Consider the following 72,089-nt stretch of genomic DNA (forward strand, 5'->3'; position numbering starts at 1 on the left):
CATGCTGATATGATAAGGGACAGTAGAGAAATTACAGCTGATGCATTTTGCTGGCCACTCTGTAGCAGTTGGGGACCCACACAGAGAAAGTGCCATGGAGGAGGAGGATGAAGAACTATCACTGGGTGAGGCAGAGGAGTCAATGGTGGAGAAAGAACATGACTCAACTGATGATGATGATAACAATCACAACACCTAATCATCTCAGTGGGAGTCAGAAATAACTAGGTCTTTGGGCACACTTGCCAAAATGGCAAGCTATTTTATTGCCGGCTTATGTAATAAACACCATATTTGTTCTGCCCAGCAGGGTTAGGGAAAATGATTTCACATCTGCTTTAGTTTGGTATTTCTGTAGTGATTAACCTGTTCCAGACACATGACGTACCGGTACGGCATGATGTCCCGGTAATAAAGGACACATGACGTACCGGTACGTCATATGTATTTCCGATCACCGCCGCCCAGCGGGCGGTGATCGGAACAAGGTGCCTAATGTGCGGGGGGTTTGCGGCTTTTACATGCGGCGGCGGTTGCGGGCGTCGGTGCCATCGGGTCCCCGTGGGGCTGCAGAGGGGACCCTATGGCATGGAAGGCAGCGCGATGCCTTCCTGAGGCATCTGCGCTGCCATCCAGTGGAGAGCCTGTGAGATCCAGCCCCCTGGATCTCACAGGCAGGAAGCTGTATGAGTAAATCTCACTGTATTACTCATACAGCCAATGCATTCCAATACAGAAGTATTGGAATGCATTGTAAAGGATTAGACCCCCAAAAGTTGAAGTCCTAAAGTGGAACAAAAAATAAAGTGAAAAAAAAGTTGAAAAAATAAAGTCCCCCCCCAAAAATGAAAAGTTTCAAGTAAAAATAAACAAAAACGTAATTTTAAAAAATTGGTAAAAAATAGGGGGGGAAAAAGTATACATATTAGGTATTGCCGCGTCCGTATCGACCGGCTCTATAAACATATCACATGACCTAACCCCTCAGATGAACACCGTAAAAAATAAAAAATAAAAACTGTGCTAAATTAACCATTTTTTTGTCCCCTTACATCACAAAAAGTACAACAGCAAGTGATCAAAAAGGCATTTGCCCACCAAAATAGTACCAATCTAACCGTCACCTCATCCCGCAAAAAATGAGCCCCTACCTGAGACAATAGACCAAAAAATAAAAAAAACTATGGCTCAGAATATGTAGACACTAAAACATAATTTTTTTTGTTTTAAAAAAGCTGTTATTGTGTAAAACTTACATAAATAAATAAAAAGTATACATATTAGGTATCACCGTGTCCATATTGACCGTCTCTATAAAAATATCACATATCCTAACCCCTCAGATGAAGACCCTAAAAAAATTAAAAATAAAAACTGTTCTAAATAAACCATTTTTTGTCACCTTACATCACAAAAAGTGTAATAGCAAGCGATCAAAAAGTTATATGCACCTCAAAATAGTTCCAATCAAACCATCATCTCATCCCGCAAAAAAATGAGACCCTACTTAAGATAATCGCCCAAAAACAGAAAAAACTATGGCTCTCAGAATATGGAGACACTAAAACTATTTTTTTTTGTTTAAAAAATGATATTATTGTGTAAAACTTACATAAATAAAAAAGTATACATATTAGGCATTGCAGCATCCGTAATAACTTGCTCTATAAAAATATCACATGACCTAACCCCTCAGGTGAATACCGTAAAAATATATATATTAAAAACGGTGTAAAAAAGGCCATTTTTTTGTCACCTTACATCACAAAAAGTGTAATAGCAAGTGATCAAAAAGTCATACGCACCCCAAAATAGTGCCAATCAAACCGTCATCTCATCCCGCAAAAATCATACCCTACCTAAGATAATCGCCCTAAAACTGAAAAAAATATGTCTCTCAGACTATGGAAACACTAAAACATGATTTTTTTTGTTTAAAAAAAGAAATCATTGTGTAAAACTTACATAAATAAAAAAAATTATACATATTAGGTATCGCCGCAGCCGTGACAACCTGGTCTATAAAAATAGCACATGATCTAACCTATCAGATGAATGTTGTAAATAACCAAAAAAAAAAAGGTGCAAAAAAAGCTATTTCTTGTTACCTTGTAATATAGAGCAACCAAAAATCATATGTATCCTAAAATAGTACCAACAAAACTGCCACCCTATCCAGTAGTTTCTAAAATGGGATCACTTTTTTGGAGTTTCTACCCTAGGTGTGCATCAGGGGGACTTCAAATGGACATGGTGTCAAAAAAAAAACAGTCCAGCAACATGTGCCTTCCAAAAACCGTATGGCATTCCTTTCCTTGTACGGGCCCACGGCAGGGCGCAGAGCAGTTTACAACCACATATGGGGTGTTTCTGTAAACTACAGAATCAGAGCCATAAATATTGAGTTTTGTTTGGCTGTTAACCCTTGCTTTGTTACTGGGAAAAAATTATTAAAATGGAAAATCTGCCAAAAAGTGAAATTTTGAAATTGTATCTCTATTTTCCATTAATTCTTGTGGAACATCTAAAGGGTTAAAAAAGTTAGTAAATTCAGTTTTGAATACCTTGAGGGGTGTAGTTTTTTAGAAGGAGGTCACTTTTTGGAGTTTCTACTCTAGGGGTGCATCAGGGGGGCTTCAAATGGGACATGGTGTCAAAAAACCAGTCCAGCAAAATCAGCCTTCCAAAAACCGTATGGCATTCCTTTCCTTCTGCGCCCTGCCGTGTGCCCGTACAGCGGTTTACGACCACATATGGGGTGTTTCTATAAACTACAGAATCAGAGCCATAAATATTGAGTTTTGTTTGGCTGTTGACCCTTGCTTTGTAACTGGAAAAAAATTATTAAAATGGAAAATCTGCCAAAAAAGTGAAATTTTGAAATTGTATCTCTATTTTCCATTAATTCTTGTGGAACAAAGACACTGCTGTTCTGCCTGTCATAATGGTTTATCCCATATGGCTACTGCTTCCGCCCTTATGCCACTGCTGCTGTCTATCTGCCTACTGTCATGTTCTGTATCATATAGCTGGTGATTCTGCCACCACCACCACCACAGCTGTTAGTCCCTGCTGCTAATCTTTCTTCTGCAACTTCCATTATCCCTACTGCTACTACATTACCACTACACAGCTGCCACTACTAGTACTACTACCACCACCACTCCTAAACAGCCACACACACATACACTGCCTTGTCTGTTCAATGTGCTGCTACTGTTGCAGAAACTATTGTTACCATTTCCACATCCACAATGCATTCTGCCCCTTTTAACACCTAATTTTTGGATGCTTGTTCAGAACAAGCCCCTCTTTCGTCTGACATTAACTATAAACAGGGGCAGGAATCTGCCCAATATGAAGCATAATTGTTGAACACTTAGTTCCAACAAGCCACAGTTTTTTTCCCCATAACATTATGCGTGGTTAAACACTATCTGCATCTGATAAGGGACAAATTTTGAAAGATTTCAATATAAAAAAAGCATTACACATGCAACTCCTCAATGTGTTTTTAAACACACTGTTTGGTAACACCGTCAATCATGCATTTACCCATAGCATATATATGTCAGTGCCACTTTGACTTTATTTGCTAAGGTTGTCATTGCATTCAAGAGCTTAAAAGGGGGTGGAGAAAAAAAGAACTAAAATGTGTAAAAAATTACCAAAAGTAAATAACATATTTGCATTTAAAATATAAGTCCTAAGAGACTTCAGAGTGGCGGAGCTAGCGCCAGAGAGAGATGGTGGTGTGCGTCTGAGCTCCGTCTGACTTACAGAGCTTTACCGCAGCTAACACTAGCTATACCGATCAGACAATGGTCAAAATCGGCAACCCGAGACAGGGGGACACCCTGCAACACCAGAAGCCTTCCATTACCTCAGGGGACATGAACAAATTCATTAAAAAAGCGGCGGCAATACATGTCGCTAAAGAAACTAAAATGGCGCCCGCGGCTGCCCCAGAAGAAGATAACATGCTCTCAGAGGAAAAAGACAGCGATATGGAAGAAACGGGTGGACGTCAAAGCCTACCCATCTCCAGGAAATACCTGAAGTCGGTCCTCACCAAAGCCCTGGAACCACTGGTTAGTGAGGTCTCTTCCCTGAGACAAGATATCAGACACATCGGGGGCAGGGTGGAGGATCTGGAGTCGGCGCATCATGCGGTGCTAGATTTTCAGACGGCGGCTTCCAATAGCCTGCAAAAGGTTCAAATACATCTTAACCATGTTTATGCGGCTTTAGAGGACCAAGAGAACCGGGGCAGGAGGAACAATTTAAGATTCTGCGGGCTGCCTGAGTCAATCCTCCCCTCAGAAATACCGGAGGCAATGAAGGCCCTATGCGAGCAACTACTAGGCCCTGATTATCCCAGCCCGACCATTGAAAGGGCTCACAGGGCCCTCAGGCCTAAGCCGAAACCGGCCGAACCATCAAGAGACGTAATATGCCGTTTCCTAAACTTCCAGGATAAGGAAGCTATTCTAGAGTGCGCAAGAAAGAAGACCGAAGTCCTATTCAGGGACTACCGCATCCATGTATATCAAGACCTAGCGCCTCTCACGCTGAAAAAGCGCAAGGCGCTTAAACCCCTCACAGAATGGCTTATCCAGAGGAAAATTACATACAGATGGACTTTCCCCTTTGGCATTTCGTTCCTGTACAATGGAAGCAGGATCACAATCATATCCCACGCTGACCTGGATCAGGTGTTCCAGCATCTAGAGATCCCCGAAATGGAAATTGAGAACTGGGACTTAATCCAGGATGTCGCTTCCTTACCAGAAGTTCCTAGGCCGCAGCTCTTTGAACCCAGGAGGACCCCTAAAGCCCAGCGCCAGAGAAAGAAGGCCAACTCAATCACTCCTAGACGTCTATCCACAGACTCATTTTGATCCAACTGGAGAGGATTGTGTCGTTTGATGGCCGTATAGGAGCTATTCCCCATGGAAGGGATTAAAGTAGTACTTGTTTGTTATCTTTTATAAGTATATTGCTTTTATTATCCATATATATTGTCTCCAGTTATCGGCATCACTGCCCCTATGGTACAATGGGTACAATGTATATAATCTGTATAACCTGTCTCTCTTCCCCCCCTCCCCCCCTCTATACCACTCATCTCCCCCCCCTCCTACCCCCCCCCCTCCCTTTCTTCCCCACATTTCCCCCCCCCACCCCTCCCCTCTTCTTCCACCTAGAATGTTGATACGCTGGGTATTAACACGAAGCAATACTTAACCTAGTATTAAGTAACGGGAAATCCTTCCTCCCCAGTTTCAGGCCTTTACCTTTTCTGCCGCCTTCCATTGTTCTGACCGGTAGTGCTGGAGCAGGGGGTGTTCCGCTGGTTCACTTCCCTCCTCTGACACTCGCAGGAGGCATATTTGGTGGAGCTCTGTATATTAAGGGTTCACCCTTATTCCCCCCCACACATAGAGCAATGTCTCTAATATGTTGTTTATGCCTTTTGTTCTTTTCTTGTTATTTTAGTTACCATTCTTATAATGTCAACATGTCGCCTGATGACCTCAGACGGATGGCTTTGGTATGGGATGCAGGTAAAAGGTTTGATATCTCTAAACCCACACTCTACCATCTTCACATAATTATCATGGCTTCCACCTCTCCTCATATTCCAGATGGATGACCTTAAGATAGCATCTTACAATGTGAGAGGCTTTAACTCGCCAGCTAAGAGGGGTCAGATATTTGGAGTGCTGAGGAGAGAGGGGGTGAAGGTGATTTTTCTCCAAGAAACTCACCTGAAGTTGGGCCATTTTCCAAATCTGTCACACTCATATTTCTCCCAATGGTACCATAGCGGCTCTAATTCTTCCAACTCAAGAGGTGTCAGCATAGGATTGCAAAGAGGAATTCAATTCCAACACATAGACCAGATCTTGGATCCTGAGGGAAGGTTCATAATGCTGAAAGGAAAAATAGCTCAGCACATCTATACTTTTATCAACGTATATGCTCCTAATAGGAAACAAATCCCCTGGTTAAAAAGCGTTTTAGACAAAGTAAACAAATTTGGGGAGGGGACCTTGGTGATGGGAGGAGACTTCAACCTTGTAATAAATCCACTATTGGATTCTTCCTCGGGCAAATCCGTACATTCCCAGTCAGCAGTTAGATCCCTGACTTCGAAGTTGTGGAAAGCTCAACTCATAGATGTTTGGCGAACTTTCCATCCAGACACCAAGGATTACTCCTTTCATTCAACAGTTCACGATTCATATCAGCGTCTGGACTATATTTATGTCTCCAAAAACAATCTGCAATATTGTAAAGACACTAGCATAGGAAATATCCTACTATCTGATCACTCCCCTATTTATGTGTCCCTGACTTCTCCAAAGAAAAACAGTACCTCGAGATCTTGGAGATTAAATGAGCAATTGCTAGGCAACCCTGAATGTAGATCAAAAATCAAAACAGTACTGAGAGACTACTTTGATCTAAACGTCTCATCAGAAATATCCCCCCAGACCCTGTGGGATGCCCACAAGACAGTAGTAAGAGGCTAATGTATCAGCATTGGAACTTATCTTAAAAAATTAAGGAACAGATAGATGAGCTACATGCGAACATAACTAGATTAGAACAAACCCATAAAATTTCCCTGCTCAAGAGTCATCTAGAGGAATTGAATGGTTATAGACGCTCTCTTAAGGATCTTCTTAACTCCCTCTCAGCAAAGTACTACCTCAACTCTCAGCACAAGATATTTGCCCACGGGAATAAGGCCACTAAATTCGTGATGAGCAGAGTCAAAAAGAGGAAATCAAATAACTTTGTCCATAAACTTTCAACCACATCAGGCTCACATATTTTCGACTCAGAATTGATCGCATCGAAATTTAGAGATTTTTACGAATCTTTATACAACATAGACACTCATACTCCCCCCTTGTCCTCCCCTGATTCCTCATCTCATATTTTAGCGTTCTTAGAAAAGCTACATCTTCCTACCTTGACCGAGGAGAATAGATCAATGCTAGCCACTCCCTTTACACCAAAATAACTTTTAGAAGTTATATGTAATTCACCCAAAGGGAAAAGCCCAGGCCCTGACGGTCTCCCTATCTCATATTACTCATCATTTTATGACACCCTCATTCCCCACTTAATCCCACTGTTTAACCAGACTTTATCCGGTACCCCATTATCTAACGACATAGCTAGGGCAAAGGATCCAACACTTTGCCCTAGCTATAGGCCTATCTCTCTCCTTAACATCGACCTTAAACTCCTAGCTAAAATGCTGGCAAACCGTCTAGCGTCAATCTTGCCCTCTCTGATACACAGAGATCAGACTGGCTTTGTTAGGGGGAGAGAAGGCAAAGACAATACTGCTAGAGTTCTTAACGTTCTCTTCCACGCGAAAAAGAAATCCTCGCCCTTAGTCCTTCTCAGCACAGATGCTGAGAAGGCTTTTGACAGGGTCAAATGGTCATTTATGAATACGGTCCTCTCCTCGCAGAAATTCCCGCCCCCTTTCCTTTCAGCTATAAACACCATGTACTTAAAAGCTTCCGCCTCCATCTCGGTCAACAATATCATCTCCTCCCCTTTCACTATCAGAAACGGCACCAGGCAGGGTTGTCCCCTTTCCCCTCTTCTCTTCGTCTTAACTATGGAACCACTGCTGCAGGTCATTAGATCTGATAGAGACATCAGAGGTGTAGTCCTGGGAGATCAGGAACATAAGACGGCGGCCTTTGCCGACGACTTATTGATGCTGATCAGCAATCCTGCAACTGCACTTCCCAAAGTCTATCATCATCTAGAGACGTTCGGTAGCATGTCCAATTTTAAGGTTAACCATGGGAAATCCCTAATCATACATACTGGCCTCTCCGCTAGTTTAGCAAAATCCTTGGAACAAAATTCACCCTTCAATTTGGCAAGTCCTCACCTTACATACCTTGGGATAAAGATCAGCAATGACCCCTCCCAATTGTTTGCATTAAATTATTTACCTCTCTTGAGCCATATCTCCACTTCCCTCAAAGATCTAGACCTGTCAATCCTATCCTGGTTTGGTAGGAAGAACCTACTCACATCCCTGGTGCTACCTAAGTTGACCTACTTAATTCAGGTTCTCCCTATCCCTTTCCCCTCCTCATACTATTCCTCTCTCCGATCGTTATTCAGCGCTTTCATCTGGTCGGGGAAGAAAGCTCGTCTTGCCTATAAAACCCTAAACAAACCAAAAACCCTAGGAGGTATAGCCCTTCCAGATCCAGAGCTATACGGGAATGCAGTCTTGTTAGCCAGAGTTGTAGATTGGCTGAGAGTCCCCTCTCATAAATCCTGGGTCCAAATAGAACAGTCATTAATTAACTCATCTTTTAGTATGCTTTTGCTAGGATACAAATCTATACCTCCTTTTCCCTCAGATGTAACACCTATAATTAGAGCTACTTATAAAGCATGGAAATGGTTCCAATCTACCTATCTTCATGTTCCCTTCCCTTCGCCCCTCCTCCGGCTTGGCGACATTCTGCGAACTGCCCCTAAAGCATTACAAGACAGTCTACCCACACACCTCAGAGACTCTGATATTAAGCTGAGAGATCTTCTCATAGACAATACTTCTCTATCATTAGATAAACTGAGAGAGAGTCTTGCAATCCCTCCCTCTCGCATACTCAATAACCCTATATACTTTATCAAGACATACATGTCCTTACACATCTCAATGGGAGAATTAACAAGACCTCTAACATGGTTTGAAAGCTTGATAGAGAGCTCATTGTGTCCCAAAAAAATTATTTCGCAGCTATATAGTAGATTTAGATCTCATACCCCCAATGTTTTACCTTCATTCATTGGCCTATGGGAGAAAGACCTGGATCGAACCTTTACTAGTAAAGAAATTATCACTATACTACAATCTCCACATAAATCGTCTAGATGTGTTCGTATCCAAGAAAACGGGTACAAGATCATGACTAGATGGTACAAGACCCCAGATATAGTATCCAGATACTCATTGTCTGGCTGTGATAAATGTTGGAGATGTCTGTCAGAGAGAGGCTCCTTCATCCACATATGGTGGAGATGCCCTAGACTCCTTAAATGGTGGGAGAAAATATTCCAGGTAACCAACCACATATGTGGAGCAGATCTAGTACCTTCTCCAGAAATAGCACTCCTGAGTGTATTCCCGTCCGGACAGAGGATCACTAACATGACTCTATTTAAACATCTGATAGCAGCTGCCAGACTTCTCATTCCGAGATTATGGCTCTCTATAGAAACCCCATCCATTAAACAATGGTTACTAAAAGTCGACCAAATCCACAGATTTGAAGAAATTTCCTCTTGGGAACTAAGAAACTTCCAAAGTTTCACAAAGGTATGGAAGGACTGGAAGGCATTCAGGGGTCTCAACGACATATCACAATTCTATCCTTAGTATCAGGATTCTATTTCATTCTATATGTTCCGGAGTCTTGGGCCATTCATCCTGGTCCTTCTGACCTAATTGTGCTTTATAGCTCAAACCATGTAAACCAAACTTCATGTGCACCCATACCAATCCATCACGATACATAATATTATCCTGTATTGTTCATGAAGCCTCCTTGACAAGAATTGCTTACTTGTAATGAACCAACACATTGGCCTGTCATTGTATACTGAGACAACAATGGTACTGTTTTACTTTATGTTCTTTATTTGTGAGGATGCTTCCTCCACTTGTTATATCTTTTTGACTTCAATAAAGAAATTTGAAAACCAAAAAAAAAAAAAAAAAAAAAACAGACTTCAGAGTGTGATATACCAATTTTCTGGGCAATTAGAGCAACTTTGATTCGTCGGACTAAAGGGAATTTCAAGAAGTTCACTCATTTGTTTAGTAAACCTTTTGTATTAAAGCACAAAAGCTAAAGTAATGAAAATGTATATCATTAACATAAATAGGGTTAATTTGTCTACTCTTCAAGTATTAAAAAGTTTAAGAAAAACAAGTAAATGTCGCTATGTGCATTAGCCATGGTTCAGTTTACTGTAATATGGATTCTGGGATATGTCTTAGGGAAAGTGACCTATTCTTAATTGGCTTCCTCTCTATTGCTATGTAAGGCACTTTTCTTGATGTAGAATGGATTCTTCACAAGTGGAAAAACCAGATGGAGGGAGGAATAGAGATAGCAGGAGACATTAAGCCTGAAAGGTTTTATTAGCGGGATACCGCTTTTAAACTTTGAGGTGCTTTTTTGGGATTCATATTGTCTCTATTACTTAACTGATGTAACCACAAATAGTTGCAATGTATCTCAATGGGGGTTTTCCTCTTTAATTAAAAATGATTTTTGCATCCTGTGGTGTTTTTCTCTCCAGTTGAGCCTTTAGAAAAAGAAGATAGTGTTTGTGTAGACACTTTATGTCACATACTATAGACATAGTTGCACATCACAAGAATGAGTACATTAATATACTGCTTTTAAGATAGTTAATCATTATTAACTTTAGTGTACACATATTTGCTATATTTTCTATGTATTATAAAGGATATTTTAGATTTCATTTGTGGGACCGCTGATAATTTTCAGACTATATATTGATACAATGCTACTTGTATCTTAAAGTACACCTCTAATTTCATTCAGGACTGCTTTGAACAGGACTCCCACTTTTTAGGCAGGTCCTGTATTTTTTGTGTAATAAATCAGACTGCTCAAGGGATAGGGTAGCATTGCAAGCTATATACAGTGCTGCCCATAATTATTCATACCCCTGCAAATGTTGACTTAAAGTTACTTTTATTCAACCAGCAAGTAATTTTTTGACGGGAAATGACATAGGTGTCTCCCAAAAGATAATAAGACGATGTACAAGAGGCATTATTGTGGGAAAAAAAAAAAAAAAAAACATTTCCCAGCTTTTATTTACATTTGAGCAAAAAATACAAGATGTTCTGCACTGTGGAAAATATTCAGAGGACATGGTCGGAAGCCAAAAGTGACACCTGTGCTGGCCAGGAGGATAGTTAGGGTGAAAAAGAATCCAAGGATCACCACCAAGGCCATCCTGGTGAATCTGGGCTCTGCTGGTGGCAATGTCTCAAGGCAGACAATCCAATGGACACTGCACAATGCAAACCAAGGAGGACGCCACTTCTACAGATAAGGCACACAAAAGCTCGCTTGACCTTTGCAAAAGCTATCTGGACAAAGAAGAAGACTTCTGGTCTTCTGTGTTATGGTCAGAAGAAACAAAAATTTTATTGTTTGGTCACAATAATGTTTCCTTCATTTGGCGTAAAAAAGGAGAAGCCTTCAACCCAAAGAACACCACTCCCACTGTCAAACATGGTGGTGGGAACCTAATGCTTTGGGTGTGTTTTTAAGCCAATGGACCAGGGAACCTAATCACAGTAAACGGCACCATGAAAAAAGAGCAATACATGAGGATTCTCAACGACAACATCAGGCAGTCTACAGAGAAACTTGGCCTTGGGCACCAGTGGACATTTCAGCATGACAATGACCCAAAACACACAGCAAAAGTGGTGAAGAAATAGTTAGCAGACAACAACATTAACGTTTTGGAGTGGCCCAGCCAGAGTCCAGACTTGAATCCAATTGAGAATCTGTGGAGGGAGCTAAAGATCAGGGTGATGGCAAGAACACGCTCCGACCTGAAAGATTTGGAGCTCATTGATAAAGATGAATGGGCAAAAATACCTGTGGAGACATGCAAAAAGCTTGTTTGCAATTATAGGAAGCGTTTGATTGCTGTAATAGCCAATAAAGGCTTTTCTATTGATTATTGAGAAGGGTATGAATAATTTTGGACTGGACACTTTTTGCTCAAATGTAAATAAAAGTTGAGAATTCCCCCCCCCCACACACAATAATGCCTCTTGTACATAGGTGTCTCCCAAAAGATAATAAGACTATGTCATTTCTCCTCAAAAAATTACTTGCTGGTTGAATAAAAGTAACTTTAATTCAAAATTTGCCAGGTGTATGAATAATTATAGGCAGCACTGTATGTTATAGGGTGCCTAGTGGTATAGTAATTCTGCCAGCATAGTTACAGGACTGGACATCACCATGTACTGTAGCTTAGATAATACTGGCACTACGATGATATAATACAGTATGGGGCAGCAATGAACTTTAAAGAAAACATATATTAGTACATAATATCCATTATTTTGTTAATGTATAATAATATTTATTATTTTAACAAGGGCCATCTTAGTAAAAATATGTTGTACATACTGTGTATACATTTTAAAGTGTTGCTGTCACTTTGAAAATGCAAGCTATCATGCGAGAGGAGCATAGAAGAACAATATAGTTTTATGAGAAAAATCTGTATAACTTGTATTTTATGCATTCAAATGTCTTCTACTCTCAGCTTACTACTCTTTCTTTCTTTCAAATCTTTGTTTATTAAGACAAGGTTGTACAGGGTAAACATTCAATTTGGAGTACAATACAGCACATCAATAAAGCATCTTACTTGACATTGTTACTTCCCTGCACATCGTTTACTTGATACATCTTGAAAGGCATTAATACCATAAAAGACATACAACAAACAAAAAACAAACAGAAAATACATAACCTGGATCACAGATAGGTGTGCAAAGCAGTATCCCTGCATCTGGCAGGGTGAAGCTAGATGAGCAATGTCACTAAGACAAATAGAGTTAAGGCCGGGTTGTCATTATAAAGGGGCCTATTTGTTAGAACTGTCAGAAGACTACTCATGTATGAGGTCGTATTGATTGACAGCCATCTCTGTATGTATAAGGACACAGGGAAAGTTGCCAATCACTGAGTAGGATTGCCCACAAGAGTGCTAACTAAGCCCAGAGTGAGTACAAGATTAGATTAAGAAAATACACCATTATTTTCCAGCACTGCCTGAAAACTCTTGGGCATGAAGTTCACTAGAGCTTTACAGGATGACACTGGAATCCTCTTCCACTCCTCCATGATGACATCACAGAGCTGGTGGATATTAGAGACCTTGTGCTCCTCCATCTTTTGTTTGAGTATGCCACACAGATGCTCAATAAGGTTTAGGTCTGGAGACATGCTTGGCCAGTTCAGCACCTTTACCCTCAGTATCACGGATTAGAGTGGGGTAACTCTAATCCGTGTGATGTTAAGTTAAGTGGAAGCTGCTTGACCAGGACAACAGAATTAGGGAGCAGGTCACCTCCTAGTGCATCCCTAATCTGACCCTGACTCCTGTATGAGCCGACCTTGATGGTAGGAGGGCTCATACTCAGGAACCTCGCTTCCCTACTAGCCCTGGACAGATCCCTGAGCTAGTTGCTGGATAAGACAACCTGTTCCTCCTGGATATGGACGAACAGGAGTCTAAACTGGCCAAGCTGCATGGGATGAGAGACATAAACAGCCTATGGATATGGCAGGAGATTGAAAAGCACTTCCACACCTACCTGCCACAGGAACACTGACTGGATCCCGTGCTAACAGGCTAATGTCCACACCCAAACATAAAAGGACACAGCACACACACATAAACACACCGGAACCCAGATCCATTGCTGCAATATTAACAGACACCACATAAACATAAAATAACATCAATACATAGGTTTATGACCACAAGGGTGGCCCTCACTGGCAGATGGTATTAGAGACCAGGAGAATGCCTCCAGCTTACTACAAGGCTGGAGTACCCCCCAGCTTCAGGTCTCCAAAGAGGCTTTATAGCCCAAAGTGGCCACACCCACACAGACACACACTGGAGAGGGAATTAACCCTTCCAACACCAACCAGGGAAGTGAAACCACTAAAAGGGGAATACACACACAAATAACACACTGCAGCTGTTACCGCCAGCAACGACATGCGTGGCAACCATGTCCTGGGGAACAGCCAGAAGGCCGAGACACGGCCACCACATGTACACTAAACCACACGTTGCCACGGACAACCGCAAGTGAAGGAGAGTCTCACAGTACACACATACAACAACCTCGTGCACAACAAACAAGGAAAGTGCACACATACAAGGGAAGGTTGCCAGGTGCTACTGCATGCCCTTCACAGCAAGCTGCCTAGCAAAAGCTCAGGCTGCTATACTGTGAATACAAACATGTTGCCAGCGGCAACCACATGTGAGGTAACATACCAGCAGTCCTCACCATGTAGTTGACAACAGACCAAACCGCAGGCAACTGCATGCGGGGGAGTCACGACCATGACCATGGTCGTGACACTCAGTTTCTCTAGCAAGGCAGTGGTGGTCTTGGGGGTGTGTTTGGGGTCGGTATCATGTTGGAATACTGCCCTGTGGCCCAGTTTCTAAAGAAAGGGGATCATGCTCACTTCAGTAGGTCACAGTACATGCTGGCATTTATGTTTCCCCTTTAATGAACTCAATGAACTGAACTCCATGCACAAGAGAGTTAAGGCAGTGCTGTAAAATAATGGTGGCCACACAAAGTATTGACACTTTGGGCACAATTTGGGAATTTTCACTTAGGGTTGTACTCACTTATGTTGCCAGCGTTTTAGATATTAACCCCTTAGGGACATAGCCTTATTTCACCTTAAGGACCAGGCCATTTTTTGCAAATCTGACCAGTGTCACTTTAAGTACTGATAACTTTAAAACGCTTTTACTTCTCCAGGCCATTCTGAGATTGTTTTTTCGTCACATATTTTACTTCATGACACTGGTAAAATGAAGTAAAAAAAAAAACCTATTTTACCAAAATTTTTTAAAATTAGCAAATTTCAAAGTTTCAGTTTCTCTACTTCTGTAATACATAGTAATACCCCCAAAAATTGTGATGACTTTACATTCCCCATATGTCTACTTCATGTTTTAATTTTTTTGGGAATGATATTTTATTTTTTGGGGATGTTACAAGGCTTAGAAGTTTAGAAGCAAATCTTGAAATTTTTCAGAAATTTACAAAAACCCAATTTTTAGGGACCACTACAGGTCTGAAGTCACTTTGTGAGGCTTACATAATAGAAACCACCCAAAAATGACCCCATATAAGAAACTACACCCCTCAAGGTATTCAAAACTGATTTTACATACGTTGCTAACCCTTTAGGTGTTGCATAAGAGTTATTGGCAAATGGGGATGAAATTTGAGAATTTCATTTTTTTGTCTAATTTTCCATTTTAACCCATTTTCTCCACTAACAAAGCAAGGGTTAACAGCCAAAAAAGACTGTATCTTTATTGCCCTGACTCTGCCGTTTACAGAAACACCCAATATGTGCCGTAAACTACTGTACGGCCACACAGCGGGGCGTAGAGTGAAAGGTGCACCGTTTGGTTTTTGGAAGGCAGATTTTGCTGGACTGATTTATTTACACCATGTCCCATTTGAAGCCCCCCTGATGCACCCCTAGAGTAGAAACTCCCTAAAAGTGACCCCATCTAAGAAACTACACCCCTCAAGGTATTCAAAACTGATTTTACATACCTAGTTAACCCTTTAGGTGTTGTACAAGAGTTAGTGGCAAATGGGGATGAAATTTGAGAATTTCATTTTTTTTACTAATTTTCCATTTTAACCCATTTTTTCCACTAACAAAGCAAGGGTTAACAGCCAAACAAGACTGTATTTTTATTGCCCTGACTCTGCCGTTTACAGAAACATATACCAGTATTAGATGAATCACGTCTAGTGGTTCCAAACCGACTGAATGGATCAAACCGGACGTGACCCAAAAAAAGAAAAGAAAACACTATAAAAGGCGCCACTCCCAAGAGTATGGACGAGATAAGTATGGTAAGTAATCACCCCTTATATCAGATGATGGTGATGATACAGAATAATCTCCTAACAGGAGGTTGGTGATTCTAAAGATTAGAGTACTCACTTCACAGGGGGGGTAGTCACAGGATAAAACTTAAGACACCCGTGACCAACTGCCCCCCTAGCCAGGATCGCATATCAGATGGCCGCCAAACGATAAGGCTTCTGATCAAATGCAGTTTATTTTAGTAGAAAATACAAATAGCCCAACGCGTTTCGGAGGTCTCACAACCCTCCTTCTTCAGGGGTATCAAAAATAAAATATATAAAATAAAATAAAATATACAGAATAACTTAATACACAGAGTGAACAGATATACAAATAAGCACATATTCTAATGCATAAAAAATAAATAAATAAATAAATTATATATATATATATAGAATAATATTCCTATACAGAAAGGGCCAGGTATGAGGAAAACTATAAATAACCAGTACATTGTAGTTCCACTTGTAAATCAAACTATTAAGGCATTGAACTTGTGAACAATACCGTATAAACCTTTTAACCAATTTTAATTCAGACTCGATCATCAATCCAAGTACAATTAGTTTGCATTTATATATATTAATGTGTCTCAACTTTACCTTCAGGGGTCTTTTGACAGAGGTCTCCAGTACTTCAGGAGGAGATAGTCCCACTGTATGTACTTCCCCTTTAATGGATGCTTAAATAGGATAAGGAAAGCACATGGGGGTGGCGTCCCAGGGAAAGAGGGCCCGAAACCGGAAGTAGAGGTTTATCCAATATTGGTGGAATCCATGGTTATAGTAAACCTAAGGACCACCTCCCTACTGTGAAATAATCATTTGTCTTGGCCGGTTGTACTTTCTATCCCCTCTATTCTGGCTTCAAGCCACAATCAGGGGCCTAAAAAACGGGCCGGATCGCCATGCGTTCCAGTGTGGAACGCACGGCCACTTCCGGTAAGCGGTCTGTATTGTAACTACCTGTGCGTTCCACAGTGGAACGCACAGCAACTTCCGGGGAGGATCCCTGTGCGTTCCACAGTGGAACGCACAGCACCTATCAACGGGGATCTCGGCCCTATCCTGCGCTACACTATGGACCGGACAGTCGGCTCTGCCTGGGGTAACAACGCTGGTACCCTGGAGGTTTCACCAGAGAGTTCATCACAGGGATGCAGGGACCAGATATTGTATATATATATATCCATATCCATACTTTGACCATATATACCTCCAGAAGGGAGAACCATTAGATAAAATAGAAGTAAGCTCACATAAAATGCCAAGCATTAAAAATTAATAAAAATAGTAAATTGGGTGGAAATAAAAAATGGAGTATATATGGAGCTAGATAGACTCCCCCTTCAATGAAAAATGATATATATAAATATAGAAATATAGAAATACAAATAAAAATAATAATAAGAAATATATATAAGATAAAATATATATATTAAATACTAGAGACATGGGACTACAAAAAACTAATAAAATATTCATCGGATATATTTATCAAAAAAAAAAATGTAAATAATTCTATATCTAAAAAGTTATTCTATATCTAAAAAATTCCATATCTAAAAGATTTTCCTATACCAATCAAAAATCCTTAGGAATAAATAAATATATATAATTTAAAAATTAACATATTCCAGGGACTCATTAAGACCAAAGGGTGTTCAGGTGGAATATCCAGTACATTTCTTTTTTACATAATACCTGGAAACAGTGTGTGACCTGTTCAATTGGTGTCACACGCAGGCATGCAGGGTCGCCATCATGTATTTTAGCATAATGTCTAGAGACACTGTGCGTGAGTACTTTCCTCGTAATGTTTGAGCGGTGCTCGTTCATTCTCTCATGCAGGGATTGTGTGGTACGGCCTACGTAAAAGAGTGAACACGAGCACCGCAGGAGATAGATCACATTCATCGTGCTGCAGTCCATATGCTGTTTGAACGTAAATGTTTCGCCATTCGAGGGATTTTTGATATTGCTAATGCCATAAGTAATCATAAGGCAACACTTACACCTACTGCCCTTGCACTTAAATACACCCGGAGTGCCTTTTATTTTCTTCCTTAAATCTGAGCCGTGATCTAATTTCGGACAGGAGGGGGCCACTAGATTTTTTAGAGTTTTTGCTCTGCGGAACGTCAGAATAGGTGTAGGTTTGATGCCTTTATTCAAAAGGGGATCCTTTAATAATATGGACCAGTTCTTTCTGAGAATTTCCCGAATGAGGTTGTGTTGAGAACTGTATCTGGTAACTAGACTTAGACGGCGCATTTGGCCAGGATCTTTTGTTCCAGATGCTGAATTCACAACCTTCGGTTGTAGACTATCCAGTTGGGATGTTTTCGCGATCCTTTTGATGGAATCTTCCAATAGTTTTTTTGGGTACCCTTTGTCCCTGAACCTCTTCTTGAGGAACCCTATTTGAGTCTTCACCGTACTGTCGTCAGAACAGTTCCTCCTAATCCTTTTTAGTTGACTGAATGGGATATTTCTAATCCACTTGGAGTAATGACAACTCGTGTACTCTAGATAACTGTTTGCCTCGACCGTCTTGAAATGAGTTTGCGTAATAATTTTCTTACTTTCTATGGTAAGTTTAAGATCTAAAAAGATGACCGATGTGGTACTATATTCCAAGGTGAAGGTTAGATTCCAATCATTTAAATTCAGTTCCTCAATAAAATTACATAGTTTAGCACTATCCCCCTTCCAAATAAAAATAATGTCGTCTATGAATCTCCGATAAAATTTTATATTGGGATGGGATAAAAGGCCAATCTTCTCTTCAAACATACCCATAAATAAATTAGCGTAGGATGGCGCAAATTTCGTGCCCATTGCCGTGCCTTGGGTTTGTAGATAAAAGTTGTTATTAAAAGTGAAATAATTATGTTTTAAAATAAATTCTATGGCCTTACAAATAAAATCTCTCTGATTGTCTGGCATCTGTACATCCTGGGACAACATATGGACTATGGCAGCAATACCCAGTTCATGTCTAATATTGGTGTAAAGGGCTGACACATCTAGTGTTACCCAAATAAAATCATCTTCCCAATGAAAGCTTTCTAGTGAGGGTTGTGAGACCTCCGAAACGCGTTGGGCTATTTGTATTTTCTACTAAAATAAACTGCATTTGATCAGAAGCCTTATCGTTTGGCGGCCATCAATTGATACCTGATATCTGATATGCGATCCTGGCTAGGGGGGCAGTTGGTCACGGGTGTCTTGAGCTTTATCCTGTGACTACCCCCCCTGTAAAGTGAGTACTCTAATCTTCAGAATCACCAACCTCCTGTTAGGAGATTATTCTGTATCATCACCATCATCTGATATAAGGGGTGATTACTTACCATACTTATCTCGTCTATACTCTTGGGAGTGGCGCCTTTTAAAGAGTTTTCTTTTCTTTTTTTGGGTCACGTCTGGTTGGATCCATTCAGTCGGTTTGGAACCACTAGACGTGATTCATCTAATACTGGTATTTGTCTGTTGGGATTGGAAATTGTTTTTCACTTCCCTCTAACACTTGTGCTGCCTTCCCTTAATATTAACCGAACGGCACGTAGACGGTGGTGCTATTTTATTTTATTTTATTTCATTATTTTCCTTATCCACACCAGCATCTTCTCCATTCCTCTGGCGCCTTTTCCCCAGGGCTAATAACCGTGGTGGAACCACTCAACCTCTTTTTTCTCTTCTCCTATTTGCGTTTACAGAAACACCCATTATGTGGCCGTACACTACTGTACGGCCACACAGCGGGACGTAGAGGGAAAGGTGCACCGTTTGGTTTTTTGAGGGCTGATTTTTATGGACCGGTTTATTTACACCGTGTCCTGTTTCAACCACCCTGATGCACCCCTGGAGTAGAAACTCCTTAAAAGTGACCCCATCTAAGAAACGACACCCCTCAAGGTATTCAAAACTTATTTTACATACGTTGTTAACCGTTTAGGTGTTGCACAAGAGTTATTGGCAAATGGGGATGAAATTTGAAAATGTCATTTTTTTGCCTAATTTTCCATTTTAACCCATTTTTTCCACTAACAAAGCAAGGGTTAACAGCCAAACAAGACTGTATCTTTATTGCCCTGACTCTGCCGTTTACAGAAACACCCAATATGTGGCCGTACACTACTGTACGGCCACACAGTGGGACATAGAGGGAAAGGTGCGCCGTTTGGTTTTTGGAGGGCTGATTTTTATGGACCGGTTTATTTACACCGTGTCCTGTTTCAACCCCCTTGATGCACCCCTGGAGTAGAAGCTCCCTAAAAGTGACCCCATTTTGGAAACTACGGGATAAGGTAGCATTTTTTTGGGACTATTTTTAGGGTACATATGATTTTTGGTTGCTCTATATTACATTTTTGTGAGGCAAGATTACCAAAAATTGAAATTCTGAAATTTCATCTCCATTTGCCATTAACTGTTGAGGAACACCTAAAGGGTTAATAAAGTTTGTATAATCAGTTTTGAATACCTTGAGGGGATAGGTTCACTTTTAGGGAGTTTTAACTCTAGGGGGCATCAGGGGGGCTTCAAAAGGGACATGGTGTCAATAAAAAAGGCCATCAAAATCGGCCTTCCAGAAACCATGTCAGTCCTTTCCTTTTGCGGCCTCCCTTTTACTGATACAGCAGTTTAAGACCACAAATGTGGCATTTCTGTAAACTGCAGTATCAGGGTAATAAATATTAACTTTTGTTTGGTTGTTAACCCTTGTTTTGTTACCGGAAAAAACAGATTGAAATGGAAAAGTGCCAAAAATAGCGGTTTTGGCACTTTTTTTTTTTTTTTTGACCGTGTTAATCTGGGGGGTTAGGTCACGGAATATTTTTATAGAGGAGATTCTTACGGACCGGGCAATACCTAATAAGTATTTAGGTTTTTGACTATATTAGCCTTTTTGATACAAAAAAAAAATATTTGTATCTCTAAAGTCTAAGTGTCATTTTTTTTTTTTTTATCTGATTATCTTATGTGGGGGCTCATTTTTTGCGGGATGAGCGGACGGTTTTATTGGCACTATTTTGGGGGCTATATGACTTTTTGATCGCTTGCTATTAAAATTTTTATTATATAAGGTGACAAAAGAAAATCTTTTTTTGCACCTTCTTTTTTGTTTTCTGGACCGTGTTAATCTGGGGGGTTAGGTCATGGGGTATTTTTATAGAGGAGATTATTACCGACGCGGCGATACCTAATATGTCTACTTTTATTAAATTATTTAAGTTTTTTGGGGTTCTAATATCTGAGAACCAGTTTTTTTATCCGATGTCAGTGCTAAATTGGGAAATAAATTTAGTACTCCATGGAAGTGTGATACTCCCTGAAGCAACCAATAACGCAGAGGCCCGGATGATCGGGGCACGTGTCACATTGAGTTGTGGTGTCCTTCCGTATCCCCCTCCTGTGACACACTCTGCATATTTTTTGGGTTCGTCCCTTCTTTCCAGTATGGGGGACCACACCTGGAAAGTGTTGGCCAGGAACGATCCGGGCGCCTACAGTTCCCGAGGTACTCCGGCCTGCTCTTTCCCGGTCCGAAAAGATCAGGGCCTTGAGGACTGCCTCATAGAATTGGAGGAATGTCCCTGTGCTGCCAGCGCTTCGGGATAGTACAAAAGAGTTGTACATGGCAACCTGTACCAAGTAGACCGCAACTTTTTTGTACCATGTCCGGGTTTTGCGCATGGCGTTATATGGCTTGAGGACTTGATCAGAGAGATCAACTCCTCCCATATACCGACGATACAATCGGGCTTGAGGACCGTTGCCGCGGTACCTCGCACAGGGACAGGGGTGATGCCGTTACCATGAATTGTGGACAGCATAAGGACATCCCTCTTGTCCTTATACCTGACCAGCAACAGGTTTCCAGTGGTAAGGGCACGGGTCTCACCCCTGGGGATAGGTACCTGGAGGGGGAGGGCAGGGAGGCCGCGTTGATTTTTCCGCACGGTCCCACAAGCGGACGTGGATCTGGCGGCAAGGGACTGGAACAAGGGGATACTGGTATAAAAGCTATCCATGTACAGGTGGTAACCCTTATCCAGCAGTGGGTGCATAAGGTCCCACACAAGTTTCCCGGTAACACCCAGAGTGGGGGGACATTCTGGGGGTTGAATCCGGGAATCTCGCCCCTCGTACACACAAAATTTGTAAGTGTACCCTGAGCTACTCTCACAAATTTTGTATAGCTTCACGCCATACCTCGCCCGCTTGGAGGGCACATACTGGTGGAAAATGAGTCTCCCCTTGAACGCAATGAGAGGCTCATCAACCGCGACCTCCCTTCCAGGTACATAGGCCTCCATGAATTTGGCCCCAAAGTGATCGATGACCGGCCGTATCTTATACAGACGGTCATGGGCAGGATCACCTCGGGGGGACATGCTGCATTATCGGAATAATGCAGACATTTCCCGATGGCCTCAAACCGGGAGCGTGTCATGGCCGTACTGTAAAGTGGGGTCTGGTATAGGACGTCCCCACTCCAGTACAGACTGACACTGGGTTTCTTGACCAGGCCCATATGCAGCACGAGGCCCCAAAATGTCCTCATTTCGGCTGCACTGACCGGCGTCCAGCCACCGGGCCTGGCCAAAAAGGAGCCTGGGTGTTAAGCAACGAACTGTTGGGCGTACAGGTTTGTCTGCTCCACCATCAGATTTACCAGTGGGTCACTGAAAAAATGACAAAAAAAGTCATATTCAGTGTAGCCCACTTTGGAAATCTGGATTCCTGATTGGCCTACAAAATCAGGAATCACGGGCTCGTATCGCTCTGGGCTACACCAGACTAGTTCACCGGCAGGGTGCTCCGGTGGATTTAACTGGTGGGCCGGGAAACCAGTACGAGCCCCAGAGCTGCTCGTACTAGTGTGAGCCACAGGGTCCCTAACATGGCGGTCCCCTTGCTCCGCCTGGCGGCGTCTCCGCCGCCTTGGGGGCTCATCATCATCGCTAGATGATGAGGAGGACGCGGATGACAACAGGAATGTGGGGTCATCCTCGTCCTCACTGGGACTCTCGGAGTCGGAGGGGCAAGCTGGGCATATGCCTCCTCGGCCGAGAACGTCCGGCGGGCCATAGGGGAGTGTGTGTCTGCGTTTGTATGTGCGTTTGTGTCAAACTTTATTTGGTGTGCGTGTGTGTGGGGGCACAGGTGTTCACGAACTCACCCTAAAACTAACAGAAAAAAATAAAAATAACTAAAAAAAGGGCGAAAAATGTGAAAAAATAAATTCAAAACCGCTCATCAACCATCTGAAGTTGATCAGCGGTGGGGTGTGCGATTCGCTAACAGTGGCCGGACGCTAAGAGTGCCGGCCACAGTCAGCGTACACAAAAAAAAAAAAAATATCCTGCACCCCAAAAAAGTAGTGGGGGGGCAGGGGGGGCAAGCGGCAGCACCCCTGGGGGGTCTAGGGTCACACAGCTGTGCTGTGGACCCCAGACACCCTAACTTAGGGTGATGCAATCAAAGTTTTCAAACTAACTTTCCCTTTATTTTCCCTGCCTAACCCAAACTTTCCCTATGCTTTCCCTATGAACCTGAAGTTCAGATGGGGGGTGCTGGGGCTGGGGCACAGATCGGGTCCCGGGGGGCACAGATGGGGTGATGCTGGCAGCGATGGATGACGTGCAGGCAGCTCCTCTCTCCTCTGGCTCCAGAACACAAAAGGAGGAGGAGAGGAGCGCTTGCATCATTTGAATCGGCCCGCCCACAGACCAATCAGAGGCGATCCTGAGAGGTGATGTCACCATCACCTCTCAGGATCGCTGGATGGTGATTGGTGGGGTGAAATCACACCACCACACACCGGGTTATCTGGTCTTCAGAGACCTGAATAACCCGGAAACGCAGAAAACCGCAGGTCTGAATTGACCTGCGGTTTTCTGCCATCGCCGACATGGGGGGGTCACAGGACCCCCCGGCGCATTTAGCCTAGGTGCCTGCTCAATGATTTCAGCCGCGCGGAGGTGATCGGAACCATACATGACATACCTGTACGTCATGTGTCCTTAAGTACCAGGACATCATGACGTACCGGCACGTCATGTGTCCTTAAGAGGTTAATGCTTGTATCAAAGTGTCATATCTTCAGTGTCGTCCCATGAAAATATATAATAAAATGTACTTTTGTGAGATACTGTATGTGTATATGTGTATATACTGTGTGTATATATATATATATATATATATATATACACACACCGCTTAACACGGGTATATTTCCACTCTTTCATTTAATGTTTGTGTGTGAGGTTAAAAAATATACACAGTGTTCCCCATCACAGTTATCTCTACAGCACCCTGTCCCCTTAACCTTGACCTACACAGCAGCCTGTCCCCTTAATAATGACCTCTATAGCATTACACCCCCTTAACAGTGACCTCCGCAACAACCTTTCCTCCTAACAGTGACCCCCCACAGTGCTGAACAGAGGCCCGCCCCTTAACATTGACCTGCACAGGACCCCACCCCTTTTAAAGTATCCCTCCACTGCACCACATCCCTTATTATAAGACCTCCACAGCACCCTTTCCCCTAAATATAGGATCTCTACAGTACCCTGCCATCTTAAAATGTGACATTCATAGCACCTCGCCCCCTTTACAGTGACCTCCACAGCACCCCGCCCCCTTAACAGTGACCTTTAACAGTAAAAAAACATGGTTGAGTTGCTAGAAACCTGGTGTAACTGTATATGTCAAGACTGAAGGACCTGCAAGTCTTTATTGGATAATAGGAGTCATTGCAGTTAGAATGTGAGTGAAGCTGCGAGCTCCTATTGGCTAATATATATTTTTGGAAATCTCCACAGCCTCCACAGCAGCCCATCCCCTTAACTTTGAACATCACAGCAGCCTGCACATTTAACAGTGAGTTTCACAGCATCCTACTCCCTTGACAGTGACCTCCTCAGGGGCCTGCCCCCTTAACAGTGACCTCCACAGTACCCCGCTGCCTTAACAGTGACCTCACAATACCCTGCTGCCTTAACAGTGACCTCCACAGCAGTTGCCCCTTTAATAGTGGCCCCTGCCCCCTTAACAGTGACCTCCACAGTGTCCGCCCCTTTCACAGCGCCCTGTCCCTTTAACAGTAACAGATCCGGCTTTGCACGGGTGCAGTGTACTCAAGTTGTGCGTAGTAGGTGTTTCTGAGTGTAGTAGTGCAATATACACTAACCTGGTACAGCTGACTCTCTGCAAGGGCAGGTATAGGTAGGAATAGTTCGTGACGCCAGTGCCAAGTAAACGGTGGCACGCCGTTTGCGGATGCAGGAATAAATTGAGGAAACGTGGTGTTAAAACAGAACTTCAACTTTAGTAGGTTGCAGGCAGAGACAATATTGGAAACGCAGTTCCTCAGCATACAGTCGATTTTGCAATTCGGTCGATGCAGGCAATACAGTACAGCAGGGTAATCACAGAGTGTAAGACACAGGATTCGCAGCAAAGGAGCTTGCACTCTAACTCTGTCTGATCCTGGAATGTAGCAATTCTTCACCAAGGCCCATTAACCTAAGTCTGGCTTTATATCCTTGATTATGGCTTTCATAAGTACCTCCTCTGTTTCCTCAATACCTCTGGCTCCTCTGATATTTGCCTCAGTCTCTCCTAGCTTCTGAATGGTTCCTCAGGCTAAGGTATTCCTGCTTCTGCATGTAGGGATTCAGGAGGGAATCTTCTCCTGAACAGCAGGCTTCAGGCCTGGACTGGTCTCAGACATTATCTAATCTCCATCTGTAAGTTACAGACACTAGACTCCGTCTGCTTTGCACTTCCCTGTCTGACCTTATATATCCTAGGGCTCTCTAGCTCCCTCTATGGACTAGAACCTGTAATTACACCCCTAGCAGGCCTGTGCATGCAAGCTTCAGTGACAGGGAAATACACACATTACATTGCATTTTATAAAACTGACATACAACAACTTTCCATAATTAAGGAGGGACGACAGCACACCAAGTGACCTTTGGTAGTAACGGGTATTACAACTCCCGTATACTACATACCCCACTGCTTTAAGCTGAGTACGACCTCGTACTCCATCATGGGTCTCCCAACTGGAATCTCTACCTGAAATAGAAAATAGAGACATGCAGGCATACATACATGCAATTCAACTGCATTTACATCAGGTCCAATTGGCAAAGGTGCAGGGTAGTGACAAGGGGCGTCGTTCTCTTCTCTCAGGATAGTGAATGGAATGGGGGCGCTGACCTGGCACAGCGTAACAATATAACCAGGATAGTCCATGACAATGAATAAGTCCATGATAAAACAGTAGAAAACGGTATAAAAGTTCTTGGAGGCTCAAATAACAAACATGAGTCCGTACCCAGGTTATTTCTTATTAAATCACAGAGGCTCTCATGCGGTGGAGTCCATCTCTGGGCACAATACTTTAAAAGAGTAAGAATCTCAGAGGCTCAGGTATCTTTTGAGTCTGTCTCCGGGCACGGTTCCTTAGTATCAAGTTGCACAATAACGGACAGCAGTAAAGTGCTGTAAAACCCCAGATCAACCTGAAAAGGGGGTGAAGGGTAAAAGGTGCAACAAAGGAACAGGCACAACTTGGTGTGGGGTAGCAAAGCAGGCAGGAGATCCTGGAAACAAGCCTGGCCTTGCTGACTTTGTGATTTCAGTGGTCAACACCCACCACTGAGCCGTGGACAAACTGGCAGCCGCAACAAAGGGCCAGCAACATAGGACTCCTGTCCTGGAAGGGTTAACATCACCTTCTGAAGAAATAAATCAAGGGCCTAGCAGGCTGATCACAGTGGCATATTGTAGCTACTTGGCTCTGCAGGGAGGTATCTTCTGTAGTATTCCTCTACAGGAGGATGGGCCCACATGACTGTATCAGGGGGTAGCTGCAGGGTAAAGGGGCCCCTAATAGGTATTGGCCCCATAGGCCTAGGGGTGAACCCTCTGGTGGGCCGTGCCGGCCCTGGCATAATCACTGCAGGGTGTGACATACTTGGTACCGCCGCAGCAAGCGGTCCGGTGCTCTGGGTGCAGCAATTCACAGCAATCGCGGGTCCGGTCTGGGGCACTGACGGAGCGGTGACAACAGAAGGCGGTCGGCGGGTGGTGACAGGCACCCTTACCTCATCCTTCCTCGGCGGCGTCTGGATCCTGGCGGTGTAGGTCTTACGCAACTCCCGCAACTTCTCCTCCAGCCGGACGATCTGCTCACCAATACTCTCGGTGTCGGAGTCGCTGTTCTCTGCTGGCTCCGCCGGCGCAGGTACAGTCACCGCTGATGCAGACTCGGCCTCTTCAGGTTCTGGACTTGCCTCTGGTCTCCGTCCCATCCGGATGTTCTGGAAGGTAGCACTCAATCCTCTTTGCTGCTCCAGCTCGGATAGTGTCTTCTCCCGACGTGGCAGCTCGGGGGAAGGGTAGGGGCTCACCCATTTCTCCAACACGGTTGGCTGCCAGAAGACGTTCGGCCCGATGAAGGAGCTCCGCTCCTGGAAGGCGTGATGGGCCGGCTCTGGAGAGCGTTCCGGTTCTCGCTCGCAGCCAGAGTAGTCTTCTCCTTCGTCTGCCTCCCAATCCTCAGGTCCTCGCTTCGGACGGGTCACAGCAGTCGCATAGGGGCCTCGCAGGCTCTCGGCAGGGGTGTACTCCACTTCCTCTCCCTCGCGGAGGCTGTGCTGGTACGAAGGGAGGTAGTCTCTCTTGACAGACCTGCGATTCACATAGAGGTCTCTGCCAGTAAGATAGTCCTGAATAAACCCGTAGCCACGGGATTTGTCAAACGACAGCACCACTCCCTTTCTCCTTTCCAGGCGGGGTTGGGTGTGCGTATGTCTTTCATGTATGGTCTTAGTTAGCTCCTCATACACAATCTTTGTCTTGGTATTCCGCTTGATAGCGGCCTCCCGAATCTCCGCCATCAGGGACGACCATTTAAACGATGGCTGAAAAAAGTCCCTCCATGAGCCATAGTAGGGCTCGGGTTCCTTCTCCCTGGTGCGGCAGGCGGGTTGCTCCGGTCCCGGAGCGTAGGCCGGTGGAGCCTCCTCTGGCTCTACACCGGTGTCGGTCATTTTTCCAATCATAGGTGCGGACGCTGCAGTAACACTCTGCTCACAATCCAACATGCTCGATCCTACTGAGGAGAGCGATAGGGACGCGTCAATTAAAGTAGTCAGCTCCTCCCATTGCACTGGGAGGCCGCCCCCCAGGTATCTCAATATAGGGAAGGCGGTGTCCATGCTGGCAGACATGCAAATGTCCAGATAAGCCGTGGCGCCTGTCCTTGACCTTCTTCCCGCCTTTTCCTCAGAAAGGCGCCAATTTTTCCCGCCTTTTCGGGATGAAGGTGACGCAGCAGTAAATTCAGCCAGCTCAGCGGCCATCTTTAGGTACAAACGCTGTCTGTTCACTGACAGCAAGCAGGAATGTTTAAAGTCCACAAAACCACAATCCAATGCGGCGATTTTCTTCCTATGTGCAGCGCAATACTGTACAGCGCTTTTTAGAAGTTTTTGACACACTTTGGGTATGATTTTTAATCCACAAAGTCCACTTTCATTAAACAGGAAAATTGTCACTTTGGTCACAGGGCACTTGTATAAGGCACAAAGTACACGCTTCTTGCACTATAAAGCGTGCGTATCCTGTTCGTGACGCCAAAAGAGAAGTGCAGTGTACTCAAGTTGTGCGTAGTAGGTGTTTCTGAGTGTAGTAGTGCAATATACACTAACCTGGTACAGCTGACTCTCTGCAAGGGCAGGTATAGGTAGGAATAGTTCGTGACGCCAGTGCCAAGTAAACGGTGGCACGCCGTTTGCGGATGCAGGAATAAATTGAGGAAACGTGGTGTTAAAACAGAACTTCAACTTTAGTAGGTTGCAGGCAGAGACAATATTGGAAACGCAGTTCCTCAGCATACAGTCGATTTTGCAATTCGGTCGATGCAGGCAATACAGTACAGCAGGGTAATCACAGAGTGTAAGACACAGGATTCGCAGCAAAGGAGCTTGCACTCTAACTCTGTCTGATCCTGGAATGTAGCAATTCTTCACCAAGGCCCATTAACCTAAGTCTGGCTTTATATCCTTGATTATGGCTTTCATAAGTACCTCCTCTGTTTCCTCAATACCTCTGGCTCCTCTGATATTTGCCTCAGTCTCTCCTAGCTTCTGAATGGTTCCTCAGGCTAAGGTATTCCTGCTTCTGCATGTAGGGATTCAGGAGGGAATCTTCTCCTGAACAGCAGGCTTCAGGCCTGGACTGGTCTCAGACATTATCTAATCTCCATCTGTAAGTTACAGACACTAGACTCCGTCTGCTTTGCACTTCCCTGTCTGACCTTATATATCCTAGGGCTCTCTAGCTCCCTCTATGGACTAGAACCTGTAATTACACCCCTAGCAGGCCTGTGCATGCAAGCTTCAGTGACAGGGAAATACACACATTACATTGCATTTTATAAAACTGACATACAACAACTTTCCATAATTAAGGAGGGACGACAGCACACCAAGTGACCTTTGGTAGTAACGGGTATTACAACTCCCGTATACTACACGGGTATATTTTATCTACCATATTTTTCGCCCTGTAAGATGCACTGGCCCATAAGAAGCACCTAGGTTTTAGAGGGAGACAATAAGAAAAAAATATTTTTTATTACACCTCAGGTCAGACTAGCAATCAGATCCCTAATGTTAATTAGACCTCAGCTTACAGCCCCAATCAGACCAAAATGTTAATAAGACCCTCAATCAGACCTCAGATCAGCCATCCAATGTCTCAGATCAGCCCCCAAGCCTTAGATCAGCCCCCAGCCATCTATCAGCCCCCATCTTTATGTCAGCACCCAGCTTTATGTCAGCCATCAGCCTCATGTAGCCCCAACTTTATGTCAGCCATCAGCCTCATGTAGCCTCCAGATTTTTGTCAGCCATCAGCCTCATGTAGCCCCTAGCTTTATGTCAGCCATTACCCTAATGTAGCCCCCAGCCTCATGCCAGCCCCCAGCCAACAGCACAAATAAAAAAAAAAATAAAAAACACTTACCTCTCCTGCTCCTGGACGCCGCCACTCCTCACCTGTGTCTTCTTCTTGCCGCGGCTGTGCTGTGAACCTGCGCGCACAGTGTGAGTTCACAGTGCGTCCTCACGCTATGCGCAGCCATGCACAGCCAACAGCCGAGGACCAGGAAGCTGTGAGTACAGAGACTACACCGCTTCCGGTACTAATGAGCGCTTCCATAATGGAAGCTCTTCATTAGTATTCGCCCCATAAGACGCAGGGGCATTTCCCCCCCCACTTTTGGGAGGAATAAATAAGTCTTAAGAGGCGAAAAATGCGATATTTCATTTAATGTTTCTGTGTGTTGTAACATAGTAACATAGTAACATAGTACATAAGGCCGAAAAAAGACATTTGTCCATCCAGTTCGGCCTGTTATCCTGCAAGTTGATCCAGAGGAAGGCAAAAAAAAACTGCGAGGTAGAAGCCAATTTTCCTCACTTTAGGGGAATAAAAAATTCCTTCCCGACTCCAATCAGGCAATCAGAATAACTCCCTGGATCAACGACCCCTCTCTAGTAGCTATAGCCTGTAATATTATTACACTCCAGAAATACATCCAGGCCCCTCTTGAATTCCTTTATTGTACTCACCATCACCACCTTCTCAGGCAGAGAGTTCCATAGTCTCACTGCTCTTACCGTAAAGAATCCTTTTCTATGTTTGTGTACAAACCTTCTTTCCTCCAAACGCAGAGGATGTCCCCTCGTCACAGTCACAGTCCTGGGGATAAATAGATGATGGGATAGATCTCTGTACTGCCCCCTGATATATTTATACATAGTAATTAGATCTCCCCTCAGTCGTCTTTTTTCTAACGTGAATAACCCTAATTTTGATAATCTTTCAGGGTACTGTAGTTGCCCCATTCCAGTTATTACTTTAGTTGCCCTCCTCTGGACCTTCTCCAGCTCTGCTATGTCTGCCTTGTTCACTGGAGCCCAGAACTGTACACAGTACTCCATGTGTGGTCTGACTAGTGATTTGTAAAGTGGTAGGACTATGTTCTTATCACGGGCATCTATGCCCCTTTTGATGCAACCCATTATCTTATTGGCCTTGGCAGCAGCTGCCTGACACTGTTTTTTGCAGCATAGTTTGCTGTTTATTAAAATTCCTAGATCCTTTTCCATGTCAGTGTTACCGAGTGTTTTACCATTTACTATGTACGGGTGACTTGCATTATTTCTTCCCATGTGCATAACCTTACATTTGTCAGTGTTAAACCTCATCTGCCACTTATCTGCCCAAGCCTCCAATCTATCCAGATCCCTCTGTAGTAGTATAATGTCCTCTTCCGTGTTAATTACTTTACACAGTTTAGTGTCATCTGCGAAAATTGATATTTTACTATGCAAGCCTTCTACAAGATCATTAATAAATATATTGAAGAGAATAGGGCCCAATACTGACCCCTGAGGTACTCCACTAGTCTTGTTAAAAGATATCCACAGTATCTCCCATAACAGTGACCTCTACAGCACCCCACCCCTTTAACGTGTGATACTGTCTGCTGAGCTATGTATCTAATCCTATCATGTGTGATACTGTCTGCTGAACTATGTATCTAATCCTATCCTGTGTGATACTGTCTGCTGAGCTGTGTATCTAATCCTATCCTGTGTGATACTGTCTGCTGAACTATGTATCTAATCCTATCATGTGTGATACTGTCTGCTGAACTATGTATCTAATTCTATCCTGTGTGATACTGTCTGCTGAGCTGTGTATCTAATCCTATCCAGTGTGATACTGTCTGCTGAGCTGTGTATCTAATTCTATCCTCTGTGATACTGTGTGCTCTGTATCTAATTCTATCCTCTGTGATACTGTCTGCTGAGCTGTGTATCTAATTCTATCCTCTGTGATACTGTGTGCTCTGTATCTAAGTCTATTGTGTGATACTGTCTGTTGATCTGTGTAGCAGTCGCAGCATATCACAGTGAAACACCATTGACTTTTATTACAAAAATTGTCACGCGACTCATGTCGTCGTGTATCCCTAGCCTAAAGCTGACCTACAGAAGTGAAGAAAAATGGCTTGGTTGTTTTGGAAACCTAGAGTAAAACTGTGTATGTATGGACTAAGAGCCTGTGAGCGTCTATTGGCTGATAAGGGACATGTGACTGTGTGTATGGCAGTTGGGATTTGAAGAGAAAGACTTGCAGGCTTGTATCGGCTAATGCAAGTAATTTTTTTGCAAATATCTCAGGAATGGTACATCCTAGAGAGCTGAGATCTGAGGTCTAAAACCTTCCCGGACATCTGATGTACCTGTGTGTCAAATTTGGTGAAGATTGGTCCAGTCGTTTGGTCGGGCATAAAGAACAGACAGATGTCCAGACAAACATACAGACAGATGTCCAGACAGAAACTAATTTTTATATATATAAGAGATATAAATTGCTAGCAGAAGGACCCAGGATTATTTCATCTATTTCATTTAATGTTTGTGTGTGTGTCGTTAAAAGATATTGACAGTATCCCCATAAAAGTGACCTCTACAGCACCCCGTCCCCTTAACAGTTAACTTCATAGCCCCCACTCCTTAACACTGACCCACCCACAGTGGCCCGCCTCCTTAAAATAGGATCTCCACAGAAGCCCATCCCCTTAACTTTGACCTTCACAGCAGCCCGCCCCTTTAACAGTGAGTTTTTTAGCACCCCACTCCCTTGACAGTGACCTCCTCAAGGTCACAGTAGGCACAAATAAAATGTAACTTTTAATATTAATAATTCCAAACACTTCAAAGTGTATAAAAAAGATGTGAAAAAAACAAACAAAAATATAGATGTGCATCTAGTAGGACATCCACTCTTGTACCAGCCCGCCTTGCCACCGATGTAGCAAATGGATATGTAAGAGGTCTTTTGACCACAATCAAATCCTGTGTTTAAAATGCCATTGTGACATCTTTATCTAAGTGGATCATTGCACACTATCAATGGACCACCTTTGAGCTAATAGTCTTGGTGATCCTGTGCATTAGTAACCCTATTTGTGTGGATATTGATTGATATTTGCTTAAATCAGGATCTTACACTATGAAAATATATCACCATATGTCAGCAATATCTTGATATATCATACAAATTATATATATATTTAAGCAAGGACTGGGTTATTGTTGAACGATTTGGCTGTTGAATTAAGGCCACTTTTAAATGATATGGCTGTTGTGACTAATGGCTTATGAAATCATCTCTACTGACTATCCGGTTCATTAACATTCTCTATTGTTCATTAGTTGGTGCACAGATTATTATATCATCGTTTTTATAGTATATATTGGCTTTCATATTTTATATCTAGGATTCATTATAATCGGTGTATTGTTTTCCTTATTTTACTCATTATCTCTCCCCTGATGAACCTGTACTAGGGGAAACACGTTGGGATGTTTAGGGTAATATGAAGGCGAGTCAGGGCAGGTACGAGACCACAGGCCACCCACCATCACTGTGTTCCTGTGGGTTGAGGTACTATTAAGGGTCCTTGTAGGGATAGCGTGGTCCCCACGTACCCCACTGTCAGCTTCTCCCATCTGTATTGATCAAGGTGATAATGGTTATAAAGAGAATATGATGCAAGAAATTTTTGACTAAAACCTTCAGAATCACAGGTGCATATCCATGAAGCAAACATAATTACAAAAAACAAAATGGCTGCACACTGTTATATATACAAACAATAGAGCTAAGAAATGGGGGTCATTCTAGATAAAAGTGGTACAATACTGACTATAAATGAGTAATGGAAGCTCTTAGCGCACATACGTGTTGGGCCCATCTACCAGATGTCAAGGTGGCTTCCGCAGATGGGTCCCTAACACTAAATATACTGCCTTACTTTGGACTTACTTAAGCCTACAATATTCAGGGCAGTGTAGAAACCAGCTACATACGTACTCTGCTCAGAAGTCCCAGGTAGATGGGCGTGTTCAGTCTAAAAGAGGCGCTACCCTCAATATATAGCAAGAAAATGTAGACTGAAACCTTCAGAATCACAGGTGCATATCCATGAAGCAAACATAATTACAAAAAACAAAATGGCTGCACACCGTTATAACGTATAATTTTAGACTGAACACGCCCATCTACCTGAGCAGAGTACGTTTGTAGCTGGTTCCTACACTGCCCTGAATATTGTAGGCTTAGGTAAGTCCAAAGTGAGGCAGTATATTTGGTGCTAGGGGCCCATCTGCGGAAGCCACCTTGACGCCTGGTAGATGGGCCTGACACGTATGTGCGCTAAGAGCTTCCATTACTCATTTATAGTCAGTATTGTACCACTTTTATCTAGAATAACCCCCATTTCTTGGGACTTCTGAGCAGAGTAGCTGTAGCTGGTGACCTCCACAGGGGCCTGCCTGTTAACTGTAACATCCATAGTGAATGCCCCTTTAACAGTGACCTCCACAGTGCCCGCCTTTTTAACAGTGAGCTCCACAGCAACTGCTCTTTTAATAGTGGCCCCAGTCCCCTTAACAGTGACCTTCACAGCAGCTGCCCCTTTAATAGTGGAGTGCCCTATGTGCCATGAGACTTATAGTCACGCGACACATGCCGTCGTGTAGCCCTAGTCTAAAGCTGACCTGCAGCAGTGAAAAATAAATGCTGGGTTGTTATGGAAAACTGAAGTAAAACTGTGTGTATGTGGAGACTAAGGGCCTGCAAGCTTCTATTGGCTGATAAGGGACATGTGACCATGTGTATGGCAGTTGGGTCTAAATCCTTCCTGGACACCTGATGTACCTGTGTGCCAAATTTAGTGAAGACCGGTCCAATAATTTTGTCGCGCATAAAGAACAGACATACAGACATTCAGACAGACAGACAGGCAGAATTTTCTAAAATATATATACTAGCAGAAGGACCCGGCTTTGCACAGGTAAATTTAATCTATTTAATTTCAGGTTTCCGAGTGTTGTAAAAAGATATCAACAATATTCCCCATAACAGTGACCTCTACAGTACACGCCCCTTTAACAGTGATCTCCACTGTGCCCAGGCCTTTAACAGTGACCTCCACAGTGGCCGCCCCTTTAACATTGACCTCCACAGTGGCTGCCCCTTTAACATTGACCTCCACAGTGCCCTTCCCTTTAACAGTGACCTCAACAGTGCCTGTCCCTTTAACAGTGCCCACCCCTTTAACAGTGACCTCCACAGTGCCCACCACTTTAATATTGACTACCCCTTTAACAGTGACCTTCATAGTTAATGCCCCTTTAACAGTGACCGCCCCTTTAATAGTGACCTCCACAGTGTCTGCCCATTTACAGTGACCTCCACAGTGATCTCCACAATGCCCGCCCCTTTAACAGTGATCTTCACATTGCCCGTTCCTTTAATAGTGCCTGCCCCTTTAACAGTGACCTCCACAGTGCCCACCCCTTTAACAGTTACTTCCACAGTGCCTGCCCCTTTAACACCGAATTCCACAGTGCCCGCCCCTTTAACAGTAATCGCCTCTTTAACACTGACCTTTACAGTGCCCACCCATTTTACAGTGACCTCCACAGTGCTTGTTTCTTTAACAGTGACCTCCATAGTGCCCACCCCTTTAACATTGACCACCCCTTTAACAGTGATCTTCATAGTGGCCGCCCTTTAACAGTGACCTCCACAGTGTCTACCCCCTTAACAGTGAACTCCATAGTGCCCACCTCTATAACAGTGACCTTTACAGGCCCGCCCCTTTAACAGTGACCTCCACAGAGCCAGCCCCTTTAACAGTGATTCCATGGTTCCCACCTCTTTAACAGTGATCTCCACAGTGCCCGTCCCTTTAACAGTGACCGCCCCTTTAACAGTGACCTTCACAGTGCCCGCCCCTTAAACAGCGACCACCCCTTTAACAGTGACCTGCACAGTTCCCGCCCCTTTAACAGTGACCTTCACAGTGCCCGCCCATTTAACAGTGACCTCCACTGTGTTTGCTTCTTTAACATTGATTTGGTGTGGTTGTCCACTAGGAATATCAAGTTGAGAATGCCATCTTGGAAACTGGGTCCAAGATTTGTTGGTCCATATAGGATTTCTGCTGTGATCAATCCTGTGGCATTTCGACTTGATCTGCCGCAGACTTGGAGGATCCCAATGTCTTCCACAAGTCTTTACTAAAAAAATATGTTAAACCCGTGGTACCATCGCCATTGCCTCCTCCTCCGGTTCTGGTCCAGGGAAACTTGGAGTTCGAGATCTCTAGGATTCTCGACTGGAGAGTTCTGCGGGGTTCCCTCCAGTACCTGGTTCACTGGAGGGGATACGGTCCTGAGGAGAGGATGTGGGTTCCGGCGTCAGATGTCAACGCCAGCCGACTGGTGAGGGCTTTTCATAGGTCCCATCCGGATAAGGTTGGTCCGGGGAGTCCGGAGGTCACCCGTAGAAGGGGGGGTACTGTCATGCCCCACTCTGACGATGTGCGGAGGTCGGCCAGGATTGCAGCACGAGTTTAGTGTTTGTTTTGGAGTCGTGCTGGATCCGCCCCTCATCAGGTGCACTGGGTGGAGTCATTAGTTTAAATAGCTCCTCAGCCCAGTGCCCGGAGCGGATTATACTGTTCATTATTGTCTGGGAAGTTTGGAAGGAAGGTTGGCTGTTTGTTCCTGCTCTCAGCAGATAAGTGTCTTTTCTTGTTTGGTTGTTTATGTCATCTTACCCATCCAGGTTCTGTGCGAGCAGGCTGCTCCTTTCTCCCCACTTCACCATCTCAGGGAGTTCAGGGTTCTGTTAGTATAGGCTGGTGGACACAGCAAATCTACCATCAAGGTTTGTCTGTGGGCTGAGCATTGCAGGGAAAGAGGTCAGGGATAAATTAGGAGGTGACCCTTCCCCTGTCTCTCGTCCAGAGCCTGGTTGGTGTGTTATCTGTTTAACTGTGCACATCCGCCGTGACATTATAATCCGCCATACTATGACCGCCATTTCTCGATGTTTATGTGATAGCGTCAATTAATGCACTGGTTGACCGCATGCAGGGTTTATCCCTGGAGGTTGCGGATCTACGTAGTACGGTCACACAGTGTCAGAGAGTGTTGGCTTCAGGTACAGGTCAAATTGTTGGGGAGCCTAAAGTCGCTATTCCGGAGAAATTTGCAGGGGGTACTGATGATTTTTTCAGTTTCAAGGAATCATGTAAGTTGTACTTTCGATTGTGCCCATTTTCATCAGGTAATGAGGATCAGAGGGTGGGTATCGTCATGTCTTTGCTGGAAGGGGACGCGCAATCCTGGGCTTTTTCCCTGCCGCCTGGTTCTCTGGCTCTCCGGTCGGTGGAGGAATTTTTTAAAGCCCTGGGATTGATTTACGATGACCCAGATCGAGTTTCAATGGCAGAGTCAAAATTACGTAACTTACTACAGGGTAAACATACTGCTGAGGTTTACTGTACAGAGTTTAGGAGGTGGGCTACTGAGTCAGGGTGGAACGACCCCGTGTTACGTAGCCAGTTTTGTCAGGGGTTATCTGAAAGGTTGAAGGATGCTCTGGCTTTATATGAATACCCAGATACTTTGGAAAATGCAATGTCTTTGGCGATACGTTTGGATAGACTTTCTCAGAGAGAGGTGTATGGGTCCCTCTGTGCAGGGGATTCCTCCCGCGTGTGGTTTTGTTCCACCAGCTGACCAGTGTGATATTGCTTGTTATTCTGGCCTAGGAGAGGAACCCATGCAGTTAGGTCAGATATCTTTCCATTCAGATAGTAGAGACTTTCGTAAAGCACACAATTTATGCTTCTTTTGTGGAAAGAGGGGTCATTTTGTTTTTTCTTGTCCGTATGTTGAACCACAGGGGAGAGTGATAAAGAAAAAAGAAAAAGAAAAAAAAACCTCCCTCACACTTGCTAGTATGAATGGTGTGGTAGAGCAGACTGGTATGCTAGTTCCCTGCAGTTCCCGTTTTCTCCTTTCAGCTATGGTGGCGCTAGAGTCTCGAAATGTGTTTGTGGATGTTTTTCTGGATTGTGGTGCTGGGGTAAATTTAATTGACTTTCTGTTTCTTGAGGGTTTGGGACTAAGTATTTGCACGTTAGAGAACGAGATTTGTGTTTTTGCCATTGATTCTTCCCCTCTTTCTCAAGGGAGCCTTACTCACGTTGTTTATGATATTCATTTAAGGGTGGGTGATTCACATGCTGAGATCATTTCCTGTTTCGTCATGAAGGATTTGCCAGCTCCAATAGTTTTGGGGTTGCCATTGTTGTCTAAACATAACCCAATTATTGAAAAAATTAAAAATAGTAGGGCACACCACCATTTGATGTCACACGGATAATTGGTGCAAGAATTTTATTTATTATAACATATAATATTTATGACATATACAATAAAAGTTGCTAAAACATATAATTTATTACTATAAAATTCTTAAAAAAATATGGATATCAATGCTATGGTCAGCTGAGATATGAACAGAAAATATGTTCAACTGGACTGTAAACTTGCAATTATACTAAAGGGTTAATAACTCAGATACAATGTCCCAGAGTAAAAATTGCAAACTATCTTGAGGGTTAATAACTCCAATGTAATGTCCCAAAAGAAAGTTCAATCCAGGAGTAGAAATTAAGGAGTAGAAATTAATGAGAGTCACTTGTATTTGTGTAGACTACCACTTGATCGCGGTATTACCGCAAATAAAGCGCAGGTTAAACTGTACCGAAGTGGTTTTACTCACTGTTTTAGATAATGCCAATTTCCATATCACTTGTGGCGTCCCACGTGTAGTGAAAGTTTTTTTGGAGGCTGCGGTATTCAATTGCGGCAAAAAAATTTTTTGAAGAAAACTTTGAAGAAAACTTGCGGGATCCTCGGTGGTTGTAGTTAGCTGTACCGTCTCAGAGGTCACCTGGAGGTAAATACCTTCTGCGTTGTCTGTTCACATATGCAGGGTTACCTTTCACCAGGAAATAACGGACTCAGCACAAATAGACGGATATCCAGCTTTTCTTTACAACAGACTGCAGGTTCACCGATCCCTTCCTTAAAGCGCTTGTTCGTCTTCGGTTCTATATTCTTAAATCATGGGATTGATTACCATACGCGTTTCAGAGACTAAGGCTCCTTCTTTAGTGGTTAAATTTCCCATGAGAATAGTCTATCCTTATATACCTATACAGGTGTGGTTTTAATTAATTAATTGGCTTGAGCCTGTTTTGTAGGAAGTGACATAAATTTATGTTCAAATTCACAATGACAAACCATATAAGAGTTTAAAAACATTTGTTTCTTATTTAAAAGGCATATTAAATCAATATATCACTTTATATATCACATATGTTATAAGTTGTTTAAAAAAATATGATAAAATAAAAAGTATAGCAAACGAAATCGCTGCTGCAATATACATAAACTCATATTTTATACCATATATATTCCACATTCTATAATATTCATGTCATATCGGTTGACTATATTATAGTGTTCATGGTATCGCTGATCTAAATTTGCAGATAGAGCGCAAAAAACGAATATATCGACCGCCATGCGGTAAATGTGCGGTTTTTTAATGCGGTAATTATTCGCATTGCGTTTTCATTGTATTCTTGTTTGCTGTCTGCACCAGTGCAGCTACGCACTGGTTAGACCCCACAATTTCACATTGATCACATATAATTCATATAAAAAATATAAAAGTATATAAAATATAAATATATAAAAATATTATGTCTAAATACATGTTTATTATTTTAATCTCAAACTGAATTGTTCAAATTCCATACATAAAACAGTAATATGATAAACTGATAGATAGAAGACTCGGAATGCAATACGGAGTAGAATACGTAATGGGAAGGGTGTCCACCAGGGGAAGGCCCGGAAAATCTATAATAGCTCACGGGTCTTTCCCTGGTGAAGACCCCCCCCACCCGAACAAATCACAGGAACCCATAAATTTCTATTTCTGCGTTTAATCCTGCAGGAAGTAGAGTATTAAAATCAAAGATATGTCTCGACTCAATTCTCGACATTCTTTTTATATGATCTCCGCCTCTCCAATCTGCTTCTACCTTTTCAAGAGCTGAAAAGGTAAGTCCCTTAGGGTCTTGATTGTGCATAATTTTAAAGTGGTTTGACAGAGTATGCTTTTCATACCCCTTTTTTATATTTGAAATATGCTCAGCTATACGGACTTTAACCACTTCAGCCCCCAGTGCTTAAACACCCTGAAAGACCAGGCCACTTTTTACACTTCTGACCTACACTACTTTCACCGTTTATTGCTCGGTCATGCAACTTACCACCCAAATTAATTTTACCTCCTTTTCTTCTCACTAATAGAGCTTTGATTTGGTGGTATTTCATTGCTGCTGACATTTTTACTTTTTTTGTTATTAATCGAAATTTAACGATTTTTTTGCAAAAAAATGACATTTTTCACTTTCAGTTGTAAAATTTTGCAAAAAAAACGAGATCCATATAGAAATTTTGCTCTAAATTTATTGTTCTACATGTCTTTGATAAAAAAAAAATGTTTGGGTAAAAAAAAAATGGTTTGGGTAAAAGTTATAGCGTTTACAAACTATGGTACAAAAATGTGAATTTCCGCTTTTTGAAGCAGCTCTGACTTTCTGAGCACCTGTCATGTTTCCTGAGGTTCTACAATGGCCAGACAGTACAAACACCCCACAAATGACCCCATTTCGGAAAGTACACACCCTAAGGTATTCGCTTATGGGCATAGTGAGTTCATAGAACTTTTTATTTTTTGTCACAAGTTAGCGGAAAATGATGATTTTTTTTTTTTTTTCTTACAAAGTCTCATATTCCACTAACTTGTGACAAAAAATAAAAACTTCTATGAACTCACTATGCCCATCACGAAATACCTTGGGGTCTCTTCTTTCCAAAATGGGGTCACTTGTGGGGTAGTTATACTGCCCTGGCATTTTAGGGGCCCAAATGTGTGGTAAGGAGTTTGAAATCAAATTCTGTAAAAAATGACCTGTGAAATCCGAAAGGTGCTCTTTGGAATATGGGCCCCTTTGCCCACCTAGGCTGCAAAAAAGTGTCACACATCTGGTATCTCCGTACTCAGGGGAAGGTGGGGAATGTGTTTTGGGGTGTCTTTTTACATATACCCATGCTGGGTGAGATAAATATCTTGGTCAAATGTGAACTTTGTATAGAAAAATGGGAAAAGTTGTCTTTTGCCAAGATATTTCTCTCACCCAGCATGGGTATATGTAAAATGACACCCCCAAACACATTCCCCACCTTCTCCTGAGTACGGCAATACCAGATGTGTGACACTTTTTTGCAGCCTAGGTGGGCAAAGGGGCCCATATTCCAAAGAGCACCTTTCGGATTTCACAGGTTATTTTTTACAGAATTTGATTTCAAACTCCCTACCACACATTTGGGCCCCTAGAATGCCAGGGCAGTATAACTACCCCACAAGTGACCCCATTTTGGAAAGAAGACACCCCAAGGTATTCCGTGAGGGGCATGGCAAGTTCCTAGAATTTTTTATTTTTTGTCACAAGTTAGTGGAAAATGATGATTTTTTTTTTATTTATTTTTTTCATACAAAGTCTCATATTCCACTAACTTGTGACAAAAAATAAAAACTTCCATGAACTCACTATGCCCATCAGCGAATACCTTGGGGTCTCTTCTTTCCAAAATGGGGTCACTTGTGGGGTAGTTATACTGCCCTGGCATTCTAGGGGCCCAAATGTGTGGTAAGGAGTTTGAAATCAAATTCTGTAAAAAATGACCTGTGAAATCCGAAAGGTGCTCTTTGGAATATGGGCCCCTTTGCCCACCTAGGCTGCAAAAAAGTGTCACACATCTGGTATTGCCGTACTCAGGAGAAGGTGGGGAATGTGTTTTGGGGTGTCATTTTACATATACCCATGCTGGGTGAGATAAATATCTTGGTCAAATGCCAACTTTGTATAAAAAAATGGGAAAAGTTGTCTTTTGCCAAGATATTTCTCTCACCCAGCATGGGTATATGTAAAATGACACCCCAAAACACATTCCCCACCTTCTCTTGAGTACGGAGATACCAGATGTGTGACACTTTTTTGCAGCCTAGGTCGGCAAAGGGGCCCATATTCCAAAGAGCATCTTTCGGATTTCACAGGTCATTTTTTACAGAATTTGATTTCAAACTCCTTACCACACATTTGGGCCCCTAGAATGCCAGGGCAGTATAACTACCCCACAAGTGACCCCATTTTGGAAAGAAGAGACCCCAAGGTATTCGCTGATGGGCATAGTGAGTTCATGGAAGTTTTTATTTTTTGTCACAAGTTAGTGGAATATGAGACTTTGTATGAAAAAAATAAAAATAAAAAAAAATCATCATTTTCCACTAACTTGTGACAAAAAATAAAAAATTCTAGGAACTCGCCATGCCCCTCACGGAATACCTTGGGGTGTCTTCTTTCCAAAATGGGGTCATTTGTGGGGTAGTTATACTGCCCTGGCATTTTCCAGGGGCCCTAATGTGTGGTAAGTAGGTAAATGACCTGTGAAATCCTAAAGGTGCTCTTTGGAATATGGGCCCCTTTGCCCACCTAGGCTGCAAAAAAGTGTCACACTTGTGGTATCGCCGTATTCAGGAGAAGTTGGGGAATGTGTTTTGGGGTGTCATTTTACATATACCCTTGCTGGGTGAGAGAAATATCTTGGCAAAAGACAACTTTTCCCATTTTTTTATACAAAGTTGGCATTTGACCAAGATATTTCTCTCACCCAGCATGGGTATATGTAAAATGACACCCCAAAACACATTCCCCAACTTCTCCTGAGTACGGCGATACCAGATGTGTGACACTTTTTTGCAGCCTAGATGCGCAAAGGTGCCCAAATTCCTTTTAGGAGGGCATTTTTAGACATTTGGATACCAGACTTCTTCTCACGCTTTGGGGCCCCTAGAATGCCAGGGCAGTATAAATACCCCACATGTGACCCCATTTTGGAAAGAAGACACCCCAAGGTATTCAATGAGGGGCATGGCGAGTTCATAGAATTTTTTTTTTTTGGCACAAGTTAGCGGAAATTGATATTTTTAATTTTTTTCTCACAAAGTCTCCCGTTCCGCTAACTTGGGACAAAAATTTCAATCTTTCATGGACTCAATATGGCCCTCACGGAATACCTGGGGGTGTCTTCTTTCCGAAATGGGGTCACATGTGGGGTATTTATACTGCCCTGGCATTCTAGGGGCCCTAAAGCGTGAGAAGAAGTCTGGAATATAAATGTCTAAAAAATTTTACGCATTTGGTTTCCGTGAGGGGTATGGTGAGTTCATGTGAGATTTTATTTTTTGACACAAGTTAGTGGAATATGAGACTTTGTAAGAAAAAAAAAAAAAAATTCCGCTAACTTGGGCCAAAAAAATGTCTGAATGGAGCCTTACAGAGGGTGATCAATGACAGGGGGGTGATCAATGACAGGGGGGTGATCAATGACAGGGGTGGTGATCAATGACAGGGGTGGTGATCAATGACAGGGGTGGTGATCAGGGAGTCTATATGGGGTGATCACCACAGTCATTGATCATGCCCCTGTAAGGCTTCATTCAGACGTTCGGATGCGTTTTGCGGATCGGATCCATCTATCAGTGCATCCGTAAAAATCATGCGGACATCTGAATGGAGCTTTACAGGGGGTTGATCAATGACAGGGGTGTAATCAATGACAGGTGGGTGATCAGGGAGTCTATATGGGGTGATAACCACAGTCATTGATCACGCCCCTGTAAGGCTTCATTCAGACGTCCGGATGCGTTTTGCGGATCGGATCCATCTATCAGTGCATCCGTAAAAATCATGCGGACATCTGAATGGAGCTTTACAGGGGGTTGATCAATGACAGGGGTGTAATCAATGACAGGGGGGTGATCAGGGAGTCTATATGGGGTGATCACCACAGTCATTGATCACGCCCCTGTAAGGCTTCATTCAGACGTCCGGATGCGTTTTGCGGATCGGATCCATCTATCAGTGCATCCGTAAAAATCATGCGGACATCTGAATGGAGCTTTACAGGGGGTTGATCAATGACAGGGGTGTAATCAATGACAGGGGGGTGATCAGGGAGTCTATATGGGGTGATCACCACAGTCATTGATCACGCCCCTGTAAGGCTTCATTCAGACGTCCGGATGCGTTTTGCGGATCGGATCCATCTATCAGTGCATCCGTAAAAATCATGCGGACATCTGAATGGAGCTTTACAGGGGGGTGATCAGGGAGTCTATATGGGGTGATCACCACAGTCATTGATCATGCCCCTGTAAGGCTTCATTCAGACGTCCGGATGCGTTTTGCGGATCGGATCCATCTATCAGTGCATCCGTAAAAATCATGCGGACATCTGAATGGAGCTTTACAGGGGGGTGATCAGGGAGTCTATATGGGGTGATAACCACAGTCATTGATCATGCCCCTGTAAGGCTTCATTCAGACGTCCGGATGCGTTTTTCGGATCCGATCCATCTATCAGTGCATCCGTAAAAATCATGCGGCCATATGAATGGAGCTTTACAGGGGGGTAATCAATGACAGGGGGGTAATCAATGACAGGGGGGTGATCAGGGAGTCTATATGGGGTGATCACCACAGTCATTGATCACGCCCCTGTAAGGCTTCATTCAGACGTCCGGATGCGTTTTGCGGATCCGATCCATCTATCAGTGGATCCGTAAAAATCATGCGGACATCTGAATGGAGCTTTACAGGGGGTTGATCAATGACAGGGGGGTAATCAATGACAGGGGGGTGATCAGGGAGTCTATATGGGGTGATCAGGGGTGATCAGGGGCTAATAAGGGGTTAATACGTGACGGGGGGGGGTGTAGTGTAGTGTAGTGGTGCTTGGTGCTACTTTACTGAGCTACCTGTGTCCTCTGGTGGTCGATCCAAACAAAGGGGACCACCAGAGGACCAGGTAGCAGGTATATTAGACGCTGTTATCAAAACAGCGTCTAATATACCTGTTAGGGGTTAAAAAAAACACATCTCCAGCCTGCCAGCGAACGATCGCCGCTGGCAGGCTGGAGATCAACTCTCTTACCTTCCGTTCCTGTGAGCGCGCGCGCCTGTGTGCGCGCGTTCACAGGAAATCTCGGCCATCGCGAGATGACGCATATATGCGTGACTCTGCGCAGGGCTGCCACCTCCGGAACGCGATCCTGCGTTAGGCGGTCCGGAGGTGGTTAAGTTGTCTCTTAGTCCTCCCCACATATTGTCTTTTGCAGGGACATTGTATAATATAAATAATGCTGTTGGAGTTACAGGTAAGAAAATCTTTAATTGTATGTTCATGGGAATTTGTTCAAAATTGTTCAAAATTGGAAGATTTCGAGGAAGAGGCTGTAATATTGAAAGACCAATTTTTAGAAAAACGATATCCTGAAAAAATTCTGGAAACAGCTATAAATACAGTCAGACAAATAGATCGAAAATCCTTTTTTGATACAAAGACTAAAAAGGAACAGAAAGATGGTAATACAAGATTAATACTACCTTTTAATATTCATCATAAAAAAGTGAAGTATATAATAAATAAGCACTGGCACTTTATAAATAAAGATAAAGTGATAGGCCATCTAATTCCTCAATTTCCTCAAATTACGTTCACTAAAGCACCTAATCTAGCATTAATGGTAGCACCTACAATTCCAAAAAGAAATAAAAATAAAGTAGGTTTGTCCATACAGGAATGGACAAATACCACAGGCTTCTTTCGGTGCGGCAAATGTATGGGATGTAAAAATACCATATTTCCCAAGAAAACATTGACGGTTAATTCTATGACAAATCCCCATGAACATACAATTAAAGACTTTCTTACCTGTAACTCCAACAGCGTTATCTATATTATACAATGTCCCTGCAAAAGACAATATGTGGGGAGGACTAAGAGACAACTTAAAGTCCGTATAGCTGAGCATATTTCAAATATAAAAAAGGGGTATGAAAAGCATACTCTGTCAAACCACTTTAAAATTATGCACAATCAAGACCCTAAGGGACTTACCTTTTCAGCTCTTGAAAAGGTAGAAGCAGATTGGAGAGGCGGAGATCATATAAAAAGAATGTCAAGAATTGAGTCGAGACATATCTTTGATTTTAATACTCTACTTCCTGCAGGATTAAACGCAGAAATAGAAATTTATGGGTTCCTGTGATTTGTTCGGGTGGGGGGGGTCTTCACCAGGGAAAGACCCGTGAGCTATTATAGATTTTCCGGGCCTTCCCCTGGTGGACACCCTTCCCATTACGTATTCTACTCCGTATTGCATTCCGAGTCTTCTATCTATCAGTTTATCATATTACTGTTTTATGTATGGAATTTGAACAATTCAGTTTGAGATTAAAATAATAAACATGTATTTAGACATAATATTTTTATATATTTATATTTTATATACTTTTATATTTTTTATATGAATTATATGTGATCAATGTGAAATTGTGGGGTCTAACCAGTGCGTAGCTGCACTGGTGCAGACAGAGAACAAGAATACAATGAAAACGCAATGCGAATAATTACCGCATTAAAAAACCGCACATTTACCGCATGGCGGTCGATATATTTGTTTTTTGCGCTCTATCTGCAAATTTAGATTAGCGATACCATGAACACTATAATATAGTCAACCGATATGACATGAATATTATAGAATGTGGAATATATATGGTATAAAATATGAGTTTATGTATATTGCAGCAGCGATTTCGTTTGCTATACTTTTTATTTTATCATATTTTTTTAAACAACCTATAACATATGTGATATATAAAGTGATGTATTGATTTAATATGCCTTTTAAATAAGAAACAAATGTTTTTAAACTCTTATATGGTTTGTCATTGTGAATTTGAACATAAATTTACGTCACTTCCTACAAAACAGGCTCAAGCCAATTAATTAATTAAAACCACACCTGTATAGGTATATAAGGATAGACTATTCTCATGGGAAATTTAACCACTAAAGAAGGAGCCTTAGTCTCTGAAACGCGTATGGTAATCAATCCCATGATTTAAGAATATAGAACCGAAGACGAACAAGCGCTTTAAGGAAGGGATCGGTGAACCTGCAGTCTGTTGTAAAGAAAAGCTGGATATCCGTCTATTTGTGCTGATTCCGTTATTTCCTGGTGAAAGGTAACCCTGCATATGTGAACAGACAACGCAGAAGGTATTTACCTCCAGGTGACCTCTGAGACGGTACAGCTAACTACAACCACCGAGGATCCCGCAAGTTTTCTTCAAAGTTTTCTTCAAAAGTTTTCTTCAAAAATTTTTTTTGCCGCAATTGAATACCGCAGCCTCCAAAAAAACTTTCACTACACGTGGGACGCCACAAGTGATATGGAAATTGGCATTATCTAAAACAGTGAGTAAAACCACTTCGGTACAGTTTAACCTGCGCTTTATTTGCGGTAATACCGTGATCAAGTGGTAGTCCATACAAATACAAGTGACTCTCATTAATTTCTACTCCTTAATTTCTACTCCTGGATTGAACTTTCTTTTGGGACATTACATTGGAGTTATTAACCCTCAAGATAGTTTGCAATTTTTACTCTGGGACATTGTATCTGAGTTATTAACCCTTTAGTATAATTGCAAGTTTACAGTCCAGTTGAACATATTTTCTGTTCATATCTCAGCTGACCATAGCATTGATATCCATATTTTTTTAAGAATTTTATAGTAATAAATTATATGTTTTAGCAACTTTTATTGTATATGTCATAAATATTATATGTTATAATAAATAAAATTCTTGCACCAATTATCCGTGTGACATCAAATGGTGGTGTGCCCTACTATTTTTAATTTTTTCTTAATCTTTCCAAAGGATTGGGTGAATCCTTTTTGTAGGTGCACCCACTCCTTTCTTGAACAGTAGGTGAGCCCTCTCTACACTTTTGCAATAACCCAATTATAGACTGGCAGGCGAGACAAATCAATGGTTGGAACAAGTTTTGTTCGGATAATTGTCTTGTCACATCTATTTCTGAAGTGTCCGTTACAGCCTTGCCTCAGTATCTCTCAGATTTTTCGGATGTGTTTGCGGAGGGTGGGGCTCAGGAATTGCCCCCTCATTGTGACTATGATTGTCCTGTGAATCTCATTCCGGGGGCTAAGTTGCCTAAGTCTCGGCTCTACAACCTCTCTCAACCCGAGAGAGAGGTCATGCGAAAGTATGTCGCCGAGAGTTTGGCAAAGGGTCATATTAGACCATCTAAGTCTCCAGTGGCTGTAGGTTTGTTCTTCGTGAAGAAGAAAGATGGATCACTGAGACCGTGTTTGGATTTCCGGGAGCTGAATCGTATTACAGTCCGGGATCCATATCCCCTGCCTTTGATCTCTGATCTTTTTGATCAGATTGTTGGAGCCAAGGTGTTCCCCAAGTTGGATTTGAGAGGAGCATACAATCTGATCAGGATCAAGGAGGGGGATGAGTGGAAAACGGCCTTCAATACGTACGAGGGTCATTTTGAGAACCTGGTAATGCCTTTTGGGTTGACGAATGCGCCAGCGGTATTTCAGCGATTCGTCAATGATATTTTTCATCATTTGGTGGGGAGGTTCGTAGTAGTCTACCTTGATAACATTTTAATTTATTCTCCTGATCTGAAGACCCATCAGGATCATGTGAGACAGGTTTTGACGATCCTTCGGGTGAATAAATTATACGCCAAATTGGAGAAATGTTTGTTTGCGGTGCAAGAGCTTCCATTCTTGGGATACATGCTTTCTGATTCTGGTTTTCGTATGGACCCCGAAAAGGTCCGGGCGGTTCTGGAGTGGGACTGACCGGAGAATCAGAAATCTTTGATGCGATTTTTGGGGTTTACGAATTATTATAGAAAATGTATTTTGAATTATTCCACGCTAGTCAAACCTTCTACTGATATGACCAAGAAGGGCGCTGATGTCTCTGTCTGGTCGGATGAGGCATTGCAGGCTTTTTCGGCTATTAAGGAGCGTTTTGCTTCTGCTCCCATTCTGGTGCAGCCGGATGTATCTCAGCCATTCGTGGTCGAGGTTGATGCATCAGAGGTGGGGGTTGGGGCGGTGCTTTCGCAGGGTCCTTCTCCTGGCAAGTGGGTCCCGTGTGCCTTCTTCTCCAGAAAGCTCTCGGTCGCCGAGAGGAATTATGATGTTGGAGATAGGGAGTTGTTGGCGATCAAGTTGGCCTTTGAAGAATGGCATCACTGGTTTGAGGGGGCTTCTCACCCTGTTACTGTGTATACAGACCATAAGAATTTGGCTTACCTGCAATCTGCCAAGCGTCTGAACCCTAGACAGGCCAGATGGTCATTGTTTTTTACCAGGTTCAATTTCGTGGTTACCTTTCGCCCAGGGGTCAAGAACGTCAAGGCAGATGCCTTGTCTCACAGCTTCCCTGGGGGAGGTGATTCAGAAGATCCAGCGCCGATTTTGGCGGAAGGAGTGGTGGTCTCCGCTCTGTATCCTGAATTGGAGATGGAGGTGTTGGGAGCTCAGGAGGGGGCTCCTGGTTCGTGTCCCCCAAGGAGGTTGTTTGTTCCTGAGGGCCTACGATACAAGGTGTTCAAGGAACATAACAATACTGTTCTCGCTGGACATCCTGGTGGTAAGTCCACCTGTGATCTGGTGTCCCGGAGGTTCTGGTGGCCAGGTTTGCGTAAGAGTATTGAGAATTTCGTGACAGCTTGTGAAACCTGCACTCGGTCTAAGGTTGCTCATACTCGACCGCCTGGTTCACTTCTTTCATTGTCTATTCCATCTCGTCCTTGGACGCATTTGTCCATGGACTTTATTACGGACCTACCGAGTTCCTCCGGGAGAACAGTGATTTTTGTGGTAGTCGATCGTTTCAGTAAAATGGCTCATTTTATACCACTAACAAGTCTGCCTAACGCTAAGACTCTTGCGCAGATTTTTGTGGATAATATTGTTAAATTGCACGGTATTCCTTCGGATATTGTCTCTGATAGGGGCACACAGTTTGTCTCCAGGTTTTGGAGGGCGTTCTGCTCTCGACTTGGCATTCAACTTTCTTTTTCGTCGGCTTTTCATCCACAGTCGAATGGTCAGACGGAGCGTACCAATCAAAACCTGGAGACCTACTTGAGGTGTTTTGTGGCTGAGAATCAGGAGGACTGGTCCTCATTCTTGCCCTTAGCAGAATTTGCATTGAATAACCGTAGGCAGGAGTCCACGGGTAAGTTGCCATTTTTTGGCGCATACGGTCTCCATCCTCAGTTTGTTACCTTTTCTGGGTCTGGTTCCTCCGGGATGCCAGAGGAGGAGAGATTCTCTTCTGCTTTATCCTCTATCTGGCGGGGGAGTCAAGGGAATTTGGAGAGGATGGGTGAGAGGTATAAACGAATGGCTGACAGGAGACGTGTGACTGGTCCGGACCTGTGTGTGGGTGATTTGGTGTGGTTGTCCACTAGGAATATCAAGTTGAGAATGCCATCTTGGAAACTGGGTCCAAGATTTGTTGGTCCATATAGGATTTCTGCTGTGATCAATCCTGTGGCTTTCGACTTGATCTGCCGCAGACTTGGAGGATCCCAATGTCTTCCACAAGTCTTTACTAAAAAAATATGTTAAACCGGTGGTACCATCGCCATTGCCTCCTCCTCCGGTTCTGGTCCAGGGAAACTTGGAGTTCGAGATCTCCAGGATTCTCGACTGGAGAGTTCTGATGGGTTCCCTCCAGTACCTGGTTCACTGGAGGGGATACGGTCCTGAGGAGAGGATGTGGGTTCCGGCGTCGGATGTCAACGCCAGCCGACTGGTGAGGGCTTTTCATAGGTCCCATCCGGATAAGGTTGGTCCGGGGAGTCCGGAGGTCACCCGTAGAAGGGGGGGTACTGTCATGCCCCACTCTGACGATGTGCGGAGGTCGGCCAGGATTGCAGCACGAGTTTAGTGTTTGTTTTGGAGTCGTGCTGGATCCGCCCCTCATCAGGTGCACTGGGTGGAGTCATTAGTTTAAATAGCTCCTCAGCCCAGTGCCCGGAGCGGATTATACTGTTCATTATTGTCTGGAAAGTTTGGAAGGAAGGTTGGCTGTTTGTTCCTGCTCTCAGCAGATAAGTGTCTTTTCTTGTTTGGTTGTTTATGTCATCTTACCCATCCAGGTTCTGTGCGAGCAGGCTGCTCCTTTCTCCCCACTTCACCATCTCAGGGAGTTCAGGGTTCTGTTAGTATAGGCTGGTGGACACAGCAAATCTACCATCAAGGTTTGTCTGTGGGCTGAGCATTGCAGGGAAAGAGGTCAGGGATAAATTAGGAGGTGACCCTTCCCCTGTCTCTCGTCCAGAGCCTGGTTGGTGTGTTATCTGTTTAAATGTGCACGTCCGCCATGACACCACCCCATTAGCAGTGATCTCCATGGTGCCTGCCCCTTTAACAGTGATCGCCCCTTTAACCCCCATTGACCCCCACAATGACCGCCCCTTTAACAGTGATCTCCACAATGCCCATCCATTTAACAGTGACCTCCACATAGTTTGCCACTTTAACAGTGACCTCCACAGTTTCCGCCCCTTTAACATTGACCATCCCTTTAACAGTTACCTCTACAGTGCCCACCCCTTTAGCAGTGACCTCCACAGTGCCCGTCCCTTCAACAGTGACATCCACAATGTCCACCCCTTTAACAGTGACCTCCACAGTGCCCGCCCCTTTTACAGTGACCTCCACAGTGACCTCCCCTTTAACAGTGATCTCCACGGTGCACACTTCTTTAACAGTGATCCAAACAGTGGACGCACCTTTAACAGTGATCACTCCATTTACAGTGACCTCCACAATGCCTCCCCCTTTTAACAGTGACCGCCCTTTAGCTGTGACCATCCCTTTAACTGTGACTTATTGGCTGATAAGGGACATGTGACCGTGTGTACAGTCTATTTATGGCTATGTTATGAAATCCTGGATAAATTAAATATGAACTTATATTGACTGACACACCTCATATGACTGAATATTTAAGGACCTGCAAATTGCTAAAACCTGTGATCAGTTGTTATGGAAACCATGAGTAGGACCTGCGAGTTTCTATTGACTAATAAGGGACATGTGACCGTGTAACTGGCAGTTCGGATTTAAAGGGGTTGTCCGAGTAATTTTTTTGTTCTTTCTATGTTCCTTACTGGGCAAATATAACAACTTTACAATTAACTCACTTTATCTGCAGTGCCTGGTTTCTCAGATTTCACTGAGGGTCACATGACCTGTGATGTCAGCTTCTCTCCCTGCTCTGATAAAGTTCCACCCCCCTTCACTGCCGTCTGCTCTCTCTCTCCTAGGATTATTAACCCCTTCAGCTGCACAGACTGGCTAGCTGCAGCAGTGACAATTCTGGGCACATGAGCTGACAGAATAGAGAGAGCATTGCATAAGAAGTTAGGGGGAAGATCCTGTGTGTATTAGCAGTGTCATTATGCAGCTGGGACTTTTAGTTCTACACTTACAAGTTGCTGTTGATTCTCCCAGCACTCAGGGCAGCTCTTGTATCCACTCCCTTAGCAGTGTAATTGTACAGCTGGGACTTGTAGTCCTACACATACAACATGCTGCAGAGTCTCCCAGCAGGCAGACATGTCACTCAGGGCAGCTCTTGTATCCACTCCCTTAGCAGTGTCATTGTACAGCTGGGACTTGTAGTCCTACACATACAACATGCTGCAGAGTCTCCCAGCAGGTAGACATGTCACTCAGGGCAGCTCTTGTATCCACTCCCTTAGCAGTGTCATTATACAGCTGGGACTTGTAGTACTACACATACAACATGCTGCTGAGTCTCCCAGCAGGCAGACATGTCACTCAGGGCAGCTCTTGTATCCACTCCCTTAGCAGTGTCATTGTACAGCTGGGACTTGTAGTCCTACACATACAACATGCTGCAGAGTCTCCCAGCAGGCAGACATGTCACTCAGGGCAGCTCTTGTATTCACTCCCTTAGCAGTGTCATTGTACAGCTGGGACTTGTAGTCCTACACATACAACAAGCTGCTGAGTCTCCCAGCAGTCAGACATGTCACTCAGGGCAGCTCTTGTATTCACTCCCTTTGCAGAGCGGGGGGAGGGGCAGAGATTGTTTTTATTGCATGTGAACAAAGGGCCAGAAAAGAACCAGAGAAATGAGGAAATATATATATATTTTTTTGGCATAAAACTTGCTTAGCTCAGTTATATATTGCTGCCCATAAGATTTTCAGTGCTATATATTTTTTTTTCATAACTTGGACAACCCCTTTAAGGGAAAGGCTTGCTGGCTTCTATTGGCTAATGCAGGTCATTTTTGGGGAATATCTCAGGAACAGTAAGTCCTAGAGAGCTGATACCTGGTCTAAACCCTTTCTGGACACCTGATATACCTGTGTGCCAAATTTTGTGAAGATTGGTTCGTCGTTTGGTCGCACATAAAGAACGTCCAGACAGACAGACAGACGTCTAGACAGACAGAAACTCATTTTTATATATACAGTGGGATGCTAAAGTTTGGGCAACCTTGTTAATGTCATGATTTTCCTGTATAAATCATTGGTTGTTACGATGAAAAATGTCAGTTAAATATATCATATAGGAGACACACACAGTGATATTTGAAAAGTGAAATGAAGTTTATTGGATTTACAGAAAGTGTGCTATAATTGTTTAAACAAAATTAGGCAGGTGCATAAATTTGGGCACTGTTGTCATTTTATTGATTCCAAAACCTTTAGAACTAATTATTGGAACTCAAATTGGCTTGGTAAGCTCAGTGACCCCTGACCTACATACACAGGTGAATCCAATTATGAGAAAGAGTATTTAAGGGGGTCAATTGTAAGTTTTCCTCCTCTTTTAATTTTCTCTGAAGAGTAGCAACATGGGGGTCTCAAAACAACTCTCAAATGACCTGAAGACAAAGATTGTTCACCATCATGGTTTAGGGGAAGGATACAGAAAGCTGTCTCAGAGATTTCAGCTGTCTGTTTCCACAGTTAGGAACATATTGAGGAAATGGAAGACCACAGGCTCAGTTCAAGTTAAGGCTCGAAGTGGCAGACCAAGAAAAATCTCGGATAGACAGAAGCGACGAATGGTGAGAACAGTCAGAGTCAACCCACAGACCAGCACCAAAGACCTACAACATCATCTTGCTGCAGATGGAGTCACTGTGCATCGTTCAACCATGCGAGAGTGATGCAGAGGAAGCATTTCTCCGCCCACAGCACAAAAAGTGCCGCTTGAGGTGGGCTAAAGCACATTTGGACAAGCCAGCTTCCTTTTGGAATAAGGTGCTGTGGACTGATGAAACTAAAATTGAGTTATTTGGCCATCACAAGGGCGTTATGCATGGAGGAAAAAGAACATAACATTCCAAGAAAAACACCTGCTACCTACAGTAAAATATGGTGTTGGTTCCATCATGCTGTGGGGCTGTGTGGCCAGTGCAGGTACTGGGAATCTTGTCAAAGTTGAGGGACACATGGATTCCACTCAGTATCAGCAGATTCTGGAGACCAATGTCCAGGAATCAGTGACAAAGCTGAAGCTGTGCCGGGGCTGGATCTTTCAACAAGACAAAGACCCTAAACACTGCTCAAAATCCACTAAGGCATTTATGCAGAGGAACAAGTACATCGTTCTGGAATGGCCATCTCAGTCCCCAGACCTGAATATAATTGAAAATCTGTGGTGTGACTTAAAGAGAGCTGTCCATGCTCAGAAGCCATCAAACCTGAATAAACTAAAGATGTTTTGTAAAGAGGAATGGTCCAAAATACCTTCAACCAGAATCCAGACTCTCATTGGAACCTACAGGAAGCGTTTAGAGGCTGTAATTTCTGCAAAAGGAGGATCTACTAAATATTGATTTCATTTCTTTTTTGTGGTGCCCAAATTCATGCACCTGCCAAATTTTGTTTAAACAATTATAGCACACTTTCTGTAAATACAATAAACTTCATTTCACTTCTGAAATATCACTGTGTGTGTCTCCTATATGATATATTTAACTGACATTTTTTATCTTAACAACCAACGATTTATACAGGAAAATCATGACGATTAACAAGGTTGCCCAAACTTTCGCATCCCACTGTATAAGAGATAAGAGATGTGTGTAAACTGACAGATAGGTTCCCGTAAAATATGTCCTGAACTAAATAAGCTTGTGAACCTACTAAAGCTACCTTCACACTCGTGTTTGGTGCGGATCCGTCATGGATCTGCAAAGACGGATCCATTCAGATAATACAACCATCTGCATCCGTTCAGAACAGATCCTTTTGTATTATTTTTAACATAGCCAAGACAAATCCGTCTTCAACACCATTGAAAGTCAATGGAGGACGGAACCGTATTCTATTGTGCCTGATTGTGTCATAGAAAACGGATCCGTCCCCATTGAATTACAGCGTGTGTCAGAACGGAACCGTTAGGCTCAGTTTCGTCAGACGGACACCAAAACGCTGCTTCCAAAGCGGAATGGAGACGGAACGGAGACAAACTGATGCATTCTGAGCGAATCCTTTTCCATTCAGAATGCATTAGAGCAAAACTGATCCGTTTTGGACCGCTTGTGAGAGCCCTGAATGGATCTCACAAACGGAAAGCCAAAACGCCAGTGTGAAAGTAGCCTAAATGTACTCAATGGAGGATAAGAGGCTCAGAGTTTGGAATGTTATCTATTCTAGTGCCAATGAAATAGAATGAAACATTCCTCCCAGGAGGAACTTTTTTGTAATTTTTTTTTTAAATTTGTTACCCTTATTATATATTTTCTGTATGGTCACATGCTCTGCTGCAGCCAATGACTTTGTTCAGCAGTGATGTGCCATTTGTGTCCATATCACAGTTGAAGCCTGTGATTAGCTGCAGCATAGCCTTTTACCATGCCCATCACTAGAAGAAAACAAGCTGGAAGGTGGACACATCAGAGCCATTGCAGATGATTGGAGTAGCGGGGAGCATGTAAAAGCAGGTAAAGAATGACATTCTCAGACAAATACAGGAAAATATATTTACAGCTTATCCTCAGGATAGGTCATCAATATCAGATTTGAGGGGGTTCCACACCCGGTGTAGCAGGCAAAATGAACCCCTTCACACCCGAGTATACCTCGGGGATTACATGTCCTAGGCCAAACTATACCCCTCCAGGCCAGACTATACCTGGGGGTGTGTCTACACTGTAACACAACAAAAGTATCCCCAGTGGATTTACAATCTATCTCCAGAGAAACAAGTAAGTACCAAGTCCACGTTCAGACAAACAGTTTAGCCATATCGAGCAGACGGGGGAATTCTTTACCATGGGGAACAGGAGGTTCTCACTAAAAGCCGACTGCCAAATATCCTGAAGGCCTGGTAAATAATTAGCCAAAACAGATGACCATTATTACTGAACGGGAATGAAGAACGAAATTCACCAACATGTCAAATCATGTCAAAAATGTTTTGTCATAAATCCAAAATCAGCAAGGAAGCTGCACCACTCAACAGTATACCAGTGCCTGGGATTGATATGATCTGTTTTCTTTAGGATACATCAAATGGCAACAAATCTATATTTGCTGCCACTGATCATTTATCTAAGTGGACTGAAGCTACAGCTGTTCCAGAGTAGTATAACAGTGCCAAGTTAGTATAAATTTTTTTGGACTTTTTGGTTAGTAGCCACCTTGGCCATATGGACACTCTTAGCCACCAGGGACGAGAGTTTGTGAACTCAATCATTGGCAACCTGATGGAGAATTTTCAAACATATAGCCACATTTCACCCACAAACAAATGGCCAGCAGGAACGTGACAATTGATCACTCAAAGAATCTCTTAGTAAGCTTGTCAATGGCCAAGGAAACAACTTGGATCAGTTCATCCTTAGTGTTCTGTGCATGCCTCAACCAAGTGCACTCCATTTGAGGTCATCTATGGATGGAAGGCCAAGCTTCTTATGGACCTCAATCCCTCAAAAATTATACTGTGGACCCCATGCCCATTTCAGATGATGCCAACTCTGATATGCTAAATACACTGACAACCATTCTTTAAAAGCTCTGCTCAACTGTCAGTACCAACATCCACTCTGCCAAGGAACACCAGAAGCATGCCGACACAACAGTAACAAATAAATCGCTGCTGGTACCATTGTTTATATCAAGAATTAGTGCTGTATTCATTGCATAGGTTCAAAGATGGAACCACGCTGGATTGGACCCTACTTAGTTGGGAAATCCTTGACCAAGGAATGAGTAAAACTTAAGAACAATAAGACTGGCAAGATACTGAGCAACACCTACCATGCCAGCAACCTTACGATTTACCAGGATGTAGAGACTTCTCCACCACCCCAGTCCCAGTAAGTCTACCACACAGAAACACAAGCAAACTAAGCGTTTCAACCCACTACCAAGTTCAGGAAGGAAGTGTCTTAGCACTACTCTTAGCCTTAAGTTTGGTAGGGTTGTACACTATGGATGCTCAAGGGACCTACACCCAGGCTTTCAGCTATATCCTAACAGGAAAAGAGGGAAACTACTCCCTTCCAAGAGGACCCCCACTGATAGCTGTTAGAAGAGGCCTGGAAGCCCTGTTTCTAGGCCAGTGACATCAGGCCAGTGACATTTCTAGGCCAGTGTACATTGGTCACATGGCCTAGTTGCAGCTACGCCCCATTCAAGTCAATGGGGCTGAGCTGCAATACCAAGCACTGCCACTATATGATTTGAGGAGCCTGCATCGCTCGCCAGAGCTTTGGTGAGGGCAGTGGCTGATCAGCGGGTAGTGCTGGGACTCGGAACCCCGCTGATTTGATGATGAGGACCTATCCTGAGGATAAGTCATCATTTATATTTTCCAGGATAACCACTTTAATAATTTGATCCACACTGCTCCAATAGTATGTTGAAGTCATAAACATCGAGCTGGAGGTCTCTTGTATCAGTAACAGACATAATTTGTTATACAAAGTGAAAATAATATAAAGCAGGTTGATCATTGAATGGTACACACATGTCCGGTATGGAAACCTGCTTAGAGAGTCCTTGACAGAGTTTCGGTCAGAAAAATTATTATAGTAAGAAATGTACTGTATCCATAAAGGGATAAAAAGCTAAATTATTGACTTCTTTCCAAGGGCTCCAGATTTTAAGATATGACTCACGTTTGCACTCCTGCCAGATTATAATTATTGTATTTGGGAAATAGTCCCTGCCATTATACACATCTTTATAAATACACATCTATATACAATGCAAACAGCATAATTGCCCTGTATGAGTAGGACCTTATTATCAGCTGGGTGAACTATTTTTCTTATTTATTTCTATTACATTCTCTTATTCCACTATTCCTGTCCTAGTCATATGTTTGTAGGTTTAATCCCCTACTCCTTTAGCACCTAAGGATGGTATATCCTCATGTATTGCTTATCTGGAGCCCAAGGCTATAAGTAGAGATGAGCGAATTTATGAAGAGTTAGATTCGGCCGATTCGCCGAATTTTCCAAAACAATTCACTTTGTGACAAATAAGTAGCATGTGCAATGACAGGGAGCAGTCGATAGCACTGCCCCCATCATTGTACCCCTCAGGTGCCGCATTCATACAGTACAGACCAAAAGTGGACACACCTTCTCATTCAAAGAGTTTTCTTTATTTTCATGACTATGAATTAACAGATGTGGAATTATATACATAACAAACAAGTGTGAAACAACTGAAAATATGTCATATTCTAGGTTCTTCAAAGTAGCTACCTTTTGCTTTGATTACTGCTTTGCACACTCTTGGCATTCTCTTGATGAGCTTCAAGAGGTAGTCCCCTGAAATGGTCTTCCAACAGTCTTAAAGGAGTTCCCAGAGATGCTTAGCACTTGTTGACCCTTTTGCCTTCACTCTGCGGTCCAGCTCACCCCAAACCATCTCAATTGGGTTCAGGTCCGGTGACTGTGGAGGCCAGGTCATCTGGTCATCTCCTTCATGGTCAAATAGCCCTTACTTTCAAAGTTTTCCCAATTTTTCGGCTGACTGACTGACCTTAATTTCTTAAAGTAATGATGGCCACTCGTTTTTCTTTACTTAGCTGCTTTTTTCTTGCCATAATGCAAATTCTAACAGTCTATTCAGTAGGACTATCAGCTGTGTATCCACCTGACTTCTCCTCAACGCAACTGATGGTCCCAACCCCATTTATAAGGCAAGAAATCCCACTTATTAAACCTGACAGGGCACACCCGTGAAGTGAAAACTATTTCAGGGGACTACCTCTTGAAGCTCATCAAGAGAATGCCATAGTTTTGATGCATTCAGTGTGAATCTACAATTTTCATAGTCATGAAAATAAAGAAAACTCTTTGAATGAGAAGGTGTGTCCAAACTTTTGGTCTGTACTGTACATGATCGCAGCATCTGAGTGTAAAAATAGTGTGAAATTAACATTTAAAAAAAATAAATTTAAATCAAACTTACTGCCTCCATTTGTTTGCGATGGGCCGGCCACCTCCATCTTGCTTGAAGAGCTGTAGTGAAATCTTGCGCTGCGCGAGATTACGTCATCACGCTGGCCGGCGTCGTGACGTCATACGTCACCACACACAGGATTTCGGCCGAGACTTTCAATCAAGATGGAGGCTGGCAGGCCCGTCGCGAGCAAATCAAGGAGGTAAGTATGATTTTTTTTTTTTACACTATTTCACGTAAAGTCGATTCGCTCACACGGAGCACGAGGAAATTCATCTTCGAGGCGAATCAAATTTATCCTGAAATTCGGATTGAATTCCACTTCTCTAGCTATAAGCTAGCTGAAGATTTTGAACTAACAGTATATTCTACGTAGCCATTGATTTTTCATATAGGACATATATCTGTGAAGATCTATAAAAGTTTGATTTCTACTATATTTATATATATTATTTTTTTATTTCCACAGTGGAATCATATTTTATGTAATTGCATGCTGTTTTTATTTTAAGAGAACACCCTTAAGAGTACAATTTATCAATAAGCAAATTTCCAGGACGCATTGAGGTGTAAATTTTAGAGAGCATTCAGAAATGATATGCTGGGAAAATAGAAATATGTTTATAGATGAAAGTTTCGCAGTTACAAAGCCATAAAAATAAAATATGTGCCCTTTTTAGGTTTGCCCGCTTTACACAAAGACAATACAATTCAGTTCTACAGAATCCATTTAATCTACCAGAAGAGAATAAAATCAGAAAATACGTTATGTTATGAATATCAGGCTATGTTTGTTTCATAAAACAATGTAAAGGTTATAAAACTGTATCCCTGCAGTCCAAGCATAACCCATTCAATGATTGAGTAATAGATCACAAACAGAACTTTTAAAGTTTGGTTTTTACTTCAGAAAACTTAACAAAAAAGTTTTAAATGTTACCAATACAAAAACGTTATTAGATATTTTGCAGGCATAAGATGAGCTAAAGCTATAGTGAAACAGTGTTATCAGAACCCTTATTTTCATAATTTGTTCATTAATTACATGTCCTATCTTACTTTTGTTCTTGGCTCAACATATCCCAAGATTTATGGCGCAAGATCATCAGCTTGTGAACCCCCCCCCAAAAACAAACTAAACAAAAAAAATAAATAAAGATTTTGTGATACTGTGCCATAAGACGTAGTGTGTATTCTATTAAGTTTATGTGTGGACAACAAGTAGCTGTGATGTGAATTGTAGTCTGTTGTTTTAATAGCATGCCCCAATATAGAATTTGTTTCCTCAGAAATTGAGGTAAACAAAATCTACCACTAATAATTTACATTAAAAAGAAGACTGGAGACAACAATATCTGAGTTTTAAATATACATCCATGACATATGTCCAGTAATACTTGGGTTTACACTTAAAAATGTAGTTAAAAGAAATTACAAAAGAGACATAAAGTAGAAAAAAGCTTTTGTTTTACCACAGCTTCAAAGCCAACTGTCACTCACAGCAGACACTCATTAGCAGAGTTTGTGATCGGTGACAATGGCAATCATGGACTTTTAACCCCCTTAAGATTTCTTGGTCAATTGGGAACAGGGCATCTTGGCGTCAATTTCTGCTGCTCTCCCAGTGACTGAATGGCTCCCCTGCAACAAGATCTCACTTTTGAAATGGATGATTTGCTGTTTTTGGTAACTTCACCTCCCCCCCATAATCTAATAAAAAGAGATCAAAAAGCCATACTTACCTCAAAATGGAATTAATGAAAAATACAGATCACCCCACAATAAATTAGCACACACAACATCATTGACAAAAATATTTTAAAAAGTTGTCGTTATAATCAGAATATGATGATACAAAGAATCTTTTTTATTTTCAACATTTTTTTAAGGATTAAAACACAAGAACAACTATAAAAATATGGTTTCATTGTAATTGTACTGATCTGCAGAATAAAGTTAAGATGTTAGTTTTTACCATATAGGGAAATTGGCAAAAATAAAAACTCATAAAACTGCACCCACTTGGATTTTTTTTAAGCTTTCATATAGCTATGTGAATAGAAAAATTGAAAAAAAATGCTTCTGGAAGTAGGTCCTGGAAGGCAGGGAGTAAAAACAAAAACAACTTGCAGGATAACAGGCTGAACTAGAATGTCTTTTTTCAGCCTTATAAACTATGCTACTATGAAATAAAGTAAGATCACTGTGTAAGGAAGAGGTTAATAGATAGACATAGGTCTGTTATTTAGAACTCCCTGAATTAAGCAGCAGTATCAGACATATGGGTAAGAAGGCTGGCATCTAATCTCTAGCAATATATATATATATATATATATATATATATATATATATACATATACATACACACACTCACCTAAAGAATTATTAGGAACACCATACTAATACGGTGTTGGACCCCCTTTTGCCTTCAGAACTGCCTTTATTCTACGTGGCATTGATTCAACAAGGTGCTGATAGCATTCTTTAGAAATGTTGGCCCATATTGATAGGATAGCATCTTGCAGTTGATGGAGATTTGAGGGATGCACATCCAGGGCACGAAGCTCCCGTTCCACCACATCCCAAAAATGCTCTATTGGGTTGAGATTTGGTGACTGTGGGGGCCATTTTAGTACAGTGAACTCATTGTCATGTTGAAGAAACCAATTTGAAATGATTCGAGCTTTGTGAGATGGTGCATTATCCTGCTGGAAGTAGCCATCAGAGGATGGATACATGTTCTCATTCTGTTTACGCCAAATTCGGTCTCTACCATTTGAATGTCTCAACAGAAATCGAGACTCATCAGACCAGGCAACATTTTTCCAGTCTTCAACAGTCCAATTTTGGTGAGCTCGTGCAAATTGTAGCCTCTTTTTCCTATTTGTAGTGGAGATGAGTGGTACCCGGTGGGGTCTTCTGTTGTAGCTTATCCGCCTCAAGGTTGTGCGTGTTGTGGCTTCACAAATGCTTTGCTGCATACCTCGGTTATAACGAGTGGTTATTAACGAGTCAACGTTGCTCTTCTATCAGCTTGAATCAGTCGGCCCATTCTCCTCTGACCTCTAGCATCCACAAGGCATTTTTGCCCACAGGACTGCCGCATACTGGATGTTTTTCCCTTTTCACACCATTCTTTGTAAACCCTAGAAATGGTTGTGCGTGAAAATCCCAGTAACTGAGCAGATTGTGAAATACTCAGACCGGCCCGTCTGGCACCAACAACCATGCCACGCTCAAAATTGCTTAAATCACCTTTCTTTCCCATTCTGACATTCAGTTTGGAGTTCAGGAGATTGTCTTGACCAGGACCACACCCCTAAATGCATTGAAGCAACTGCCATGTGATTGGTTGACTAGATAATTACATTAATGAGAAATAGAACAGGTGTTCCTAATAATTCTTTAGGTGAGTGCATATATATATATATAATTATAATTTTTTTTTTTTTTTCCTACCTGTCAAACCTAGAACATTTTTGTGGAGAGTTTGGTATGCTTTTCATTCTTTCTCCATTCCACTTTACAGGATCAACCAAGACAGCAAGAGAGTGAGAGAGTGAGTATGTGAAGTTACCTTGGTGTGGTGGCCAGCTCACTTGATTTAGAGAAGCCTCCCTTTCCCTTCTCCCTATAGATGCACATGTCATAAATTTCTGTGGTAGAAGTGTTTTGCCAAAATTATAAAAGATCACTGATCGTAAAAAACAAAAAACAAAACTTTTGACCATAACAACATATTAAATGTTTGGATGGTTGGGAGTCTATAAGTGCTGATTTCTCCACCAATTGCTAGGACATCTATTCTCACTGCAGGGGATGGAACTGACATGGACGATTTATCAAAACCGGTGTAAAGGAAAAGTGGTCTAGTTGCCCATAATAACTAATCAGATTCCAGCATTCATTTTCCCTGGAAAATGAAAAGTGGAATCCAATTGGTTGTAATAGGCATCTAAGCCAATTTCCGTTACAGTGCCTTACAAAAGTGATCACCCCACTTGACTTTTTTCATGTTTTGTTACATTACAGCCTTAAGTTCAATGTTTTGTTAATCAGAATTTTATGTGATGGATCAGAACACATTAGTCTAAGTTGGTGAAGTGAAATTAGAAAAATATATAAATAAAACTATTGTTTAGAAATAGAAAACAGAAAATTGGCATCTGCGTATGTATTTACCCCCTTTGTTACGAAGCCCATAAAAAGCTCTGGTACAATCATTACCTTCAGAAGTCACATAATTAGTGAAATGATGTCAACCTAAGTGCAATCTAAGTGTCACAAGATCTGTCATTACATATAAACACCTTTTTTGAAAGGCTCCAGAGGCTGCAACACCTAAGCAAGAGGCATCACTAACCAAATACTGCCATGAAGACCAAGGAACTCTCCAAACAAGTAAGGGACAATGTTGTTGAGAAGTAAAGTCAGGGTTAGGTTATAAAAAGATATCCAAATCTTTGATGATCCCCATGAGCACCATCAAATCTATCATAACCAAATGGAAAGAAGATGGCACAACAGCAAACCTGCCAAGAGACTGCCGCCCACCAAAACTAATGAACCGGGCAAGGAGGCTATTAATCAGAGAGGCAGCACAGAGACCTAAGGTAACTCTGGAGGAACTGTAGAGTTCCACAGCAGAGACAGGAGTATCTGTACATAGGATGACAATAAGCCGTATGCTCCATAGAGTTGGGCTTTATGGCAGAGTGGGCAGAAGAAAGCCATTACTTTCAGCTAAAAACAAAAAAGGCACGTTGTGAGTTTGTGAAAAGGCATGTGGGAGACTCCCAAAATGTATGGAGGAAGGTGCCCTGGTCTGATGAGACTAAAATTGAACTTTTTGGCTATCAAAGAAAACGCTATGTCTGGTGCAAACCTAACACATCACATCACCCAAAGAACATCATCCCCACAGTGAAAAATGGTGGTGGCAGCTTCATGCTGTGGGGATATTTTTCAGCATCTGGGACTGGGAAACTGGTCAGAGTTGAGGGAAAGATGGAAGGTGCCAAATACAGCGATATTTTTGAGCAAAATCTGTACCACTCTGTGCGTGATTTGAGGCTAGGATGAAGGGTCACCTTCCAGCAGGAGAATTACCCCAAACACACTGCTAAAGCAACACTTGAGAGGTTTAAGGGGAAACATATAAATGTGTTACGTGCCCTAGTCAAAGCCAAGATCTCAATCCAATAGAAAATCTGTGGTCAGACTTAAAGGGAACCTGTCACCAGTTTTATGGTGTTCCAACTAAGGGCAACATAAATAAGTGACTGATTCTCTTAGCAAAATTCTGGGTCACTTTCTTTAATTGACCCAGTCAATCTGCCAACATCTTGTATTGAAAAGCTCCAGCTGATAATGATGAGTCATGAATATTTATGAGCTCCTGACTCTCCCCGCCTACCTGCTGCTGATTGACAGTTTTTTCTCTCCATATGAATCAGCAGCAGGTGGGCAGGGGAGTGGCTATATCTCTGAATTAAAAAAAACGCTGGACTCACTGACATCGCGCTGGACTCAGATCAGCTCATTAGCATGCAGCATGTGGCATCTTTGTGTGTACATTATGAGGTAACCATCTGTCACACCAGTAAGTGAATACATCTAAGGTACTTTTTAGTAGTTAATGATTGTATATAATTAGTTAGATTATAATCAAATATCCACATGACAGGTTCCCTTTAAAGATTTCTATTTACAAGCGCAAACCATCCAACTTGAAGAAGCTGGAGCAGTTTCGCAAGGAGGAATAGGCAAAAATCCCAGTGGTAAGATGTGGCAAGCTCATAGAGACTTATCCAAAGCAACTTGGAGCTGTAATTGTCGCAAAAGGCGGCTCTACAAAGTATTGACTTTAGGGGGGTGAATAGTTATGCACATTGACTTTTTCTGTTATTTTGTCCTATTTGTTGTTTGCTTCACAATAAAAATAAAAAAGAACATTTTCAAAGTTGTGGGTATGTTCTGTAAATTAAATGATGCAAATCTTCAAACAATCCATGTTAATTTCAGGTTGTGAGGCGCCAAAACAGGAAAAAAGTCAAGGGGGGGGGGTGAATACTTGTGCAAGGCCTTGTAAATAATTTTTTATGATTCTTCTATATATATTTTCTATTGCTGTGGGCCCCAGTTGCCAGACTCTTATGAATCAGACACTTATGCACTCTCCTATAGATAGGGTATACATTATAATTAGACATGATATTGGTAAGCTACCAATATATTATATTGATAGCACTGTATTCCTTTAATAAGGTTATGAGATGAACATTTATATCCATAGCTGTAGCATAATTGATCTTAGATAAGCCATACAGCTCGCTATTTATTTTTTGTAATTATTTCTTGAGGCTCTTATCCAAAGATGTTGTTTGTTGTTAAACACTATTCCTGACAGCAGAATATGTGAGTCAAATAAAGACAGTTTATTAAAGCGAGAGCACGTAATGATGATGATCCATCTGAGGTACATAGAACATAGCAGCTGGTCTCCTCAGTGCAATGTGGAAGGGAGATCAATTAAAGAATGAAATTCATCAAGACTAATAAAAAAATATGCTATTTCTGCTGGCTGCTTTGTTTTACTCGTTCCTCTTTTCACATCTGTTTGCGCTTCAATTGTGCAGCAGAACAGAATATCAATGAAAGTGTATTTGTTTCAGCAATGGCAATAGTTGGGAGAAAACATAATTATATTTCACAAAACAAGCAGCACGGCTTATTTGAAGGAGAGTTTGCAGGTTGCAAAAACTGCTAGCAGAGGGCATGAAGTGGGGCAGAGAAATGTGGAACTTTCAGATTCTTATTTAGGAACATGGTCATGCATGTAAGTAAGTATTTTAGGAGACAGAAAGGAATGTACTTTCATTTAGAAGTAAAGTGGTGTTCTTGGAGAAATCTACCAGCTTTAAAATCCTAACTCTGTAAAGCTATTTAAAAGTCTCCCACTCAGCACACACCAAGATCAGACACGAAGGCTTGAAATGTCTTCATATTCACAACTCTTCAGAATTTATATTTACAATTTGCTGTCATGCTTCCTTTGAGAACCATGTAAATAAGTCTGACTCTAAATCTAAGGATCACAAGCAAGAATATATATAGATATATTTTTGGGCACTATTATGATCTCACGGTTCCAACCTAGTTTAAACTTACTTAGCACCTAATAACACTGAATAATTTGCAAGATGTCTTGTGGCTCCTTTGAAGACCTCCATGTTCTGCTAAATGGCCTCCACCAGATGCCATATGCATAGAGATAACACCCCCTCTACCTTGTGAAAGTATGCAGAAGTATACAGAGGCCAATGATATGGCAGCACAATTTAAATGTAGATTTATGCATTTATTTATTTATTTATTTATTTATTTGCTTTCTTATTTATTTATATTGTGCCTGTTGTTTTTTTTATACATGAAACTCTGTAATAAACCAGTATACTTTTTTCAAACTATCAACAAGGTGTAGACTTATGTGCATGTTTCTTTGTTTATGGCGATCAGGCTTTCAAATAGTTTCTGTTGACTGGCACTTATATATGGCAGATGAAATAAGGGAGAAAAGAAGAGAGAGAGGACGGCGCCTCAATGGTATTGCTGACAATATTAATGCATAAGCGTATAAAATTTGCTTACTAGAGATAGTCACAACAGCTGTATAGGCTCTTGCTGGTATATATCCCGACCAGCAAACGGGTGCTTGGCTGCAGCCTGGGTATCTGCCTGCGCCAAAATACTATACGGGTGCTGGAGTGGAAGTCAAACTTGTACCGAGTAAAAACAGATGAACCTCTTCTGCGGGCGCTGCCAAGGATACCATTTAGATAAGGCGTGTACTTTAAAATGGCTTTAATTTGTCTACACATTTCAGGGGTGAATTACCCCCTTCATCAGGACAGTAAAACCAATTTTACTGTCCTATTGAAGGGGGTAATTCACCCCTGAAATGCGTAGATGAATTAAAGCCATTTTAAACTACATGCCTTATCTAAATGGTATGCTTGGCAGCGCCCGCAGAAGAGGTTCATCTGTTTTTACTTGGTACAAGTTTTACTTATATATGGCAGTTATACTGTATATGGTTTTGTGCTGCCCATCCACTACATGATAATGGAAGAAAAACATAGTTATCAATTATAGCCACTCACTTAGAGGGACCCAAGTACTTTATGTCAGGAATTCATCCAGTCAAACCACTATGCATTGCTGTACTGGGAGGGATGCTATTCTGACCAGCCAAGTTGCCGCTGGTTGACTTGTTAGTGTCATAGGCTTCTGACTCTGTGTCCAATCCCAAAGCAAGATGGGGATTTATGATTCCTGATTAACTTACCTGTGATTCTGTTGTATCAGGGCTCTATACTGTGAGATATACTATTAGTGATGGACGAACATCTGCTGGGACAGTTCCCCAACGCGATCAAATGTTTGCGAACCCCAAGTTCGCGGTGGGTCCCATTCATTTTAATGGCAGGCGAACCTGAAAAACCTTCAGCTCATATTTGCAGCCAAGAAATAATTACTAGAAGTGCACAAATAGTCCCACAACATGGACAGTGACATACCAGATGTATTATTCGAATTTGCGATCTCCATTCATAATTTTTTTTCAATGCGAAATATCAGCAATATAATTTTCGCGTACGCGCATGCGGAAATGCACTATACAGTACCCAAATGCACTATAAAGAAAGTATATTGGTATATAACACCCCGCTTCAATCAGTTTTTTTGGGGGACGACTGGTATATCACACCAGTAGAAATTATTTGTTCCAATAACGCTTGTCCCTCTATATACCTGCAGTATCGCAGCAGAACCGCACACAACTGCCGCACAATACAAATGCACTATAATATATTTTCTAACATAGAAAGTATATTATAACATTGTACAAGGAAGGCAATCCATTAGAATATACATAAAGATAAAACGTAACCTTTAATAATGTTACTATGACGGTCCATTCCCACGTCCATAAGTGTTTTGTGGATCCGCAAAACACGGACACCGGCAATGTGCATTCCGCAATTTGTGGACCGCACATCGCCGGCACTATAATAGAAAATGCCTAATCTTGTCTGCAATTGCGGACAAGAATAGGACATGTTCTATTTTTTTGCGGAAACGGAAGCACATTGAAACTGAATGGGTCTCCACCCGTTCCGCAAAATTGCGGAACGGATGCGGACCCATTTTGCGGACGTGTGAATGGAAAAGATATCCCTCAAAATGAAAATAAATAAAATTATTAAAGTTAAGCAAAAAGCATAGCTGTAGTAGGCAATAGCAAGTTTCTCGGAAGAACCAAATCAGAAACCATATGACCTACCACAATCCGGGGGGTTCCAGTGCACATCCATAAATCCCGGAGGGAAAACAAAAAACATCTATTCCTGGGCTAGATGATGATGTGGTATTGAAGGACAGGATGGGCAAAGAACTGTCCCTGATATTGCCCTACAGGGGGTTGATATTCTGGCCCTAATAGCCTAACCACAGACCACCCGCCCTTATCAGAGCGACCCCGTCCGGAACCTTACCCTATATAAAAATGGCCCTAATAAGCCCTTAGCCCCTAGGCCCCTGACTTCCAGGTGATCACTATATAGCTCTATGTGTTTTTGACTCATTATAAAAGTATATTATAAGTATATCGCGCCCCTCTGTGTATCACACATATCGATAGAACACCTGTACTAGTCCTTAAAATGACTTTTGTGGCCCTATTAGCTAGCGTTTGGTGTCCCTAACAGCCTGTCCCTGCTCCACACAGCAACCTCTCCCTACACTGGCAAAACACTGAATGTAAAATGGCGGCCAGATGAGGTTTATTTATAAGGTAGGGGGTATGTCCATGTGCTGAAATGTCTCAATTGGCTGTCCTGTAACACCCGATGGATGTGTCATGGGTCAAAGTTCTTCACAATGTAAAAGAATATGGCGGGCGCAAATTTCTCCATATGTTCAAAATGTTCGTCAAATCGCGAACACGCAAAGTTCGCCGTGAAACGACAGCCGGGCGAACCGCAAAGCCATTTCTCCTGGTGAACTGACTACAGGCTTCTTTCTGGATTACCCTGTAGCTGCTGTTCCTGGTTATTAGTGTTGGGAAAATCTAAGTTCACAAAGTAGACTTTGATCTGAATTTCAGGAAACATTTTATTTGATTTGTGCTCGGTGGTATATGAAGTCGCCATGCTAGCCAGTGGGATGACATCATCATGCACCACGCAAGATTTCGCGCTAGATCTTCAATCAAGATGGCCACAGTGGACTCTTCGCGATCAAATGGATAAACTGAGTATTTTATTTTTTTATTTTAACAGATTAACCCCTGACAGCCCTCAATGGTCATCTCAGATGCTGTTATCAGTGATGAACGCAGCATCTAAGGGGTTTAACGACGGGGGATGGCGCAATTGCCATTTCCTGTCATTGCGTCCGCTACTCATAAAGAAATTCGCTTCATGATAAAGTCATTCATCACAAAGCAAATTTCTTTATGAAATTTGGCGAAGTAGCTGAATCTAATTTCTGAGAGCTTTGCTTGTCTTTACTGTTTATATTGATTCTTCTGGTGAACTGCCTGCTGGCCTGTTTCTATATTAACGCTTTGACTGCTGTTCCTGCTTATATTCACTTTTATGGTAATTGACTTTAGCCTGTCTGTGGATTAACCCCTCTTTTACTGCATTGACCATGGCTGTCTCTCCTCATTTTTACCCTCCTTTCTGACTTCTTGATCTACCTCCCTGGTCATTCAGAAAGGTCTGCCACTAGTGTGCCTGCACCAGTTTTCTGCTACCAACTCTACAATCCTTGTTCCCTAGTAGCAATGTCCATCTGGCCTCACAGTATGCACTGGTGAAGAGCATTGGCTTCCTACCAGCCAGAGTGGTTTTGGCAGACTGGTTACAGTTTGTTTGAGGTTCACTGGCTTAGAAACCTTAGCAGCTCCTAACACTTTAGCTGCTGGGTTCCATAGCAGCTTTTAACTTGGTATTTACTCTGTATTCTCTACACAGGGATGAGTTGTCATATGAAAATAAATCATATTTAATTAAGTTCCTCCCATGCATTACCTATCATATTATTAACTAAAATAAAACAAGAAGATAATTATATTTTCTACATACATTCTTCAAGCCCAGTCATCACTTGAATACTTTTTGTAGTAATAATTAGTGAAGAGCAGCCGGGGCTATATTCGAATTTGCGATATCTCCCGAATATTTCTGCAAATATTCGTCATATATTCGCAAATTTTCTATATTCGCTCATTTTTTTCATCGAGAAAATCGCAATGTAAAATTTGCGTAATGCACATGCGTAAAAGGGGCGTGGCCCAGTTTTCAAACTACCCAAAGTTTTAGGAGATTGGAAAACACGGTTGGCAGCAGTTTTTGCGACAGTGAGGAAGAACTCCTGATCACTGTAAGTAATTTGACTTTACAGCACTGTATTTGATTACATGTCACATGCATGTCAGAAAAATCGCTTGATATGCAGATAGAGTGTTATAAAATATTAGCGATTGTGAAAATCGGCACTTATGATGCAAATGTTTTTTCGCAATTCATACAACTTCACATTTTATCAGGGCTAAGTAGACAGCACTATGTCTGTAGAATGTATGTATGGACAGCATAGAAATATCTCTCACATGCACATTGCACATCCATTTTCCTGCCGCACACTATATACCCCCCCTCCACACACACACACGCACACACACACACACACACACACACACACACACACACAGTCTATAGATTAGAGTTTGTGTCCTGTTGGTCAGGACTCAGGAGAAGCTCTATTTGTCTTACTGCCAGTATTTGCGGGTTCATTTAGAAATACCCAGGGTGCACCATGGGGAGGTGAACCAGTTTTACACCCCATACCGTACCATCACTTCACTAGACAGCTACATCTCTGCTCAGCTGGACAATATCCGATTGCTCAGACCCCACACACATACAATCACAATACAAGCCGATGTTATAATTGTAACATAAAATCTATTTATAGACTTAAATTCTTTTTGCTGTTTTGTTGAGGACATTATTTTCAATACTTGTATAAAAAAAAAAGGGGTTATATGCTTGCGTCTTTATCCTGCAGCGCATGTTGGAGAGGGGATATGATCGGACCAGTGTCCAGGCAGAGAAGCAGCAAATCGGGAGGCAGATCTGTTTTTCTTTTTTTTTAATATCTTTATTAGTATATAAAAAAAATACACAAGGAAAGAATTTGAATAAACACTCAATATAGTTAATACCTTTTTTCCTTTTCCGTCTTCCCCCACCCCAGCCCTGTGATGCGTCCACCCTCCCCTCTTCCTCCCGACCCCCTTCAACAGAGAAGAAAGGGGCAGGAGAAGAAAAAAAGAAAGGGGGAAAAAAAAGGAGAATTTATATAAAACATTACAGTCGATCAGATCTTCCAGCCATCCCATATCTTAATCCACTTCTCTTCTACATCTCTCTGCCTATAGAGAATCTGTTCATAATTTTTTACCTTATTGACTAAGTTTATCCAGGTGTTTAGCTCTGGAGTAGTGATGAGCGAACCCGAACTGTATAGTTCGGGTTCGTACCGAATTTTGGGGTGTCCGTGACACGGACCCGAACCCTAACATTTTCGTAAAAGTCCGGGTTCGGTGTTCGGCGCTTTCTTGGCGCTTTTTGAAAGGCTGCAAAGCAGCCAATCAACAAGCGTCATACTATTTGCCCCAAGAGGCCATCACAGCCTTGCCTACTATTGGCATGGCTGT

At 42.4% G+C, this 72,089-nt stretch overlaps 1 long non-coding RNA gene across 1 annotated transcript; it reads left to right on the plus strand.

The window, feature by feature from the left end:
* The first annotated feature begins 19,151 nt into the window (after positions 1–19,151).
* LOC120997825 lies at positions 19,152–45,130 on the plus strand. Its single transcript, XR_005778231.1, has 4 exons — positions 19,152–19,281; positions 20,386–20,396; positions 31,296–31,299; positions 45,119–45,130. It is a non-coding gene; the product is annotated as an uncharacterized LOC120997825 (long non-coding RNA).
* The last annotated feature ends 26,959 nt before the right edge of the window (positions 45,131–72,089 follow it).

This window comes from Bufo bufo, chromosome 4 (genome assembly GCF_905171765.1).
Source record: "Bufo bufo chromosome 4, aBufBuf1.1, whole genome shotgun sequence".
NCBI classification, from domain to species: domain Eukaryota; kingdom Metazoa; phylum Chordata; class Amphibia; order Anura; family Bufonidae; genus Bufo; species Bufo bufo.